The following is a 70,202-nucleotide window of genomic DNA, read 5'->3' on the forward strand; positions in this document are numbered from 1 at the left end:
CTTTGGTTTATTTCCCTTCCGCTGTCTGCTCTTGAGATCAGCGTAAGTCTTGTGATCGTGGGTGTGAAAAAAATCTATTGGATTTTATACTTGAAATCCCGCCCCTGCCCCCCCCCTCCAAAAAAAGTCCTTGGTTATTTATCAGGGATAGGCTGTAGTTATGTTTTTTAAAAAATAAAAAGTGACCTTTTTGCACCCTAAAATGACTGTCTTATAAATTATTAAACTTTCATAGATATATTTCTGGTTCTGTTTATTCATGAGATAATAGATTCTCAACGATAGACTGGACTAGTGTTTAAAATGGAATATATGGATTACTTTGTGTTCAGGTTGATGTGATCCAGCTAGAAACATGGTTTCTACATCAGAACCAGGTCAGACAGGAGCACGGTCCCAAACTGATCAGTGTGACATTAAATTTACCTATAATGATTAGTTTGCAGAATGAACACAGCAAGGGAGACAAATGGGCTGTAGGTAAGGTGAAGATTAGCATACAACATAAGAAAGCCACTATTTTTTTTTCATGAAAAGGCCGTTGCACCTTCAGCAGGTTTGTAACAGATATTAAACAGGTGAATCACAATTGCCATGGTAGAAAAGTTCGATCTGTCTGCAGCGCCACTTAAAAGGCCCAGGATTCTGCCAGAACAACTGGCAGCCTAACCTTATGAGTACATAAAGCCTAAAACAATACAAAGACATTTGCCAGCAACCAATAGCCAGCGTGCAAGAATCGTATTCCAAATATTAAATTCTATGGACTTTGTACCCAATAAGCAAGCAAGCACTTAGGATGGTGCAGTCCTGTACCAGGGAAACATGATACAACTTAGAATCACGATGAAAGCACACAGCATATTGCTGTACACAGGATGGGGCCACCGGCTGTCTTTGTGTTCTAGCACTGTTCACCAGTCCCATTTCCTCTGCTGTTTGCTTCCCGGTCTATAGTCCACTGCCGGTTGGGCATGTCAGTCTTCTTTAGATTCCAATGCAGGCTTCATTTCTAGGTGCAGGAAAGAAAAGATGGTGTCAAAATGATTCTGCAATGGACAATCGACGGGTGCCACGGCTGGAGAGGAGGAGGAAGGCAAGAGGTCATAGCACAGAGTTAGAGCCATGCTCTTGCCTGCCTCTTCTTTGCACCTGACCAGCTCAGGAGACGACAGATGAAACCAAAGCCAGGCAGGATCTTCTAAATATGGTACCTTCCATAGTTCCAGTTACAGGTGGGTAGCCGTGTTGGTCTGCCATAGTCAAAACAAAATCGAAAATTCTTTCTAGTAGCACCTTAGAGACCAACTGAGTTTGTTCCTGGTATGAGCTTTCGTGTGCATGCACACTTCTTCAGATACACTGAAACAGAAGTCACCGCCGCATCTGTTCCAACTCTACAGACAGAGACTCTCACCTAAGAGATCTACAGCAAACCTTTTTAGAACTAAAATATCCACCTGATGAAGTTAAACAACAGATCGACAGAGCCAGACTGATACCCAGAGAGAACTTGCTGCAAGACAGACCCAAAAAAGAAAATAACAGAACACCACTAGCATCACATACAGCTCCCAAGTTAAAACAGTACAACGCATCATCAGAGATCTACAACCTCTCCTAGACAATGACAGTTCTCTTTCTCAAGCTCTGGGAGGAAGACCCTTCATCGCATACAAACAGCCACCCAATCTCAAACAGCTCCTCACCCACAATAATACAAAAACAGGACTCAACATGGACACTGGTACCAGAGCCTGCAATAAACCCAGATGCCAACTTTGCTGCCACATAAACCCGGATAACACCATTACTGGTCCCAACAACATCAAACACACCATCTCAGGACTATTTAATTGCTCATCTTCCAACATTGTGTATGCAATCAAATGCCAACAGTGCCCTTCAGCTCTCTATATTGGACAAACAGGCCAAACCCTACGCCAAAGGATAAATGGACATAAATCTGATATCAGGAATCACAAGACAGAGAAACCAGTAGGAGAACACTTCAATCTCCCAGGACATTCTATAAAAGATCTCAAAGTAGCTGTCTTAATACAAAGAAATTTCAGAAATAGACTGGAAAGAGAAGTGGCTGAATTGCAACTAATCACCAAACTTAAAACCATGGAGAAACCTGGTTTGAACAAAGACATTGGATTCTTATCTCATTATACATAACAAAGCCATCTTTAGCCATCTCACCCCTTGCCTTTCCCTGCAAGACTAATTGCAGCCGTTTAGAGTCGTCAACAGGTTTTCCACACTTATCAGCCTATCACCCATTCCCACCACCCTTCTGAGTAATACCCCTCCCCACTCCCCCACTATATTTAAGGATCTGGTGACTTCTGTTTCAGTGTATCTGAAGAAGTGTGCATGCACACGAAAGCTCATACCAGGAACAAACTCAGTTGGTCTCTAAGGTGCTACTAGAAAGAATTTTCGATTTTGTTCTAAATATGGTAGTGTGCAGTACAGGAGCACCCTCTTTTTACGGTATATGTACTGTGCATGCAAGTAAATACACAAATATCAAGGAACCAGGTAGCACAGGGTTGGAGAAACTTGGACTTCCAGATGCTTGACGGTATCTCCCATCACCCTCAGGCAGCATGTCTGGGATAGTGAGCATTGTAGTCTGGAGGTTCGCAGGTTCGCACATAGCCTACCATTTCCCATGTTATAGCGGTTGAAGTGACATCTCCTTGCTTTACATTTGCCCCCACTTATGTGCTCAGGTGCACATGGTTCCCTTGCCTGCCGCCTTCATCCGTTGTACAGTGGTACTGAACTTTGGTTCTCAAACGCCTTGGTCCTCATACGCCTAAAACCCAGAAGTAAGTGTTCCGGTTTTCAAACGTTTTTGGGAAGCCCAATATCCGATGCAACTGTCGGCTATTGTCTCCGGGGCACCTGCACCAATCAGTAGCTGCACCTTGGTTTTCAAACATTTTGGAAATCAAACGGACTTCTGGAATGGATTAAGTTTGATGCTTTTGTTTTTGCTCTTTATTTTGGATATTATTTTTTGAGGCTTTTTCGGTTAATTTGTTTTTGTGCCTGTGTGGAATCCAGTTCAGCTACTGATTGACTGATTGTGTGACTGCGGAAATGGATACAAAACCTCCATCCAAACAATGACTATTATCAGTGCAGGTAATAAAAAATAATTTTAATCATCTACCATACTGTCTTTATTTATTTTATAGTACAGTACATTGATTATTGCTTTCATTTTATGGATCAATGGTCTCGTCAGATAGTAAAATTCATGTTAAATTGCTGTTTGAGGAGTTGTTTTTAAAAGTCTGGAACGGACTAATCTGTTTTGCATTACTTTCTGTGGGAAAGCGTGCCATGGTTTTGGAACGCTTTGGTTTTGGAATGGACTTCCGGAACAGATTAAGACTGAGATACTTGCAGCAATCCTGTGAGGAAGGTTAAGTAGACAGAGAAACACTGGCCCCAGGTCACCCAGTGAGCTTCATGGGTAGAAATCTGAACCCGGGTCTTCCTAGCTCTAGCCTGATAGTCTAACCAAGGGCTGGATCATCTTTTTCAGCTGCGTTCTCTTATGGGGAACCTTTGGAAGAATTCGTGCCAGTGGTAGAGAGAAAAGCCAAACAGGGTGGCCTGGAAAGCATGTTATGGGATTCAGGGACTATCTATCCTTCCGGAAAGCTGGCAAAGCACTAACTGCTCAGCTTTTCAATTGCTTAAAGAAGCCAGAACTACTTCACTTAGCCAAGCATTTTCAGCCTGCACACCCTACCAGGGAGAGGCAACTAGCCTTAAAAAAAACACACCTCTGTCACAAGTCCCAGAGAAATAGCAGGAAATAATTCTCCTCAGGTGGCATTTGCTTTGCTTCTGGCAGAATCTTGCCTTCAGCACGGCAGCAGGCAGCTATTTCGGGGCGTAAGCTTTTCAGCGACACATTTGTTCACGCTACGCTGTTCGTCAACAAGACATCTTTCTCCCACTAAGAGCTACCGTGAGAGTGATACTTAAAAAAAAAAATCTCGTATATTTAATGTATAATACAATACAGAAATACATATACTGTAATTTTTGTAAGATTACAGTAGACTAAACCCATCATAATACAGATGTGCATTGTCTTGATATTTATCATTCCAAAAACATAAGGAACATTTCCCCATTCATCTGTTTGGCTGATTTTTATGTGTCCTTTGAAGGTACGTTAATTTTATCATTGTTCCAATAGGCCATACCTTATCAGTCCAATCAAATAAAGATGGTGTAGTGCTCTCTTTCCAGTTGTTGTTGTTGTTGTTTTTTGCTGTTATCACCACTGTTCCAGCTATTAGTAAATTGATAACTACTTCCAGTTTGTGGTTTTTAAGAGGTCTAAAAGTCCAACATTGGGATGGATCTAGTTAATAATGAATGATTTCTAATCCTCCCCTTTTCCTCCCTCTATCTTGCTGTTCACCAGTGATCTGTTCTCCTTGTGTTCCAGTGAAAGAGGAAGGGTTTCCTGCACAGATACAAGTTTTTAATTTGTTCTTCATGTTTAACTCCCATATTCATAGCTGTGTTAGCAGTTTTATCTATTTCATCTAGTAGGGTTGCCATGTGTCCTCTTTTTGCAGGACATGTTGTCTTTTTCATAGGTATGCAAGATGAGAGTCATCATAGCAACCCATAGTTAAAAGTAAAGGTAAAAGTAAAGGGACACCTGACCATTAGGTCCAGTCGTGTCCGACTCTGGGGCTGTGGTGCTCATCTCGCGTTACTGGCCGAGGGAGCCGGCGTACAGCTTCTGGGTCATGTGGCCAGCATGACTAAGCCGCTTCTGGCGAACTAGAGCAGCGCACGGAAACACCGTTTACCTTCCCACTGGAGCGGTGCCTATTTATCTACTTGCACTTTGACGTGCTTTCGAACTGCTAGGTGGGCAGAAGCTGGGACCGAGCAACGGGAGCACAACCCATCGCGGGGATTCAAACTGTTGACCTTCTGATCAGCAAGCCCTAGGCTCTGGTTTGGACCACAGCGCCACCCGCGTCCCTTGTTTGTGTGGTAGGAAAGCCTTAACATTTGAGTGTCCTTCGCTATTGACAAAAGTGGCTCCAGTATTTGGAGGGTGAGGCAATATGTCCTGGAAATTTAACAAAGGGTGCCTCCAGACTGTCACTGCTTTGTGGGATGGATTCAAGCACATACCAGGGATTTTAGGGTTGTGAAGTGAAAGTGGGTCAAAGGAAAGTGACCGTGAAATGCATTTAAAGGTGTGGAATGAACAAATGATTAACACAAAGACATATAAAGACTTGCACTTTGACATGCTTTCAAACTGCTAGGTGGGCAGGAGCTGGGACCAAGCAACAGGAGCTCACCCCGTTGCGGGGATCCAAACCGCCGACCTTCTGATCAGCAAGCCCTAGGCTCTGTGGTTTAACCTACAGCGCCACCCGTGTCCCCATTGTTAAAAGTAGAAGTTGCCAAATGTGTCCTCTTTTTTGCTCTTCAAGATGCTCTACTCATTTCCTCCAGGGGTTTAAAAGCTTTGTCAAGCTTCTCTGCGAGCTCTGGTATAAATTGCTGAAGATGCTTCATAAACCCTTCAGCACTCGGGGGCTAATTTGACAGTCATTCACACCTCCAGCACCAACTATCAGATTTTGAAAAGCCGGTATCATTAGAATCGAGTTCATCAGTTTTGTGGAACTAATTAATCTAAATTGTGTCAATTGGATTTTGAATAGATTGTTACCGTTGTTATAAGAATTTTAAGGTCTCAAATATAGAATAAATATTCTTAAATGAACACATATCTAAATATATGAACCATGTGTCTGAAATAGCACGGGAGAGCAATCCTGAAGTCATTTTGATTCTCGCAATGACCGCAAATATTCCTCTGCAGTAAGGGAGGCAAATGAGGAAAGTCTTCCCATTGTCTTTTTGCTTACAAATCCTGTCTTGTGTATGAATAGGGTGAGCCTGTGACCTGGAATGAGGAACTAAAGTAATAACCAACACAAAAGAACGGCCACACTGCCCAGGTAATGCAATCAGTGACCATTATCAGGTATCTTGGCAGACAGGATTTCTGCTGTAGACTGCCTCCTTTTGTGATGTGTGTATGATGTTTTGGGGAGTGGTCTTGGGCTACAGGGTGAGCAATTTCAAAAGTCTATATAAGGGCTTGCACACCATTGTTCAGGGTTCTCCTCCCTCCTGAGTGTGGTGAGTGGGGACCCTGTTGCAACTGTTCTTTGTATAAAGATCAGTCTTACTAGCTGCTTTGCTCCTCAGTATACTCTGGTTGGTCTCTGTTGTTTTCTCCTATCAATAGGGAACCCACTTAAGGACTCTATACGGGCTATGGAATACCTCATAAGGGAAAAGGAGCAGATTTTCTTATAACACTGTTTTAAATTTTATTCACACCTCCTGCACCCCACCCTTCGACACCTCCTTGCCACTTATGGAATCTCCTAGGGCAACTTCCTGTGTTCCTGTGAGAGGCTTTCTAAAGATCTCTTGGGCTGCACCAGAATATGCTGGGACAAAAGCAGTAAAACATCCAGTGCATTTCTTTTAAAGAAAGAAGACAACAGATCTCTCCTGTTGCCAGTGAGGAATGCTGGGACGGTGCCAATTTTACCTGAAGTACTGTCAAGACAGAAGTACTGTTTTGGGGGGACAGGGGGCGGGCAGGTGTGGAGGACTCCCTGGTCCTGAATGGGGTAACTGTGCCCCGAAAGGAGCAGGTGCGCAGCCTGGGAGTCATTTTGGACTCACAGCTGTCCATGGAGGCGCAGGTTAATTCTGTGTCCAGGGCAGCAGTCTACCCGCTCCACCTGGTACGCAGGCTGAGACCCTACCTGCCCGCGGACTGTCTCGCCAGAGTGGTGCATCCTCTAGTTAACTCTCGCTTGGACTACTGCAGTGCGCTCTTTGTGGGGCTACCTTTGAAGGTGACCCGGAAACTACAACTAATCCAGAATGCAGCAGCTAGACTGGTGACTGGGAGTGGCCGCCGAGACCACATAACACCGGTCTTGAAAGACCTACATTGGCACCCAGTACGTTTCTGAGCACAATTCAAAGTGTTGATGCTGACTTTTAAAGCCCTAAACGGCCTCGGTCCAGTATACCTGAAGGAGCGTCTCCACCCCCATCATTCAGCCCGGACACTGAGGTCCAGCGCCGAGGGCCTTCTGGCGGTTCCCTCACTGCGAGAAGTCATGTTACAGGGAACCAGGAAGAGGGCCTTCTTGGTAGTGGCACCCGCCCTGTGGAACACCCTCCCACCAGATGTCAAAGAGAAAACCAACTACCAGACTTTTAGGAGACATCTGAAAGCAGCCCTGTTTAGGGAAGCTTTTAATGTTTAATAGATTATTGTATTTTAACATTCTGTTGGAAGCCACTCAGAGTGGCGGGGAAACTCAGCCAGATGGGCGGGGTATAAATAAATTATTATTATTCTTGAAAACTTGTATTCATGTTCTATGGTTATATAGTTCCTTTTATTAAATGCTTGCTTCACATGGCCTGGTGACTAGATGATGATGATGATGATATAATATAATATAAAAAGGAACTTTTTAGTCCATGTGGAATTAATACTTCAGTCCTTCCCATGTTAGCTGCAGGCTTTATGCAACAAAATGTATGGAAGGATATTCCATGTGCATCTGTGAAATGGCTTATTGGTGCAGGATTTGGAAGGGGGGAGTGCGCGGAGGGCAGGGTAAACTCAGCAGGGCTTAAGCTTCAAATGCTGGAGAAATTGTTGGTATGACGACCTCAAAAAGTTTCTCTTTTTGCCCTAGCAGCAATGAAAACCCAGAAAAGAGTTATCAAGGAGATTGCAGTTGGGGGTGCTCTTATTTAATCATAATGTATTTAAACAATCAATGGGGTTTTTCAAATCTCTGTTGAATTTCACCCTTTCAGTATGTAAGTTCCATACATGTTACATGCGATTTATGTAGTATTTGAAAGATGTAGGTTCTATGTATGACTCTTAACAGCAGTAACGTGGTTTCATGCAGCATTTTATACTGTTGGGTTTTGTACTGTGTTTCATTATCTCATGTGCAAATGACCTATGGGCCAAGCATTAATGAACTACGCAAAGTTCCCCATCCATACAACAGGAGTAAAAGCAACCGAAGAAGGCTGCAGTAGAAAGCAAACAAAAACAAGGTGGTAAATAAAGGATTTTGCACACTTAAGCACCCTGTTGCCAGCTGGACCGCTTGTGTTCAGCAGAACAGGGTTTTTAATAATAAGGGGGACTAGCAGTGTGCCTTCCCTCGTTCATATTTCTCTTTAGAGATGGGGTGGATATCAGGGGTGTTGCTGCTTCCAGGGATCGTGCTGTTGCTCTGTGCTTTGCTGCACGTAGCCTTGGAGCTGCTCTCTGAAAGGAAACTGTTTTCCCCAGTTAACGAAAAGCACGGCAGGCCGTCACACTGCATTGGGTTTTTCCCCTTCCTTGGCACTTTCCATGCAAAGTAAATTTCCAGAGCTTTCCACAAATGCAGGAGGGTTTGAAAACACCCTGAATCCTCTCTTATACTCAACTCCTTTTTTAAAAACAACAACAACAACAAACAGTAGCTGATTATGAAGCGGTTGGGATACACACTGCGGAGGCCCCATTGGAAGCGTTTACACAAGCAAGCCTAACAGTATACTTATGTAATTATCATGTGGCACAGAAGAACGTCTCTCCAAGCCGAAAGACAAGACTTAAACTGAGCTACAGGCAGTGCTTTTCGTGTGTGTGTGTGTGTTTAGGGGTACTCTCATTTTGACTCAAGAAAACCACCATTTTATAGTTCAAATCGGGGGAAATAAATACAGTAAATGGACAAAAGTACAAAGATCCACAAAATGTTTAGGGGTAAGCACCCCCCTGCATCCCCCCAGAAAAAAAGCACTGGCTACAGGCAAGTCCCAGCGTACGCTTTAAAATAAGAAAGCAGTCCACATTGTTTGCCAACAGTTAAACCCACATGGTGCAACACAAATAGAGGAGTTTGGCAACTTGGGCAAATTATGCACATAGACTTGCTGATTTTGCACATATTACTTTTGTGATGTAAAATTGTGCCCCCTTTTTGTCACTCACTCTTAAATTTCTAACTGAGGGACACATGGAGCTGCAAATAAGGATGGATGGGTGAATTTCCCTTTCTCATTTTCCAGTCTTAAATTCAGTGCTGCACATTTCCATATCCATATTTTTCAAAGTCCTCATTGAAATTAATCAGTGAATCTCTCCTAACAGTTTGTATGCAGTTTTGCATGAAGTTAACTTTGTGTAGCATTTAAAGGTGCCTGCAGCTAAGTCACACTTTCAAAAATGTTATGTGAACCAAAACACAGCCATCTTTTGTAATCTGCGTTTCTCTAAATTTTGCATTTTTCCAGTCCAGTAATGTGTACAAAAATGTACATACAAGGGTAAATTGTGCAGATACTAGTGAACATAACATTAAAATATGCAATGGCTTCTGGAGAAGAAGAAGAAGAAGAGTTTGGATTTGATATCCCGCTTTATCACTACCCGAAGGAGTCTCAAAGCGGCTAACATTCTCCTTTCCCTTCCTCCCCCACAACAAACACTCTGTGAGGTGAGTGGGGCTGAGAGACTTCAGAGAAGTGTGACTAGCCCAAGGTCACCCAGCAGCTGCATGTGGGGGAGTGGAGACACGAACCCGGTTCACCAGATAACGAGTCTACCGCTCTTAACCACTACACCACACTGGCTGGAGAATTGCATATATATATATATAGCAAAAATGCACACAAATTTCTATATTTGAATAAACCTGCTGATGAATTTTCATGACCACTTTTTTCATAAATTGCAAACAGATGTGGATATGTGGAGAACTGAATTTAAAAATGGAAAGATGATAAACCGAAATGGACAGATTTCTTCATCTCTAATAAAGCTATCTGGTCCCTCCTTTCTTTTCTTTCTAAATTGCAAGCAAAAGCTGCTCTGTTTACCCTGACTTTTGATGGTTAGCCGAAATGTTTTGTTTACTTGGTGCCTGTTTTGGTTGGCAGATAAAATAGTTTCAGCTGTCTAATTTGTGGCAACTTGTTTTATGAAAAACTTGCTGCTGCACAGATGGCGTGTGTATCTTTTGGTCTTAGTGATTTCTTCTTAGCTGCCCCATTCAGGGGAGAAAGTATGCAAATATTTTCATAAAGTAATGACTAAATAAAGCAGTGTGCTAAATTAACTACCTTCTTAGTAAACAAAGAATGCTAGTAGACAGGGCTTTATAACGCAAAAGGGTCATTCAGGTCCATTTTTTTCTGCATGCAAAATTAATTTGCTAGATCCCATGCATTCTGTTTTCTTCAGGCTATAGCTATGGCTATTATTCCACCGCTTGTCATCAACTCCAGTCTGGGCCGGCCCACCTATTGGGCAAGGGAAGTTAACTTGAGCAGCAAAATCCACAGGGGCAGCAGATCCTGGTGTTGATCTTTATTCCCCCATTCTTCCTGATGCAGATCTTCACCCACTCCCTCTTCCCTGTTGGGGAGGGGCGCCATTTTGTAATTCACCTTGGGTGGCAAAATGCCCTGACACCAGTGGAAAAGCTTGACAAAATGCATCAGGATTAGGGATGGCCAGATCTATCTGTTTTGGTTTCTTATATTCCTGCTCTTCAGTTCTCCACATTTTCACATCCGTTTGCAATTTTGCAAGGGTAAGTCCCATGAAAATTCATCAGTATTTTAGTGTGATTTTTTCCAAAGGTACACTTTTTTTCCTTGCAGTTTTGCCCAGTGCTTTTTTTTTCTGGGGGTACCCAAAGGCATGCAGTACTGGTACCTATTTTTTTCTAGAAGAACAGCTCTGGTTAAAAACGTGATACTTACTGTAACAACTTCATGGTGAATACCCTTCTAGAAGAAAAGCACTGATTTTGCCAAATGTGATGCATTTTTTGTTTGTTATTTTCAAAAATATAGGCATAAATGCATTAGTCTGTAAGGTGCTACACGACTCTTAATTTTATTTTGTTTTGGGTTTTTTTGCTACGGCAGCCTAGCATGACCTAAAGAGGAGCAGACATGTCAGAGACCAGGCTGAGGAGTACTGCAGTACTGCTCTGATGAGGAATGGTGGAAGCCTCCCCCTCCCCCTGCTCCTGACCAGGATCCTGAAGCTGCCCAGGAACAGTGGAGCAGTATAGATTTGGAACAGTGGTTTGCAGAGGGACATAGTTCTGAAGACAAAAGTTGGGAAGAACTGGGGGGTGAACAGCAAAGTGAAGAAGAACTGCAAGAGAGAGGGCTAACAGACACTCTCTCACTGGAGACTGTCCAGCCTATTAGTCCAAGGACACGTAGAGCAGATAAGGTGTCTACACAAAAAAACCACAATGGTTGCGAGATTAGGTTGCAAGATGCGGAAGTGACCAGGGGGAGAAGTGGGTGGAAACCTTAATTGGGAACACCTTCATTCCAATAATGGATGCTTTGTTCTTTTGTTGTGGTCATTAAAGACTCTTTAAATGGTAAGGGACTCTTTTTGCTTTGTCCTGCTTATCTATGGCCAAAAGAGGGGAGGAAGCCAAATCCCCAAAGCATGACAAGACATGAGCAAATATGAGTTGTGCTGTGGTCTTTGTCCACAAAAGTTAGAAAGCTTGCCTTTCTGCTGGTCTCACTTACCAATAATTTCACTGTTGGGATGAGGCGAGTTTCCATTGGCACAGAGATTGTGCTTAGGCTTCGACATCTCCAGACCAGCCAAGAGGGTCATAAAATCCACCACCGTGTCAATGTCTTCCTTATCCGCCCTGACATCCCTCAAGGTGCACAGCACGCTCAGCCTGCTGAAGGACTTGACCTCCGAGATGTTGGCACGCAGGAACAGCAAAATGATGTTCAGGTCATTCAGAGGGCAGGTCAGCATCTTCCTGCTTAGGAGGTCAAAAGCTGGCAGCATCTCATAGATGGATAGGAGCCGCTTGTCCCACTGGCACAGCTGGAGCAGGTGGTAGATGACGACGGGCCCCAGAAGGACGTACACACACCCAATGCAGATGCTGGTCACCTGGAAGACGGTGAAGAAGACGAGCTTGCAGGGGACAGAGCCTGGGATGTGAAGCTCATCTCTTAGCCAGGCCCACCTTGATGGTTGCAGCTGAACTCATCTTGGAAAAAGACGCCCACGTGGAAGTAGCCCAAGTAGAAGCAGGTGGCAGCGAGGAGGAAGAGGAGGAGGAGGTTCCGTAGCACGTAGACCCCAACGAGGTAGTAGGAGCGCTGCTTGCAAGTGAGGTACCTCTCCAGTAATGGGAATTCAAAATAGCGTTCCCTGCGAGCCCTTGGTGAGAGAGAAACAAGGACTGTTTACTGTTATAGCTGGAAAAGAGCTTGGATCTATAGATCTGGTTATCGGTGGGGCTCTGCCTTATGGGGGAGAGAATGTGATGGAGGAGAGGCTACAATGGTGAAGACAGGTAGTTTTAGGCTCTGGAATGTGGACTTAAATGGTTTTACCAGGCGGGTGGTGATGGAATTCTTTAAATCAGTGGTTCCCAAAGGTTTCCCCCCACAGACCACTTGAAAATTGCTGAGGGTCTTTGCAGACTACTAAATGTCCCCCCACTTGCAAGTTGCAGCAATTGTAATTCACTGTGCTCAATGCTGTATGTTTTTCCATTGTATTTTGTTGCTTCTTTTGCTTCCTATGTTGCATTTTATTATACAGTGGTACATTGGTTCTCGAACTTAATCAGTTCCGGGAGTCCGTTTGACTCCCGAAACCATTCAAAAACCAATGCATGGCTTCTGATTGGCTGCAGGAGCTTCCTGCACTCAAGCGGAAGCCGCATTGGATGTTCGGCTTCCAAAAAACGTTCGCAAACCGGTACACTCACTTCCGGGTTTGCGGCGTTCGGGAGCTGATTTGTTCGACAACTAAGCCATTCAGAAGCAAGGTACCACTGTGGAATTCAGATTGTAACACCATCAAATGCAATATGGAAATAGAAGGAGCAATAAAAATACAGTGGTGCCCCGCTAGACGAAAATAATTCGTTCTGCGAAAATTTTCGTCTAGCGGGTTTTTCGTCTTGCGGAGCGGCAATGACAGCGCGCTCTGCAAAACGAAAAAAAAAAAGACGAAAATTTTTCGTCTTGCGAGGCAGCCCCATAGACTTTTTCGTCTTGCGGGGCAGCCTTCCGCTAGACGAATGCCTTCGTCTAGCGAGTTTTTCGTCTTGCGAGGCATTCGTCTAGCGGGGTACCACTGTACAATGCAAAATCAAACTGGATATTTAATGTGGACTCACTTGAATGAAACTCGCAAACCACCAGTGGTCCACAAGCCACAGTTTGGGAACTGCTGCTTTATATTATTAATATTAATCCTATCGTTATTGTTATTATTAATCCAATGTATTGTTATTAATATTAATCCAATTTCTTACCCACCATTCACCATAAGGGCCCAAGACAGGTAACACAGTGTTAAAATCAGTTGAAAGTAAGTTACAGTTGCAAGAATACCATGGTAATGTTTCTTGCTTCACTTATACTGCACATGCGGCCTGTTGAGGGACCTAAACATCTGCCCTAAAGTCACTTCCGGCAATTGCTCTCCAGGAATTTATTGGAGAGGGGGATGCCAGGGACTGAACCTGGGACCTTCTGCATGCAAAGTGGGTTCCCTACCACCTTGACTACAGGGGTGCCAACTTGAATAAAATATTGCCGTGTGTGTGTGTGTGTCAGTTTACATTTCTTAGTACATAAAGTGTTGATCTGATGTGTAGAGATCTTTCCTATTATCTGTGTGAAAGAAAAAAGCAGAAGCTTCCTGATGTTTGGGTTATTCCTTCAGAGAAGCTGAGTACAGCTGGCTTAAACTAGTTCTGTATTGTCTTTCTGTCAAGGCCATGCTGACTATAAAAGTAAAGCCAGAAGCAGCCTGGGTTTCACTTTCTCTTTCTATCTCTCTTTCCTTCTGGTGTGGTGTTCTGTATATAGTATGCTTCAGTGGCAGAGGAAGGCTCCGTGCTACCCGGGGCGGCGAAAGGAAACGCCCCAGGGACGGGGAGTCATGACCTCACATTGTGACGTCATGGCGGAGTGTGCCTGCACAAAATGTCGCGCAGGTGCACTCCATCAGCGGGCCGCCGCCACTTCCACAGCCCCTTTTAAGCCGCAGAGCGAAAGGGCGGCTTGTGGGGCTGCCGAGCGCTATTGGTGGCTCCCCGCCAATCGCGCACGGCAGCCCCACGAGCCGCCTTTTCACTCTGCGGCTCAAAAGGGGGCTGCGGAAGCGGTGGTCCGATGACGGAGTGCGCCTGCGCAAAATGTCGCGCAGGCGCACTCCGTTGTCGGGCCGTGTGCTGCTGCTCCCGGGGTGATGGAGGGAGCGGCGGTGCGTGGGAGTGGAGGGAGGGGCTGCTGCTTGTCACCCCCACGCGCCGCCGTTCCCTCCATTGCCCCGGGAGCAGCAGCACCGCACACACCGTGCGCTGCTGCTCCCGGGGCGACAGAGCGAGCGGCGGCGCATGGGGTGACAAGCGTCGGCCCTCCCGCCACTCCCGTGTCGCCACTCGCTCTGTTGCCCCAGGAGCAGCAGCGCTGCACAGACAGGGTGCTGGGTGGCAGGACTCCCCTTGGGGGGCGGGAGGGGCCGCCGCTTGTCACCCCCCCCCCCCTGGCACCTGGGGCATACTGCCCCCCCCAGCGATGCCCCTGGTATGCTTAGTGTTAAGGATTAGTTTTATTATAAGTTATTGTAAGTTTAAGTTAAGTATGCTACAACTGGTTTTCTTATGGACAGGGCCAATCCTGAATGTATTGGATTTGTGACCATTGTGCTCATTTGCCTTCAGCAGCAGTAAAGCTCTGCTGGATGAAATACAATTGTGTCTGGTCTATTTCTTGGGAACCCTGCAACATGTTTTAAGTTGTTACTCTGCTACCTATACATTGGAATCTACTCTGGATCTATATTGAGTAGAATTCCACAACAGGGGGTCCACATACGCCATTTGAGCGACAATGCCCATCAACTTTGGGGGCCCCTGGCACACTCAAATATTTTATGCGGGGGGGGGGGCTGAAAAGTTCTCGGCCCCTGGGAGTTGGTTCCTGCGCTCGGCTACATCCCCTCTTCTCAGCCATCCGTTTGAGCTTACTTGTCATATTCCTCCCATAGCTCTTCTGGGTCGGTACCAGACTGTTGTAGTTTCACCATGTGCTGCACTAAGCGGATGGACCGGTTGTAGGATTTATCCAGCTCATCGATGATGAAGAGCAGGTCGCAGTTCAGTGACGAGGCAGCTGCATATCTCCAGAGCAGAGAAGGCAGGTACATGGCAACTGCAATCACCAGCAAGGAATATGGGAAGACCTGGGCGGAGAGAGAAAAGCACAGTAAGAACTGCTGAGGGATCGGGGGCGTGGGAGAATGGAATACTAGGTATTGGCCCAACTTATTTTTCTAGAATACTTTTCTCCAGGAGTTCTTTACACCTTAAAAAGGAAGGGAAGAAAGCTCATTGCATAGAGAAAGGGGCAGGGCCCAAGAGTACAAGAATAACATACATTTTAGAGTTCCAGTTACTGGTAGGTAGCCATGTTGGTCTGCCATAGTCAAAAATAAAATAAAAAATAAAATAAAAAATCCTTCCAGTAGCACCCAACTAAGTTTGTTCTTGGTATGAGCTTTCATGTGCATGCACACTTCTTCAGATACACTGAAACAGAAGTCACCAGACCCTTAGATATAGTGAGAGAGTGGGGAGGGGTATTACTCAGAAGGGTGGTGGGAATGGGGGATTGGCTGATAGGTGTGGAAAACCTGATGAAGACTGTTAACGACTGCAATTGGTCTTACAGGAAAAGGCAAGGGGTGAGATGGCTAAAGATAGCTTTGTCATGTATAATGAGATAAGAATCCAGTGTCTTTGTTCAGACCAGGTCTCTCCATGGTTTTAAGTTTGGTAATTAGCTGCAATTCAGCAACTTCTCTTTCCAGTCTGTCTCTTTCCAGTCTGTCTTACTACAAAGGAATTTCAAAAATAATACCTGTCCACGGGCAGGTAGCCCAGAGATGGAAAGAAGATAAAGTTCCTACCAGAGAAGAATGGCAGATGAAGTTAATGGACTATGCTGAAATGGCTAAAACGAGTCAGAAATCAGGAAGACCAAAATTTTAACAAGGAATGGGGAAAATTTATAACTTATATTAAAGACCATTGTAAACAGTTAAAATCGTTAGTAGGATTGGAATATCACATGTAGTCTAAGGGTGAATTCTGGACATAATGGAAGAGGTAAAGGGTTTGGATTATCATAAAAGATGTGGGAGGAAATGATTAATAATAGTGTGGGAATGTTCAGGGAGGCAGGAGAGAATATATTTTTTAATGATATCCTTCCTAACTTGCATAAGCAAGTTCTATATCAGGCTTCCTCAAACTTGGCCCTCCAGATGTTTTTGGCCTACAACTCCCATGATCCCTAGCTAGCAGGACCAGGGGTCAGGGATGATGGGAATTGTAGTCTCAAAACATCTGGAGGGCCGAGTTTGAGGAAGCCTGTTCTATATCTGAGCAGAGTTTAAACATTCCCTTCTAAACGCACAGCGGTTTGCTTGTTGCAGGTTCATCTGAACTTCTCTATATAATATTCCTGGAAAGATCCCTTCTTGTCCCTCTTAAAAAGAATAGACACGACAATCTTATTAAAGTGAATATAAAAGTGGTTTACTCACATTCATTCAGTTCACAGTCTGATCCCTGAAGGTAGACTTAGGTTACAAAAGTATATTCATATGGGGAACTATCCCACAAGGGAGTTAGTTCCTAAGTGACTGTAGACATGCAGTCACTTTTGCTCTCACACGGAGGAAAAACGAAAATGGAGAAGAGAGGAGCAAAAGAAGACGGTGTGCTACTCTTCTTTGCTCTTGTTACCCAGGCAGACTAGGCCAAATTAGACCATGCCCACATCTAGTCACATGCAGAGGAAGTATGTCCCAGCTCAGGAATGTTGTACTTGACTGCAATGTGGATTACATACCACAAATAGGACCCACATAGGGCAGGATGGGAGTCCAGAAGATTCCTTGGAATCTTGTTTTTATGATTTATGTTTGATATATCACTGAAATTTTAAGTTGAAAAACTTATATATATAAAATAGTAAATATAATAATCCTTTGAAACATTAAGGTGCCCCGCCCTGATACCTTGAGGACCCAGAGGGATCTGGATCGAGAGTCTCCCATAGTATCGTAGTCATAGTGAAGCAAGGAGTCCCAGCACACAGCGTCGACGTACGCCGATTGCTTCCCTGTGAAGTTGGCAGGAGAGAAGCAACTGATCTGGGAGCCTGGAGGGGAGAACAAGGCGGAAGCAGAGCCATTAGCCTCCAGGGCCGTTTCTGCTGGTACTTTGTCCAGCTGCTCCACCAAACTGCAGGAAAGCTGAACGCTGCTTCATCCCAGCGGTAGCAACCTTGTGACTCAAGCAAGCAGATGGTCTTCCCGGTCAATTAGCACATTACATTAGCACAACCAGCCTTTGGTGACGGCCAGCCCATTGAGTGACAGTTCACATGCCGAAGTTCAACACATTGAGATTGTCTCCCGGCCATTTCGAAGGGCAAAAAGTGGGGGGCACGATGGGGCATAAAGAGATAGGTTGCTTGATTTAGGGAAGCAGGGGCAGCCTGCCCTGTTTTGCAACCTCAGGCTAAACGGAAATGTGCCCCCCCCCTTCTGCCGCCGCTGTAATGCCCTGCTCTCGCCACAAGGCCTTCCTGCTCATCTTCTCCGCTACAGGGGCCCTGCAGATGTGCTTTTACAGCAGAGTAAGAAGAGGAATTAAGGTTGCTAGTATTTTCGCGTGCTAAATGAGAACCTACCAAATCTGCAGTTCCTATACCAATACATGAACTGAGACAAAGCACTGTCACGCAATTTGCACTTCTAATTTTGAAATGCAATTTCTCCAGCCATAGAATGTGTTCAAAATTGTGTGTACTAGTGAGAAGTGCATGTGAAAATATTATTATTATTATTATTATTATTATTATTATTGAATTTATATACCGCCCTATGCACGGAGGTCTCAAGGCAGTTCACAGAAAAGATCACAATATATAAAGTCAAAATAAGAACAATAACCCAGTATTACCTCCCCAAAAGAGCCACATTTTAAAAGGGTATAGGATATAGTACAAACAACACAGAAGTGTGTTCTGTTAGATAGAAATTCTGAGTAAACATGTATGCCATTGCATCATTAATCTTTCTGAACTCTGGGCTCCCCCTTCTGAATGTATGCTACCTTTTTCACACATACATTTGAGCCTAAACAATAGGAAATTGCTTCAGAATCTATGCAGAACGTCTCATTGGACCTGAAATTGAGATTGAATCTGCAGTGTCTAACACATATAGATGTTGGGGGTGTAATACTGAGAGTCCCCTTAGAGGCATATGATGTGGGCTTTTCCAGTGATATATTCCTTTTGGTCAGAAGCTGTTACTCGCATCCGTTTTGTATTGGCAAAATCCTTTACCCTGTATATTTGCAGATGCCCATGTGCCTTTAAATGATACCCCAATGGTACAGGGCTTAACAGATGGAAAACAAAAGTGGATTTTGCGAGCCCTTGTAGTGGCTAAGACACTTATACTTCCAGCCTGGAATAGTACATATCCATTATCTCTTACATAGTGGTCTGAGAACTTCACTACACTGGCTACATTTGAACGTATTTCATATACAGGAATAAATTCTGTGTGGATTCCTAATTGGATACCTGGAGCTTGTACATTAACTTGCATGCTTCATTTAAGATTTGTGTTCTGGTAGCCACATGAAATGATGGTCTATTATTATTAGTATTATTTGCTTATTGTTTCTCTTTTTCCTTCGTCTCTTTTTCTTCTTTAATTTCTTTTTTTTAAAAAAAATTATTGTTAAATTTGAAAACTTTTTTAAAAAGTTTTAAATTGGACCAGAGTCCTAAGGGAGTTGTATAAATATTTATACAAACGTTTTCTTAATTATCATCTGGTTGAGCCAAAATTTATTGGCTGAAGTTTCCAAAATATGAACGTAAAAATTCAGAATGAAGTTCATAGTTCAGATACGAATTTTTATTTTGAAATTTGAGTGGTTGACATAACTTTGGCAAGTGCTGAATACAGAAGCACATCAATAACTAAATAGTATTGCACCCAATTAACAAATACTAAAATCAAGTATCCCAGCGCATATATAGTCCATAAACAATTTAATGAATTATCTAGCAAACATCTGAGTGCAGAAAGAACATCTAAAGGTGTTCAACATTTGCAGAAAAGTTTTTGGAACAAATGAATTTCACCTTGAGAATAGAGCAGGTTAGATTATGAATATTCATAATCTATGGTTCAAAGGCATTTTGGACTAGAGACAGACTAGGGTGCATTTAGTTCCCATTGTAATCATTGCCACTAAATTTTTTCACGTCGATTTTAATCATAGGCCCAAAGTGCAACTAAGTGGAGTACCATAGATACAGCCCAATGAGAATATATTTTAAGTCGGTTTAACTAGAACCCTGGAACAAGTAGTAATAATAGTAAAGAAAGCAAGTTAACGTACCCGACGAAAATTCACGCGCAAATGACAGGGACACGAGCAGGAGGGGCAGCCCCACAGTGACAAACTTCACAATACGGTCACGACAGCTCCAAGCGAAGCCCCTTTGCCTGGAGCCATTCGGATCCGGAAGCAAAGCATCCGAGAGCATATACTCGCCCGCAGTGTGTGCGATAGACATGGTACGTTTGGATGGGCCAAGCACAGGCAAGAGGAGAAGAGGCAGCTGCTGCTACCGCGCTGCTCACCAAGGGCATCTAAAAGCTCGACGTTTGCGCTTGCCAAACTGAAAGCTTATTTGCAGGGAATTAAGCACCGGACAGCTGCAAATGACAGCCTTGGATGTTTGCGAAAGGGGACGGTAATTACAAGGCAACCCGGTTTCTTACAAAGCAGCGACTGCCGCCGGCCCAGAAATAGCGCAAGCAGCAGAGGAGCGTTGCGATTGCCGGGGACACCATGTACCTCCACACACAGGCATGGCGAGGCAAGGCTGGGTCCTTTGTGGTTTTACATCCCTCTCTCATCAGCAGCTGTTTTCCAGCAAGCATCTGCAGGAATGTGGGGCTGTGGATTTGGTTTACATCCAGGAACACGCAGGGGGGGGGCTTTTTGGGGTTAGCTGACTAGTGGGAATCGTGGACCATGCTTGCATTTCAGAGCACAGCGGTGGCTTAATCACACGCAGAACACCTGCATTCAGGGAGTATTTTTAGCCCTGTGGGGTACGCAGTGGGATTGGCAAAGCACTTTCCATACTTGATATTAAAAGGAACATTCGTGGATTTTACAAACCCTATAGCTTCAGGTTTCAGTAGTAAATTGAATGCAGATGATCTGGAGAATTGATCCTGGGTGGAGAACATCAGGGGGCCAAATGCAGCCTTCTTTCCTCTCTAACTGACCTGTGAGACTCTACCTGCAGAGTCTCCCTCCCCTGCTTTGCACACTCCTCGGCTGTTTTTGCCTGGCTGGAATGAGCCTTTTGATGGCTGGATGGGAGGGTGCAGGGGGGATGTTTGAATATGAAGAAATCAGCCTACTGTACAAAATTCTTATTTGCCCCACCACCACTTGCGCATGTGGACTCCTGAGTGTGTTCAGAAGGGAATGTGGCTCTCAGGCTTAAAAGGGTTCCTCATCCCTGGGACAGCAGGGTAAATATTTTTGATTGAGTGAAATATTAGAAAGCAGCTCAGTTTCAAACCTTTGTTCTAGCCTGAGGCAGCACTAAGCACTACTACTTAGCATTTGTATAGCACATTATTAAATATCATCCTAGCTACCACCCTCTAAGGTGCCAGAATTATTATTCCACTGTTGCAAATGGGGAGACTGAAGCTGAGAAAAGGTGGCTTGTCTGTGGCCATGGCAGAGGGAACAACTGGAAACTTCCAGATTTCTAGCTTAGTCTCTTAACTGCTCTACCAGCAACTACCAAAGCTAAAGCAATGTCCCAACTACCCAAACTTCCTCTTTACCAGTAGAAGCTAATGATGGGCCAATATTCAGCACTTGCAATACCCAGTCAAAACATTTGGAGAGCTCAGCCACTGCCAGCCCATCCAAGCTACAGGCAGATTCATAAGACTAAGCCAGGCATGTCCAAAGTCCGTTTCGGGGGCCCAATCTGGCCCGCCAGTCGATTTAATCTTATTTAAAACCTCAACAACTTCAATCCTAAAAGAAGCTAGGTCAACAACTTTGGTTGGCCCCCACGGCCCTTCACTTCATCAAATCTGGCCCTCTTTGAAAAAAGTTTGGACACCACTGGGCTAAGCCATTTGCATAGCTGGTTTCTTGCAATGAGTACAGAGGCACCCATCCCTTCTGAAATATCTGCTACCTCCCAGGACATTTCCCACACACTATGTCGCCAAACTGGGAACCATTATTTTTGTTCTGGTTAAGACATTGGTTATCAATCTGATATTTGAAGCATGTTTCAGTGTTCTACCAAATCTTCCCCTCCTGCAAAACTCTCAAGTGTGGAATACCTTTTCCCTAACCTACTCTCTCACCCCTAGTAATCTCTGTCCTGGACATGTACACTGTAGGATATGGGATGAAGCATGTCCTTGATTTAATTAGGACATTGAATGACATGCCTAATATCAGCGCCAGCAGAGATTCATAGGAAGCCACAACTGCCGATATTCAAATACTACTACTAAAAGCACATCTCGACTTAGAACACTGTTCATCAACTGGTGGGTTGCGACAGGAACACTACCATTCTGTAAACTGATGTTAAAAGATTAAGAAATGAATCCCCAAATTAAAGTTTGGGTTAAAAGTGAGTCTTGGGTCTGAAAAGGTTGAAGATACATTTTTCAGAAGACTACATCTTATGGACAGACTTCTCTCCAAGAACACTTCGAGGTGCCTTGTAGTTACAGTTGCATTTTCTCTCCATCCATTAGAACATGTTGGTTATTCAACATTTTGCTGAAAACACTCTTAGGGTGTTTTTTTCCTCCCCCCAGAATTACAGCTAACGCTTCACTGATGGATCCTGCAGTTCCATGGATCAATCCTGTGTTACTACAGAATATGGCAGTCATCAATATGCCACCTTGCCCCTCACACGTAAAACAAGAAAGCCATGCAAAATTATGCAAGTGGCTGGGATGCGAAATGCTTCAATCTGGTAGATGCCACCAGAAAGGCATCTTCGTATTTACAGCCTTAAATGCCACAATTTCTTCTTATATTTGCAACTGTATTATAGCCACAAGTATCCTATATTTTGTGGTAAACAAAGCACCAGCATGCAAATGTGAACTCAGAAAAAATATTTGGAACAGTTACGGCTTTGGGGAATTTTTATTGAATTAAGCAGCAGTTTGGGATGAAATGCAAGAATCAGAGGCTAGATATTGTCCAGCAGCCAGTCTCCATGTTACACTAGGGCAGAGGTTGGAAATTTGTGGCCCCACAGCTCTTATTGGTTCCATATAGTATAGTCATAGATGATGTGAGCTGTCGTCCAGCAAACATCTGGAGGCCCACAGGTTACCCACAAACCACAGGCTGTAAGTTTGGACGCTCAAGTCTGGACACAACACTAAACCAAAATATAGTTTAGTTCCAATAGCACACAGCAGCAGGAGCAGCACTTCTGTCCCAGAACCACTCATTTGTATTAAGCAAGCCATGGTCTGGCTTAGTGTTACATGTGAACTGGGCCTAAGAGAAAGTCTAGCTGTCTAAAGTCAGCAGAGGCATGATTTGAACCCAAGGGCTTCTCAACATGTAGCTGACTTCCATCACTATTACATCAGCAGAACAAACTCCAGACTGAGTCTTTCTTTAAAAAATCCCTGTTAAAATTACATCATGCCCAGTCAATTTCTTCAAGCAAGTTGTTTGTACTGGGTTGGGTTTCAGGTGCCTCAATTGCTGTCTCCATCGCCATGTCTATCAGAGGACTACTGCATCTTCAAACACTCCTGTCTGAAACCTATTGGGACCCCTGTCTTCACTTCCCATGGCAGCTGAATACAGAGCCTCAGCACTTGCCACAACGATTCTCTGGACCGATGTAGGCTTCTAGGAGAAGCAAATCTTGCAGTTCCATGGTTGGCCACTTTAGAGTCCAAAAAGATCTGCACTTAGTGGAATTCCAGGAACTAGGAGGTCAAGGAAATCAAGTTTCTCCAATAAAGCTATACAGTCCGTCATTGCTGTGGTTCACTATTTTGTATTTCTGGGAACTGCAGCTTCAGTCGCTGTAAGGAGCGAATGAAGAACAGGGGTGGCTTGCAAACCAAGTGGATTTTATCTTCTTCGCTGCCGTTTTTTGCAGGCAGAGTGAGTTGGCAGGCATGGAGGTGAAGTGGGAGGTGGCGAGCTTTGACTTGTTCCAAGCCCAGCCTCTTCAATGCAGCCTTTGGAAGCTTCTGCAAAAAAGGAGGAAAGAAATGGTTAAATGGTGAATTCCTGGGCATCAACAGCAAGAATCTCTTAACTTTCCACTTTAGATCTCCAAGTGTTGGGAGGTGGGAATGTTCTCTTGCAAAGTGTAAATAATGTAACAAAGTTTTTTCTCAATTTTCTGAGAGATGTTGTTAGAAATCGACCTGGCAAGGGACCAGAATAATGGGTCTTAATGCTTTCTTGGAGATTTTGAGGATCAGGAATGATAAAAAAGAGAAACGGTGTGCTTAGCCATGATTAGTGGTTGGCCGCTGGGGAGAAGCGGACAGTTACAAACACCTGATTTGTTCACATGGATGCATGGAGTAGAATGTAATGAACATTCTGTGCATTTGGCAAGAGATTCTCTTCAAAATTTGAAAGTATGCGGCAGATACTTTTCAGATTATACAATGTATAAAAGGAAATAGTTGTATGGTTGAAGTGAATTAAAAAGGAACTAAGTTTTTGCAATAATGGTCTGCTCTGTTCTAGCTATTAGTGCTACTCTGTATTTGATTTGTAATAACAACAAAATTAATATTAATATCATAAATGGCACAGCTCCCTTTCCAAACAGATCAATAAATATGCACCTTGACAGTTCTAGAAGAACTAGAGACTGCAACATGCAGCAGGCACATGCCAAAGGGCGCAGTGAATACCCAGCTGGATTAGTGCTTCACAACAACTCAGACTAAAAGCTCTTTTGATTCAGCCAAAGCAGTGCTCTACAGATTCCAAGTCGGGATGGCAGCATCTCATCCAAACTCCTACTCCATGCAGGAAATCTAGGGCTACAGAATCTCCAAGAGTCGACTGTCAAACCTCTACGTGGAGACTGCCAGCAATTACCCTTTAGGTAACTGGTTCCAGAGATGAACTGCTCTTCCTGTCAATACATTTCTCCTGATGTTCAGCCCAGATCTACCCTCCTGTAATTTAAGCAGCCTTGTGGAATGGTCCCTCCTGATGTTGTCCTGGGAGGTGTTCAATGTGTTTTACTGGGTTATTATTCTGTTGCATACCAGCTGGATGACTTCTGGTTAAAGGCGGCATAGAAATGATTTTTAAAAATAAATAAATAGCTCCATGAGGCCTCCTCTCCTACAACTGTCACCTGGTTGCAGCCATTCCACCAGGCTGCCTCAGTGGGAAAGGTGGGAAGCAGGGCTCATTCCATCAGCTTTGCCGAAAGATCAGCTCCATCAGTCACTTCCTGCCCCTCATCTGTTTCTATGCCAGCTGGTCATTATAACTACTATTTAAGAATTGTGCGATCTGTTTTTTTAAAAAAAGAATATAAGCCTGAAGGCAGGGACTATCTTGTTTTAATGTACTGTATGTAAGCCACTCTGGCAATCTTTTTGGTTGAAAAGCTGGGGTACATATGCTCTAAATAAATAAGTACACTCCTCAGATCTCGCCCTGCCTTCTTGGGCAGCAGAGAGCAAGCCCTTGCAGTCTTCTGTGTGACAGCTGTTCACATAGACCAGGGGTGGCCTATGAATTTTTATCTGCATCCAAGTGGTCCTTTCAAAACGCCATTGATACACAGTAAAAATTCAGCCAGGTTTATGTAGCCAGTAGCCTGAGGCTACTAGTTCCTGGTATTCTCCTACCTAAAGCATTTAGCAGCAAGTGCAAAGAGAGTGGTTGTTTGGACTGGACTGGAATTTGAAGCAGAGGACAACCACCTCAGGGCAGGAGATCAGTCCACCAAACTGAGACCCCACCCACCATATGTTTTGAAATGGATGAGAATGCAAGCCAGGTTCCTTTCTAGAACTTGGCTGAGGCTTGAATCCTAAGCAAACTTACTTGTGGTTTAAGGCCCTTTGGCCATAATGGGCCATACTTCTAAGTAGGGTTCAAGACTCAACCAGTCAACTATTTTCAAAAATCTAATGTTGGCTTCCGGTTTCCGGAACGGACGGGTATGGTCGTGATTCCATCACTCCCGACCCCCATGGGGAATTCCAAGGCTGTTTTGGGAGTATGCAGCCTCCCAACCTTCCCAGGAGTGTGGGAAGGGCTGCCTTGCCCGCAGATGCCCTTAAACCTGCTCTGACCCTTTGGGAAAATGAGCAGGGGGGCCAGGGCAGAAAGCACCCCCGGGGGTACGGCACTCCTGCGACCGGCCCGATCGTCCAAGATTCCCAACGCTATGAAATATAAATTAGTGAGAAGCCTTGGGCATGCTTCAAACGAAAGAGGAAAAAGTATTTTGTTTAAAAGCTCAGCCACTGAGGATAAGAAGAAGAGAAGATTTTATTACTGTATCGGTATGTGAAGCGGGACGGAAGGGGGGGGAGCCCGGGACTCTGTGACTGTATGATTTTATAATGGGCAAATACCCCCCCCCCCAGAAGACCCAACTTTATTTTATATAACAAGTGAGATTTGAAAGACTGACAATTATTTGGAGAAGAATATCTGAAGTATAAATTTACAACTGCGTGGACTATGAAAAGTAAACACGCTGTCCCTATGAGTGGATAAATGTTTCGTTAACATCTGGAAGGGGATAAGAGCGTTTTTATCTGTGATTTTGGCAAAAGATGAACCCCTTGGACACTGACCGACTTTAATTGGAAGAATTTGGTTGACTGCCCAGAAATGACGCAGTTGGAATTTCACCCGGACTGCAACAAGTGGGGTATGGGAGGGAGAAGAGGCCAAAAATTTTTTTCCCCTCATACTATATGATTTTCAAGTACGACTGGCTAATTCTCCTAAAGGATGTAAGTGGGTGCAGACGGGTGTATAAAAAAACGTGGAAAAATATGTGAAATATAAAAAAGAAGATGGTGATTGCTTATATGTGGCTTTTGGACTCAGCTCGACAAGGGGGAAGAAACGGCTTTGGAAGTACAGACTTAAATCCACACAGAGACACTGTTTGTTTTGACTTATCTTGCCTGTTGGAATACATCAGAGGCTGTGAAAATATTGGAATGCGAAAACAAAGAACAATAGTTAAGATAAAAAACCTCTGGAATTTGAAGCATGGGAAGCCTTAAATAAAATTTAAAATAATAATTCAGTTGATTTGGAACCTTCTTGTTTTAATGATAATTGGAGAAATAATTTGGAATGTAATTTGGAATGTTTCATATGATTTTGTTGTATTGGAAACTTTAATAAATATGATTTGGAAAAAAAAATCTAATGTTTTCACAGCACTCAAAAGGTCATACATAAACGAATTTGATACTTATGAGAAGTTTAAAAACTGATGATTGTTCACAATAAGTTTATCCAAAGTAAAACATTGCATGTAATTCTTACAACATTACCACGTATTTTAAGTCATTTCTGATTTAATACAGTGGTACCTCTGGTTACGAACTTAATTCATTCTGGAGGTCCGTTCTTAACCTGAAACCGTTTTTAACCTGAGGTGCCACTTTAGTTAATGGGGCCTCCCACCGCCGCGCGATTTCTGTTCTCATCTTGAGGTAAAGTTCTTAACCCGAGGTACTACTTCTGGGTTAGCGGAGTCTGTAACGCAAAGTGTTTGTGACCCAAGGTACCACTGTAGTTAGCTTTTAACTGATTTAATCTGTTGTATGGGTTGATCTTGCTGAACAACACTTAGAGACAACTATAATTAAGCAGTATATAATCGTGATAAGTTAAACACATAGTAATACTACATAAGGTTTTTAAAAAATGTGAACAATTCGCTGAACAGTTCTTCTCTTTCACTTTGAACTCGAAATGTCAGGGTCAGCCTACACTTGTCCAAAAAAAGGGGTAGGGGAGGAAAGGGGCAAAAATAAAATTTAAGTAAACACCCATTGTTAAAAACAGTCCTGATAAGTAGGCAGGACTGTTCAAGGATCAAGGAACACCTGCCAATATCTGACCAGTGTGCCAATCTAATTTTCAAGTAAGCATGCATAAGTGTGCATTGACAGCAGAGCCATAAGAGGCCCTTATTTCATCCTACTGTCTTCTTTCACTGAAGAAGCTCCTTTCTTCATGCTTCTCTCACCTGTGGTGCAAGCTTGTTCCAATGGGAGTATTTGTGGTCTCCAAGGACTGGACAGCCTAAGCCATAGGCCAAGTGGACTCTGATTTGGTGCTTCACTCCTACGTACAGGGGGAAGGCAAGGAGAAAAAATTAAGCACACATGCATACAAAGCCACAACCACCAAATACACCCGTTTGCTCATTCTCAGCAATGGGCTGCCCATAGCGAGTTCCATTTGCAGTCTGATAGAAATGGCGGAGGAAGGAGGAGAGAAAGGGCGGCTCCACTCATCTACCTCTGACATGCAGCCCCCAAAGGGAATGGAGTTCCTGCACCACTATCATAGTGTGAACAAATCGCTGGTCATGAAATTAAAAGCTTATAATTCAAGTGGCACATTCATGCCTTCCTTTTTCAAACAGCAGCCTGTACCTCCTACATGTACTACAGCAGTAATTTGCTTTTCTGTTCGCACTGACTCTCAAAGAACAGCAGAGCTTTGCCCTGAAAAGCAACATGAGTCCTTTCAATAAATTAAATTAAATTAATTAAAAAAATTAAATTAAATATACTCCTGCATGGGTAAACACTACTGCATGCTCCACCAGAAGACTTCAAGATGACCAAACTTGCTCTGCACTCAATTGAACAGAACAAGGGGCAAATTAATTATTATTATTATTATATTATTATTATTATATATTTTAAAATGCCCAAATAAGAAAAAACTGCCAAGCTTAAGAGATGCTCAGGAAGGCTTTTAAGCACTCAGTGCTGATGGCACCGCTCTGCAGAAGTTTCTGAGCAGGTCCTGTGCACGTATGTGAGGCCTTACCTGTGACTGGGTGCAGTTCAAGGAGGGAACAAGAGGAGGAACTACTCAGCACTTGGTACTGGGTCACTGCCATACTGGCATCTCTGTGCTTGCGGACTTTGAACATATTCCCATCCTCAGAGGACACGCGATAGTTTGGCGCAAGTGTCATCTAAGCCAAAGAGAGAAATAGATGTATCACACCGTAGAGGTCCATCACTCATTATCCACCTCCCAGCACTTTGTCACTGAAGGATCAGGCAGTGAATAGAAGGGCTTTTTACCAGTTGTAGCTGGTGGAAAGTTATGGCTGTTCCTGGACTGGGAGAGTATGACCTAGTAGTTCAGGCATTGGTGACTTCAAGACTGGTTTACTGGAATGTGGAGCTTCCCTTGCTCTTGAGCTGGAGTGCAGAATGCTGCAGCACAGCTGCTGACAGTAGTGGAGGTCCTGTAAGTGTAGGACACCTCTGCTCAGACAGCTGCACTGGTTGTGCGTTTGCTACTGGCCAATTCATTGTGTAACTATTAGCATATAAAGTTCCTAAGAGCTTGGGAACAGATTATTTGCGGGTCCCTTTACTATCCTATATAAAAAGGTAAAATGTAAAGGACCGCTGGACAGTTAAGTCCAGTCAAAGGTGACTATGGGGTTGCGGCACTCATTTCGCTTACAGGCCAAGGGAACCGGCATTTGTCCCCAGACGGCTTTCTGGGTCATGTGGCCAGCATGACTAACCGCTTCTGGCGCAACGGGACACCGTGACAGAAACCAGAGTGCACGGAAACGCCGTTCACCTTCCCGACAAGACGGTACCTATTTATCTACTTGCACTGGGTGCTTTCGAACTGCTAGGTTGGCAGGAGCTGGGACAGAGCAACGGGAGCTCACCCCCGTCGTGGGAATTCGAACCACCGACCTTCTGATCGGCAAGCCCAAGAGGCTCAGTGGTTTAGACCACAGCGCCACCCGTGTCCCTATATGTGCCCACCTGACTGCCATGATTTGCGGAACTGGCACTGGAAAGCTGTTCCAAATCCAACTCACACACTGCGTTGAATTTCCCAGGAATAAAGCTTAAATAATAAATCAGTGCCATGGTGCTTGGGAGAACTGGAAAGCATCAGAAAGCCCTCCTGTGAATGGTGTGGCTAGATGAGTCAAGACATTGCTGATAGGAAGCAAACTCACTTTATAGTGCAATTGGTTGCCCGCGGCTTCCTTCTCCATGATGGGAATATCCACCAGTCCCTCTGGCTGGCTTTGGTTCTCCAATGCAGATCGCCCTACCAAGATAACAGTGATGAACAGCGCCATATTTCAGCTTGTTACAGCCATCAACTCTCCTTTCAAGAGGGAAAGAAAATGAATCCAGCACTTCATTAACAGGCACTGTCCCAGAGATGCAGTTCTGAAGGGGCTACTGGCTTCTAAGAAGTCAACGTTTCTTATAAAGCTGAATGTGGAAGGGAGGAAGAGTATATGAATCCCAGTAATGTGTCTCATACCAATATTTTTTCTCCACCTGTCGGGTTTTGAAGAGCTGCTGGATCTGGTGTGCGGGGTTCTCATCCCTGGCAAGCACCATCACTCCGTTGTTTCTTTATCCAGCCGGTGACAGAGATGAAGGGGTGTTCAGCTTTCATGCCGTCCAACATCTTTGCCAGTACTGGCAGCACATCAGCGATGCACATTTTTACCTTGGGGCCACCTGGAAAGGAAGCAGAAACAGCCTTGATCACATAGCTTCCAAAGAGCAATTTCCTTTCCGTAGCAACTTCACCTGCAATGTGTGAACACACCAATATCACAGACCTGAAAGGATAATTTTCCTGAAGCCCAGATTCTCACAAGCATCTCCTGAGCAACTTGGAAAGACTGCTGGATGTCCACCTAATTATGCACTCATCTGTTCAATGATAGCCAGAAGCCAAAAGCTGTTACTTGAATACCAAGAAAGAGTGTGCAGAAACAGCAACTGTTATATGCGGAAATTGAGAAGTGCTGTGTTCCCCTTTGTCTCTCTCCCTAGTATAAAAAAGATTATTATTTTTGCCCAGGGGGGTGGAATTAACCCTACAGCCTATTGCATTTCCCCAGAGGAGACAGTCACATACCATGGTTGCTGCCTCTGTAGTGTGTACCTTTCCAGTAGAAGTAGAAAAGCTTAGGCAAGAGCAACCCCCTTGAATTATTATTTGCAAGCTGGTCGGTGTAGCACTCAGAACACAGACAGGGTGGTACTGGCAGAGGCAGCTATCTGTACATGCAGCATTGAGTTTTCATTGTTTATAATCTAGAAGAAATGTCTCTGGGAAGACTAAAGTTAATCAGCCACTAGGTCCGGCAATCTGGGAATCTCATAAGCAGAGCACGGTGGAGAAAACTATCCTGTTGTATCCCCTCACCCCGAACATCTAATTAACAAGGTTACATTGCTCTCAGTATCACTGTGAGTAGGGTAACTAGGATTCTGCTCCACAGGATGAATTCATATTTAACCTTGTGAAGAGCCAGTGCAGACCTCAAAAACAGATAAAAGCAATTTTGTTTACGGGCTCTGATTAAGTCATAAGAGGAGGAGATATCTGGATAGGTAGCAGGGCTCTTTGCAATGAGGAACCTGTGGTCCTCTAGATGTTTCTGGATGACAACCTCTGACCATTTTGCCATGCTGACTGAGGCCGATGGGAGCTGAAGCCCAACAACATCTGAAGGGCCACAGCTCCTCCATCCTTTCGTTATAACTACCACTCCACTATAACACCTTTTCAGTAACATCACACACGCTCATTCCTCTCACCATGAACAGGAGGCCATAAGGTTTGTTAATCACCACAATCTCTTTGTTCTAGGTAGAGGATTCCATTTTTTAGTGCCTTGGCCACCACATTAGGATGAACCGCGGCAACTGCTTCGTTAGCTGAGCAAGTTCTTGCACCCGCCGTGATGCTTTGTCTTTAGGAACCTTTGAAAGACCAGGGAAGAAAGAACAGAGTAGTTCATCATTCCTTCTATTGTATCATTTCTGGTGTCACAAAATATGTATACCGCATGCATGGCCAAAAGAAATAAATGGTGTTTTTAAAAAGGTAAGAATGGAAGCTACTGATGAAAAAATACACTAGAAATCTCTCTTTCCTACACCCTGATGCTAGGAAAATAGCATTGCAACTGGAAATCATAAAGCTCTGCCACCAACTTGCCACAAGCAAGCCAATTAAAGCACCAATCTAGATGGATTTACATGTTTTGCTGTATAATGCCTGATTTCCCCCCCACCCCCATTTTGCTTGTAGTTAAAAGGTCTATAGGAAACTAAGATTTTGAGCTGCGGAAGAAAAGGTGGTATGTTTATTTATTTTCCCTCTGGCCATTCCCCCCCCCCAAAAAAAAATCACCTCCCTGTAGGGTGCTTTTCCCAAGTGGGTGGAAAAGCATGGTGGTGGTCTTTCAGAAAACAGGCACTGCAGGAAAAGGAAAAACAGCCTCTACTTGTGGATTCCACCACTCAAAACCAATTCAATGTTCTATCAGGTTACAGCAGCAGGAGAGATGGGAGTCCAGAGACCCCTCCACTAAAACTGGTTTGGAAGATCAGCTCTATTAGGCTCCTCCTCTCCAGAAGCATTGAGGAAACAATATCTAACTTTAACAAAAAACCATATGAAGCTGTCCTTTATGAAGATAACACCATGCACATGCCAACTTGGTCCCTGGTCATTGTAGGCTTATGCCACAATGAACTTGTATGACTTTTAGATGGAACAGAGGAAGCTGCCTTATATAGAAGCCAGACCATTGCCAGCATTGCCTGCACCGACTGGCAGCAGCTCCCAAGAGTTTCGGACAGGATAACATTCTCAGCAGTCATAATGACCTAAGTAGAACTGGATTCTTTTAAAAAGATAGAGTACAATATGTGCTACCCCAAGCAACACCACATGTCGGAAGATATAAAACAGGAGCCTGCATGCAGTCACATCGGATTATTTTACGGAAGTTGCTTTCAGCTTAAAATAATTTATTTTCTTAGCTATATATTTGCCTCCCCCATACCCTGTCAAGGGAGCAATAGGTGGTGTGTGTGACAAACGATGACATAAATTATCATACATAACAATTTAACTACGAAAGTTAAATCCAAGATCCAAGACTAAAAACAAACCTATGTTTAGGTTTTCTGCCAGGAACTCAAGTGTTTACACTCATATAGAAGTAAAGGTTGATTATTTAGGAGACTACTGTAGGCAGATGAAAACAGCAGGATTTTAATCTCACTTGTATGTAACAATCACTATGGAAAATACGGAGAGTTACAAAATATGGTCATGAAAATAATATGCAGTTGAAAATGTTGACAAAAAGACCCATGGATGGGTGCTGGGAAGTCTGGATATTCAGAGAAATCTCTAAATGTGGATATGTACCTGGTATTGTTATAACTTTACGCCTGTAAAATCAAATAAAAATATTTTCAAAAGAAACAATAGAAGTAAAGGTTGGGAGTTCCAACCTCAAATTGCAAACAAGTGCATATGGAACAACACACGAACCCTTTTAAGGGCGGCTGAAGCATGTTGCATGCTGGAAGTGTAGTCTTTCCTTCCCGGCGCAATGCACTCTGGGAAATAGAGTCCCAACTGACCAACGGACTCACCTCGGCCTGCTTTTTTTTCTGATCCTGCTTCTCGGCTCGTATTTTCTCCGCCAGCTGCTGGGCGCTGAGAGGGGCGGCCGCGCCCTGGCTGTGAGAAAAGGCCCGCCGGCCTGCTTTCAAAACGAGTCGCAGAGCGCGGCGAGGAGCGCCGCTGTGAGCCGCCATGTTTTTTAGGGCTGTCCGAATAAAACAAACGAAACCCGGATGTGAGCTTGGCCTGCACCGCCCTCCCCTTTCGCTCGCGCGGTACCATGGCGGCAAACCAAGAGGCCAGCGGGGCGGGGCATTAGAAGAGGTTCCGGCTAATCTAGAGCAAGGCCCCCTTCCTCTCCAATGAGATAGCCGTGCGGCGTTCTCCGTATCCAATGAAAAGCAGCACTTACGCGCAGTGGGTGGGAGAAGAATGTTGGGGCACCAATGAAGGATGGCGGAACGAGAGCGGGCCAATCATGGAAAGGGGGCGGACCTGGCTATTTTCTTTTCTGTTTGAACAACGGCAGTTGTGACACGAATAACCGTCGTCGCGCGAAGGCAGAAGGAGCCGGAGCCGGCGGCAGTGATCAGGTATTAACTGAGGGTGCGGCAGGGAGAAAGCGCACGTGGCCGGTCGTGAAGATGCGCGCGCATTCGCTGCTGGCCGGGCCTGTCCTCTCATTCCCCCCCTTCCTTTTTAAAATTCTCACAAGAACTTTTGTGGTGTAAGTTAGGCCGAAAGATACAGTGGTTAGTTCAAGGGTCGTCCACTGAGCTTCGTTGGGAAAGTGGGGTTTGAAACGGTAGCTTCCTATCCCTGCCTCTGGTACTCCTCTAACCCAGGGTTGGAAATCTGTGGCTCTGCAGTTGTGGTACTCCAGCCATGGGGATGAGGGGGGGGGAGCTGACCCCCCCTGAATCAAGTAAATAAAACATATGCTTAACTAAAAGTCGAAATACCGGTAAATCAGAATATTTGAAATCGAAATGATCCCTGAGGTCACTTGGAGGATGTTGGGGAAACCCAGCCAAATGGTTGTGGCATAAATAATGTATTGTTACATTGTAGCATTGGCTCCCAGTACGTTTCTGAGCACAATTTAAAGTGTTGGTGTTGACCTTTAAAGTCCTAAATGGCCTGGGCCCAGTATACCGGTACTTGAAGGAGCGTCTCCACCCCCTTCGTTCAGCCTGGACACCGAGGTCCACCGCCAAGGGCCTTCTGGTGGTTCCCTCACTGCAAGAAGTGAGGTTCCAGGGAACCAGACAGAGGGCCTTCTCAGTAGTGGCACTCGACCTGTAGAATGCCCTCCCATCAGATTTCAAGGAAATAAATAACTCTCTGACTTTTAGGCGACACCTGAAGGCAGGCCTGTTTAGCGAAGTTTTTAAAGTTTGCAGTTTTATTCTGTTTTTAGTGTTCTGTTGAGAGCCGCCCAGAGTGGCTGGGGAAACCCAGCCAGATTTGCAGGGTATAAATAATAAAATTATTATTATTATTAGCAACCTGATTGAGTTGTAGACCAGGCAAACAGAGGAGGATGACAGTGCCCCCCCCCCCACTAAAAATACACAAAACCACAAATCTTTGCCCAGGACTCCAGGTGCCATAATCTCTGATGGGTGGATGAGAGATGGAGCACAGCATCGCCTCAAGAGCCGCAGGGTCCCCACCATTTCTCTAGTACCACACTGGCTGCAGTGTTGGCTCTGTACATTTATATATATAAAAAACCCTTTCATTTCCAGCCTAGATCCTACCTGCTCTCTGCAATGTAAGCAGCATTGTACTGCTGTAAACACTCGTTGCTTCTCCCAAAGAAGCCTCGCCTGGGAGCTGTAGTTTGCCAAGGGTGCCGAGAAGCTGCTAGGAGACGCCAATTCCTCTCAAAGAGCAACTTGCTCAGAATAACTTGGGAAGAGGGACTGGTTGTTAAACCACTATTTTTGTAGCTGTCTCGGAGAGGAATGGGGTTCTCAACTGTAATCACCCTTAAACTATGTTTCCCAAAGTTATTTGGCAGCGAGCCTGTGACATTCTAAAGTGGCATGAAGGTGCTTTAAATATAGAGTGCAGATGGAGTCCTAGTTTAGTTGCCGGCCTGAGTGGCAAAAAAGGGCTTTTGTGAATAATATGAGACAGATTATCAAACTAGGTCTGGAGACCGGAAGTCAAATTTTTGGTTGGACACAGTCACTCTTCGTTGTAAACTACCCTACATGGCTATTGCAGTTGAGAAAAAAAATGGAAGGTATGAGGCCTCAGTCTGTTGCTATGTTTTATTTATTTTGATTATTTTCACCCTGCCTTTCTACCTTTTAAATGTTCTCAAGTATGAATGGCAAGTATGAATTAAAAAATGCAGAAGTGTAAATAAGATTGACTTAGATTATTGTTCCACCTAGTCCAATATGAACCGGCAACAGCTCCACAGGATAGCAAGTATTCAACCTGAGACTTTATGAATACATAGCATGCACTTTCAACTCCACACATTATTGTTATAGCTCAGCTAACCAACGAGGCAGGCTTGCCTCCCAATCCACATGCTGTTCCACTTCATAACTAGTGGAATTTACCAAACTTTTCTGTGTATAAAACGAGGGTTTATTTATTTAAAAACTATGTTTAAAATTGGGGGTTGTCTTATACACAGATAGTGCATAGGGGGGACATGGGATTGGTTGCTTCTGCAAGCTGGAGATTTTCAGCGGCTATGGGGTGTGTTATTGGTGGCTGCGGCAAGGGGTGGTATTGATAGGCTGTTGCGTCAATTGGTGGCTTGTTTGATGCGTGCGGTTGGTCAGGCGGGTGAGCTATTTTCTGTAATGTCCCCTTAAAAAAGCAACTGGGCAATCCTCCCCCCAAAAGCTCAGCAACTCTGGGCAATTTGGAGTCCCCCAAAATAGGGGGCGTCTTATACATGGGGGCGTGTTATACATGGAAAAATACGGTACCTAATTGCTTAAACTCATTGAGCAGAAAATCTATATATACAAATAATGGCATGAGAAGCTCAACACTGCAAGCTGGAATAAACCCTATGCTCTCAGATTTTACATACGCTAACTATTTAAAGGGATGTCAAAAGGGGAGAAGTGTTTCTTTTAAGTCCCACCAAAAGTAGAAGCAGTGGGTTTAAATTACAGTAAGGTAAGCTTTAAACTAAAGCTGCAATCTGATATTTCCTTACAAATGACTTCCACTAAATTCAATGGGGCTTAGTTCCAGTTAAGCTTGTGCAGGATTGTGGCCCCAATGTAAACTGTCTTTGGAATAAGTTGTACTAGTAAACTGCAGTAGAAAGGGATTGACCAGATGACATAGTGCCAAATCAATTAATGCTAAATTAATACATGCAACTATCTCTTTTTCATGTGAATTTTAACTAAAGTCACTGTTGAATGGCTGCTATGCTTTCTAATAGGCCACAACAAACGCATCACACCCCTGACTAGTAGAACTGTTTTTTCTATTTTTCTGAGGTCTTATTAGTCCAGCTTTTCCTAGTTTTTATTTTGCTCCTTTGTTCCTATCACTTCATCCATATGGAAGAGCAGGATGAGGCTGAACATAGGAAGTGTAGAAAGAGGTGAGTCCCAACCTAAACACGCTACTACTTGTTTATTCTTGTAAATAAAAAAGGCACCATACCCAGCTCTGTTGATACAAGGCTGATTCACATATCCAGCTCGTGATGTGGTGGCCATATAAGAAGACCCTAGTCTGCGGCCACTTACTCCTCTCCGTACAGTTACCCTCCTGGTTTATAGATTTGTTTTGGCAATGATAAATTGCTTACAACTGTTCAGATGCTTTCAGTGGTTGTAGCAGTAGGAAGAGAATGTGGAGCTAATAAAGGGATTTGCCTGTATTTCGAAAACAATTTGACACCTGCTTTATGCTATCATTTTTTAAAAAATGTTTATTTCTTAAATGCAAAGCATTTAGTGGTATGCCTGTGCTCTTAAAAAGAACAAAAGTAAATAAAGATCCCAATAGATTTGTATGAGAAGAGATCTGAAGATATCTGCTTGGAGATAAGAGATGGCCTGGAAACTTCAGTCTGAACTCGTACAGACTCTCTTTGCAGCTTGTTCTGGAACATCATTGTCTGTCTCCACACTTTTGCTGGGGCTGCTCTTAACTTCCATCTCTTCATCTGATTCCTTTTCAGAGTGCTTTGTTTTCTTAAGGTGAGGAAGTTCAATGCGTCCTCTACGCACAAAGTAACTGATGCGAGACTCCAACCCTTCACATTTGGGGCGGTCCATTAATGGTTTGTAGTTTCGGGCTTTTGCTCCCTCAATTAAGGCACTGATCTGATTGTGGACTGGGGGCTTCAGCTCTCCCCACCGAATTGTGCTGTTGCTTGAACCTGAAAACATAACAAGTGCCAACGGGTCAACAAGTCACGTGTAGCATATTATTCACCAGTTGCTTCTATCCCCTTTTAAACACCAGTTCTGTACCCATATATGTAATCACTAGAATAGTGCCTTACAGCCACACTCATACCTAGCAACGGTGAATACTGTTAGAATTCTACAGAACTATGCATCTCCTACCTGTCTCTGTAGGCATCTCAGCAAAATCAAGCCCTTTTAACATGCTGCGCAGCATATGAGTTTTAACAGCATGGTTGGCCCAAAGCTGCTGTAAATGAGTGACGTTAAACTCCTGGACATTGCGATCATAGATCCACTGGATATTTTCAAACTCACAGTCGTACAAAACCAGAGGAAATTCCACTGCCATGCTGCAAGAAAAGGAGAAGATAAGGTGTTAAGAAGCTTAAATCAGAAACCTGTGACTTAAAACAGGGAAGTACATGCATAAGACTAAGTAACATTAATCTGATGTGATACAAAGCAGTGATTAATCTTTATAGTGTTGGATTCCCATACATGTAAGGCAATTGGTGTTGATCTTTCTGTGTCAGTAATGGGAGTGCAGTTTTTAGTGCACACTAATGCACATCTATAGCTTCCCTTTCCATCCGCTCTTCAGCATCTTGATGGTCCAATTGTACTGTATTATGGAGCAATGAGAAATGTGGCACTAGAAAAGCTGTACTTAAGAGCTACAGAAATCCCAATTATGTTTGCCAGGACTTTGCTAAAGACTGGCATGCATTTTCATAGGCAAGACTATGTCATTGGGGGTGATGCAACATTACAGTGGAACCACGAGTTGCGGATGTAATCTGTCCCGGAGGCACGTCTGCAACTCGAAGCGTTTGCATCCAGAAGTGCTGCATCTGTGCACACGCAAGGTGCGATTTAGTGCTTCTGCACGTGGCAAAACCCGGAAGTAACCATTCTGGACGCAACTTGAAAAGACGTAACCTGAAGTGGATGCAACATGAGTTATGACTGTACACTGGTTAGACTTTAAGGTACCACAGGGGTATGGTGATGGCTCAGAGCTCAGTGGCATACAAAAGGTCCCAGGTTCAATCGCTATAACCTCTAATTAAAAACGGCTCTCTAATATTAGGTCTAGGAAAGACCTCTGTCCAAGATTTGCATCCACTGGTAATGAGTAAAATAAGCTTGTTTCACATCTAACACAAATATTATACAGTACTGGTTATATAATATATATTAATTTCTTTGCAAAGTCATACCTGTATTGTGGTTTTCGAGGGTTGTTCTCTACATCCAGCAGCATATTGATAATCTCTGGCTTTTCCATCCTTTGTCCAATCAGGAAGAGAATAGCCATCATGCAACGGACCTGGTGGTAGAGGAATGCTTGGCCTGTCACTTCAAACAGGTACATTTGGAAAGGGTTGTGCAGCTCTGCATCCTCTGCTCTAGCCACAGGCTTCACCTCCGCAGTAAGAATTGTCCGTTGAAAGTTGGTCACGCCATTGGCTACATCCATCTTGCATAGATTACGAAAATCATGGGTCCCCACGAGCTTCTGAGCTGCAGTATTCATGAGAGCTACATCTAGATCAGCACGAGGGAAGAAATAGCGATAGGTCCTTTTGAGGCAACTAAACCTAGCACTGAAGCTGGGATCTACTGGGGCCCAAGCCAGTACCCGTATGTCATGAGGGAGCACTTGATTCAATATGTGTGTGTAGCGGATCTCCTCTGCAGTATTTGTGGCTGTGTCCTTCGTTGTACCCTCGGGTTTATTTACTGCTTTATCCTTTGACAGGTTTGAGCGGAGATCTAGGGAGATCACCTGAAACATTGGAGAAGGATAATAAGGAGTAAAATATGCAAAAACAACACTATAGACAGTATCCAATCCCCTCATTCTGTTAACTCCCCCCTCCCCCCATGGGCTCCTTGCACCGTCCTCAATCCTTGCGCAAACTGTACAACTGACTTAGCACTACTTTGGATACAAACCTAAGGGTTAGATCCCAAGTTAGCCATACTTGAAGTAGACCCATTGAAATTAATGGGCATAAATAAATTAGGTCCATTAATTTCAGTGTGTCTGCTCTGAATACACCTGTAATGTTTATTTTATTTTTTACGGAATCAATGAGAATTCTCCAAATACGATGGTGTTGGTGTAGCTTCCTCAATGATTATTTGGACCTTAACTGATCTGGCGGTAGGTTTTATCTTGCAGCCCTGGATAACTCAGGCTACAATATTTTACAAACTTTCCTGGGAGGAAGTCCCATTGAACGAGTTCTGTTATCAGCATATCTAACACCCAGTACAGTCGTAACTTGGAAGTCGAATGGAATCCGTTCCGGAAGTCCATTCGACTTTCAAAACGTTTGGAAACCGAAGTGTGGCTTCTGATTGGCTGCAGGAAGCTCCTGCAGCCAATCGGAAGCCCCGTTGGATGTTCGGCTTCCAAAAATAGTTCGCAAACTGGAACAGTCACTTCTGGGTTTGCGGAGTTCCGGAGCCAAAACGTTCGAGAACTAAGCTGTTCGAAAACCCAAGGTACGACCATTCAGCTCCACACCAGAGCTAAGATCTCTCGAGGTGCAAACTCTTTGCTAAGTGGGAATATCACAAAAGGTAATGCGGCTGCCCCCGCTTTAATTCACATTCTGTTATAGTGCTGAATCCAAATCCCCCCTCCCTCACCCTCTGAGCAGGTTCCCTCATTTTCTGCTGTGAGCTGAGCAGGTGGGTTTCATAAAAATGGAGGTTAGACAGATGCTGAACTCACCTGTCCAAAGGCACTGACTCCCTTGTCAGTGCGCCCACAGCGGTGATAGTTGGAAGTCTGTCTGCTGGCCACCAGTCGGGTTTTGCTGAGAGCCTCAAACAGCTTCTCTTCAATAGTATTGTTGGTGTTCTCCTGGCTAGCAAAGCCCTGATATCCCCAGCCTAGGTAGGCTATCTTCAGTGCCACATGTCTCTGGCCATAAGCGCTAAAATCAAATGGCCGCTGCTGCCGTTTCTTAGTCTTCCCTGCTGCTGAGAGGCCACCTTCAGTGCCTGCAGTCTGCTTGCTCTCCAGCTTTTCTTGCAGCCTTTGAACCATGTCTTCCAGTTCCTGGACTCTCTTCAGTAGCTTCTCTGTTTCTGCTCCATCTCTGGCCATAGTGAGAGTCTCTGGGAAGGGAAAATGAGTTCCTACAATTCAAACTTTTGTATTTATTGCTAGAGGAGAGGCTATTCAGCTGGGGACTGCCAACTTGCTACCCAGCTTTCTGCTTTTATTTTCTACCTATACTGTATTGCATATTTGAACTTAATGAAATACTTCCTGCCTTTCTCCATTTACTGTTAAATTCATACTAATTCCCAATGGGCTTTCGGCCCATGTTTTTTTGTTTACATGGGCTGCAAGGTGTAGCGGACAGAAAGGGTTTCTTGACAGCCATGGGCTACTCCTGTATAAGGAAACCCTGCATATTACACAGGATTCTGGGGTTTTGTTTTGAAGTGCACATATTTCATGTGAGATACTGGTCAGCCCTGTTGGGTCTCGCAGTTTCAGTGTGAACTGAATGTGCACCATAAAGCATACTTAACATCGGGGAGGAAGATTTTAAGTTGCAGGCAAACTGCCTTTCAGGGATTCAGATCCACCATGGTTGATTCTCAATGTGGAATCTCTAATACATTTCTAGGCAGCCTCAGGATTTGCTGGAAAATAATTTGAAACCCACTAGTATAGCCAATAACTGTAAGACTTAACACATTCTCCAATGTACTGCAGAGGGGGAACATCGTAGCGCAGCAGGACTCAGGATTTTATTGGATCCTAAGCTGACTTAAGTGAAAGCAAATTCTTGCTATAAATAGGCAAATGACTATTCAACCAGTGAATAAATTTAGTACAGTGGTACCTTGGTTTTTGAACGTAATCCGTTCCGGAAGATCGTTCGGATTCAAAAACGTTCGAAAACCGAGGCGCAAAGGGTGCTCTGCAATTTCAGTGGAGAAAATTGGGAAAAACTCTGCGGAAGCCGTTCAACGTCCGATGCACGTTTAAAAACAGAAGCATTTATTTCTGGTTTTTCAACGCTAGAAAACCAAAATGTTCGGCTTCTGAGATGTTCAAACCCGAAGTACCACTGTACTTAAACTTGTTTTGGGTAGATATAGCACACTGTGTGAGAATTAGCATCTCTCTCTTTCAGAATCAGTGACTGCACTAAGAGAAGCAATGGAAACATTCATGGGACTTGATCGTCCCCGCTGGGCCTCAATGAGCCATGAAGATCGGCTCAAAGAAGCTGCAATGGCATTCATCCGCCTTTGCGCAGAACAGGGAGAAGGTGATAGCCCAAGGAAGATGTGTTTCGCACCTCAGCTGGACCCTTACACAAGAGCCTCGGTGGCCTCTTTGGTCAGACCCACACTTCCTGTGAAGATTAGGCATCTTCATTCGGGACCCACCTTGCAAGCAAAGACTCCTGAGGACCCCAGAGTTGCTAGGAAACCTGTAATGAAAAGGAAAGTTCTGAGGCGAAGGCCTGATGGAGAAGTAGAGGTGACGGATGAGTCTATCACCAGCACACCAGAGACAAGCAGTCAGAGTGACCCCGAGTATGGGGAGCTGAGTCAAAGAATGCACAGTCTGAAGACTCAGCAAGAGGAAGAAGAGTCAGAGGAGGAGAGTGAGCCAAGCATTTGCCCAGAGTCTGAGACGGCTTATTCCTGGAGAACTACAGAGAGCCAGAGCCAGAGCTCGCAAAGAGAGAGCCAGAGCCGCAGCAGTACATCCTATGAGCAGGACTTGATTGTTGCTGGCCACCCAAAATCCTTCATATTACCAAGATTTGATCAGCTAAGCCGGAACAGAATGAAGACCGACCGGGTAGCCCGTTACTTGGAGCATAAGCATGACTGGGAATCTCTGCGGCTACCAGGGGAAGATCCCAGGAAAGGGGTGCGCTGGAACATCCGGGAACAGATGCTCTGCAAGTCAGAATATCCTCCTAGGGCTCAGCACATTTATATTCCCAACAACTACCTCGTGCCTACAGAGAAGAAGAGATCTGCCCTGCGCTGGGGAATACGCTGTGACCTGGCAAATGGTGTGATGCCTAGGAATACCTACTCCTCCTAGAAATGCAGACGTCTCTATAGCACCATCCACAGGAGCATGCCTTGCTTAGCACAGCCCAAATATCTTTATTGGTTTTAAATCTGGCTTTCAGAATGAGTGTTTCCACAACACAAAAGGATTTTACTTATTCGTGATTCTTGAATAGTTGTCCCATATAGGATCAATTAGAGATTAATATTGCCTCATCAGAAGCCAGGCAGAAGATGAACCAAAGTTTACTGAAGTATATGTCAATGAGAATAATCTTTATTTTTATTGCAAGATCTTTTAAACCCACTTCCTCTTCCTAATGCAATCATTATACTTCTGTATGATGTTGTTATTTTTAAAGAAAGTTTAGCTTCTAGATGTATGGATTGAATTAAAAGTGTGTGGTATAAAAGGATTGCCTCTAGTTTCTCTATTGACTGGTTTAATTTGTTGAGAAAGTAATATTTTATCAGGAACAAAAGACAGGTCAAAAGTTTCACCTCATTTATCAGTTGTGTGAAACCGCTGTGCTATATTGAAAACAACTCTTCACTTTCAAGTGGGTATGTGGTTCTTTTCACATTGAGAATATATATATATATATAAGCAATTTTATTGAAGGTTTTTAACATGTTAAGCAATAAAATCCAAACACATTTATAAAACAATAAAAATATATTAAAAAGAGAGTAATAATAAAATACCTATATACAGGCAACTCCCAATTTAGGTGCCAGACCTAGAAGTAGCCCCAAAACATCACTGATAGTGGGCATCTACATGCTCCCCTATAAACCAGAATTACTTGTACTAAGGTTATCATGCAAAGTGCTTTTCTTCTGTTTTACGTTTCTTTCCACACTTGGATACACTACGGATATAATGAAATATGGGTTGCATATTGAAGAATATAACAGGTCAGTTATGCAAAGTAAGTGGAGCTGTGCTACTAGATTTGTAGGTCATGGCTACCAAGAAAAATAAACTTGATCAAAATTACAGACAGGAGAAAAACACCAGTGATCAATGGTAGGAGAAAGCGTGGGGGAATATTTTGGCAGTGCAAGCCTATGCCTCTACTGAGAACTAAGGCACACTGTTCAGTAGGGCTTGCTCCCTACCAAGTTTGTTTAGGATTGCAACTTTTATTTCCTTGCCTCTTTTTAACATGTGCTGGTGGAGGATTAATTAGATTGGCTAAAAACATTTCCAGTCTCAAAAGAATGCCAGGAAATTCCTGATTTTTATTATGCCTGGCTGCAAGCGTAAGCACCAGTGAACACACTGAAACTTATGAGTATACTGGAACGAGGAACCTGCTAGTGGTGGGTAGGGCGGGGGGGGGAATGGGCAGAACAATTAATCTAAATCTACACACCTGTCCTCTGTTCAGACTACAGATGGGAAGGCCTGGAAAAAACCTGGAAAATTGGGAAAAAACGGCTTGGGGGGGGGAACCTGTTTTTTTTTTTTTTTCAATTTTTCCAGGTTTTTTCCAGGCCTTCCCATCTCTAAAACAAGCAGTAAGAGCTGTTCGACAGTGGAATTTGCTGCCAAGGAGTGTGGTGGAGTTTCCTTCTTTGGAGGTCTTTAAGCAGAGGCTTGACAGCCATCTGTCAGGAATGCTTTGATTGTGTTTCCTGCTTGGCAGGGGGTTGGACTGGATGGCCCTTGTGGTGTCTTCCAACACTATGATTCAGTATTGTGGCATGATTTTCATGGGTAAGAACACATTGGGTACATGAACTGCCAGAATCTGTTAAACCTGAGCTAGTTGACATTTTTTGTTACCCTTAATGTGAAATTACAGCCCAGTTAGCGTAATCTTTTTTTCCTGGTAAACTGGTGGAAACTGTTAACAATAAAATTATCAACCCTATAGAAGTCTTGCTGATAGCTTCTGTAAAGGGTAAGTCTACCTAACCACTTTAGAGTTCTGTGAGTATCAAAAAACATGCAAATGGGGGGATCTTGGATGCATAGCTGGTCCACTACTGCATAAAGGTAAAGGTACCCCTGACCGTTAGGTCGAGTCGCAGATGACTCTGGGGTTGCAGTACTCATCTCGCTCTATAGGCCGAGGGAGCCAGCGTACAGCTTCTGGATCATGTGGCCAGCATGACTAAGCTGCTTCTGGCAAAACCAGTGCATCACACGGAAACACCGTTTACCTTCCCGCTGGAGCAGTACCTATTTATCTACTTGCACTTTGACGGGCATTTGAACTGCTAGTTTGGCAGGAAGTGGAACCGAGCAACGGGAGCTCACCCCGTCGCCGACATTCTGATCGGCAAGCCCTAGGCTCTGTAATCTTTGCAGTCATGGGATAAGAGGACACGGGATCTTACGGATCAGTAACTGGTTAAAGAATGCTAAGCGGAGAGTAGGACTAATTGACAGTTCTAACAATGGAAGGATTTAGTAAGCAAGGTTGTCCTAAGATCTGTAATAAAAACAGCTATTCATAACTCTGGAATCAGGTAGCAGTGAGGTGGCCAAGTTTGTTGATGACACCAAATGGTTTAAGGCAGAGCTTTCCAGACTTTTCATGCTGGCGACACACTTTAGGCATGCATCATTTCGTGACACAGTAATTCAGTTTTACTAGCAAACCAGAGGTTAAGCCAGGTGTCCCCAGACTTACTGTACCTTGGGCCGCTTCCTCCAGCGGCGATCACGCGGTGGACAGGGGAGCGTGCGCCCACATGCTATTTCCGGCGCACTTTCGGGTTGATGGAGCGCCGGAAATAGCTTGTGTGCATGCGCAAGCGCAATTTCTGACTCACTTTCGGGTTGGCGCAATGTCAGAAATAGCTTGTGCACATGTGCACGGGCCTCCGCGGACCCTGAAGTGTGCCAGAAATGATGCGCACAAGCTATTTCTGGCGCTCAGCTGACCCGAAAGTGGGCAGCCGCACCGGTAAGAGCGGGCGGTGGGTGTTGCTGGGGGCCAGATAAATGAGCCCCTCGGGCCGCATCCGGCCTGCGGGCCTTAGTCTGGGGACCCCTGGGTTAAGCTAACCTCTTTCCAGGCCCAGGAGGAACACAGGGAGGAGCGTTTGTGGGAAACGCACACAGCAGCCGACACACTAACATGTCACAACACAGTTTGGAAAGCTCTGGTTTAAGGTGATTAAAACCAAAAGGGATTGCCTGGAGCTCCAAAATAATATCTCCTGACTGGGTGAAGGATCATTAAAAATGCATAGAATCTTAGTTGGAAGGGATCTCCTAAGTGTCCAATCCCCTGAAATACAGGAATCTCAACTAGATTATGACAGTCCACCACCTCTTGCGGGAGTCCGTTCAAACAATTCTATCAGTAAGTTCTTCCTAATGCTTAGTTGGAATCACCTTTATTGTAACTTGAAGCCAATGGTTCAAGTCCTATCTTCCAGAGCAGGAGAAAACAAGCTTGCTCCATCCTGCATGTGTCAGCCCTTGAGATATCTGAAGATAGCTATCATCTCTCTGTTTCCTCTTTACCAGGCTAAACATACCCAATTCCCTCAACCATTCTTCATAAGGCTTGGTTTCCAGACCCTTTATGATCTTGGTCAACCTCCTCTGCACATGTTCCAGCTTGCCAATATCCTCCTTAAAATGTGTAACCCAGAACTGGACACAGTACTCCAGGTGTAGACCAACCAGGGCAGAATATAGTGGGACTATTCCCTTGATCAGTGCAAAGTGATGCACGCTGATGCAAAAAAAACAATAACTTCACATGTACTTACAGTGTCTGAACTGGTGTTAACTGGCCAGGAAGAAGATCTGGGAGTTGTGGCAGATAGCTTGAGAAAGATGTTTTCCTAGCATGCAGTAGCTATGAAAAAGGCAAATGCCATGTTAGGGATTGTCAGGAAAGCGATTGAAACCACCAACAGGATGCTGTTATACAAATCCATGCTACGACCACACTTGGAATAGTGTTAGTGTATGATTCTGGTTGCCGTACCTCAAAAAGGATACTGCAGATCGAGAAAATGGAATCAAAACGATTAAGGGAGTAGAGCAACTCTACTATGAGGAAATGTTACAGCCTTCAGGAGTTTATAAAATAGCTTATAAAATGTGGACATGATAGAGGTGCTTAAGATTCTGCAAGGTGTGGGAAAAGCACGAGTTATTTCTTCCTACTATGTGAATATAATGCTAGAACACACACCAATCCGACACACCAATTCTCTACTGACTTTTTTAATTAAAGAAAACAAGTATACTATAAAAACATTAAAATATACAGTTATTGGACACACTGGCCCATGAGAATAGACATGCATTTTAGTGCTTTCAGCATCAGTGAATCGAGCAGCCTGATCCTGTGTACCTTTATTCGGAAGTAACTGCTATTGAGGTCAAGGAAGCTAACCTGCCGAGGATTACAGCAACATCGGGTGCATCTTTACTCGATGGAATTTCAAACCCTACACCCAGTGAGTGTGCGTGGCAGAAGATGAGCCCTGTTGGAACAGGCCGATGGCGATGGCCCATCCAGTCCAGCCTCCTGTTCTCACAGTGGCCATCCACATGCCTACGAAACGTCAGCAAGCAGGACCTGCGTGCTCCCCACGTACGGTTCTCAGTACTTCTAACACGCATGATCGTGGCTCAGGTTTTGAAGTGGGGCGACTAATCACGGAAGGCTAATCAGAACAGGCCAACTAGTAACCCCCCCCAACCCCCTTATATTTTAAACAATTTTCTAAGGGTTCAGAATTGTTATATGTTACAGCGGTAGGGGAGAGACGGGCGATCCAACCAACACCACCTTAAGGCTGCCTGTGAAGGCGATCAGCTTCACTAGCAAGCGATCCTAAACGCACTTACTCAAGAGTAAGCCCCATCGAACACTGTGGGATTTGCTCCCGTGTTAAAACATGCGCTGTGAACGCGCGCCGCGACCCCCGTGCTCCTACCTCCGCAGCAGCTTTTACGCAGGCGTTCGCTGAGAGCAAAAGACTCTGAGCGCAGGCATGCCGCCCTGTCCGCGATTTCTCCGCAGGAAATGACGTAAAAGCTTCCCTGCCCCCGCGCCAACACGTGACACAGAGGAGGTTTGTGGGAAATGTGGTCTTTCTCTAGAAAGCGGCCGGATTAGCGTTTTACTGTACTTCCAACAGCAGGCAGCCAACTGACCCTGGAAGGTTATAGAAGGTTATCCTGAACGGGATAGCCCTCCCCTCCTTGTTTGACCCCAGCCCCAGAGATATACTGCCTCTGACCATAGCTGTCAAGTTTCGAAATTGAAAATAAGGGATCAGCACCCTCACCTGTCCTGGGACACTCTAAGGTTCTCAGGGACAGTCCACACCCTGGTAATCCCCCAAGGATACAAATTAATTTACACCAGGCTACACACAATCATCTTTGCCCACATTCATATGTGGGATTTGACTGGAGTAACACATGACTGGAAAGGTTTGCAGTTCCACAAACATAGGTGTGCACTGCCTCAAAATAAAAAGAAGTGAACAAAAGAAGGCTCACTACTGGGGCATTGCTAAAAAAATGTCAACTTTGTAACCAGAGGTTCAACTGAATAGAATGTGAATCACATGCACCACAAGGCCTATGCAGCCTCAACTTAAGGTGTCTCCCGGCCTGGCTTTTTACAGGCCCCAGCTGACTGCACAACCTGGCCTTTGGAAAGGCCATATAGACAGATACCTTTAGCTTCTGCTCCCCTTCTTTGCACACCTGTCAACACAACCACATAGGCATTTCCCACAACAGCTCCGCAGCACAAATCCCTTCTGCAGGCAGGCACCCATGCACAAGAAATGCACTCCGCTCCCCACAGCAGACCGATGCTCCCTCGCCCTCTCGAATTTCCCCTCTGCAAGCTGCATCCATGGATAGAACATCGTGCCTAAATATTTCCATTCTGCACAACGTGCAGCATTTGCACGAGCCCCTCCTGACAGCACCACACACGGAGGGATAATTCCCCCCCCCCCACAGCTTGATGGGCACATGTGTAAACCCACCCCACCCCCCAATAAATATATATCAGATCTGCATCAGAGGGAATGGCACATGCCTCTTTATCAATTAGAGCATAGTTGCGCTCCGTGGGAGACAACATACGGGTCGTCCTCTTATATACCTGCTGGGATTGGCAGTCACCTGACCCTGACCCTCACCTGAATCTCATAGCTCTCCGGTAGCTGCCTCTGATCAATTATCATTTAACTCTTGGGGGAAATAATTAGCATCACACATCATGTGCCTGGAAGTTGCCAAACCAATTAACCAACCAGAAGGATTTCTGTTAATAGCACCAGTTTTCCGATAACTTGATATTGTTGGATAGTTTTGATCAACTGCAAAAGCGTTTTTAGTTTGCTTTCTGTTGCCACACTGGAACGTTTCTTTATTAGTGCCACTTTGTTTTGTATGATTCCTTGCAAGTGAAGGAAAACAACTTTTCTCCTTGTATACATTGATAGTATAATTTTGGTTACTGAGTACAAACAAGATTGTACAAAAACAACATTGGGTGCAGGCCATGCTGTAGTGTAGTGCTTATGCAACTGTGAATAAAAGGTGGCTGGGCTCATTGTGTCAGGGTTTGTGGGGAAGAGGTGACAAAACTGATTTCCAATAAGTGCTCCCCTTTATTTCCATAACAAGTCCTTGAGTCTGTACTCTGAATGGTGACATCAGGGACCTAGAAGGTGCAGGGCTTGTCAGTCCAACCCCTACACAGTCTCATCAGGGCTGACCTTAAGGCAACTGGACTAACTTGGGCCGCGCGGGCCGCTCCTAAGGGGGCCCCTGCACCAAGGCAATCTAAATGGATTTTATTTATATCTATAAGATTTTGCAGACTTTGGGTGTGAACTGGGGCCCTACAAAAATAATAATAATCAACTTGTGCCCCACTGTTTCAAATTGGGCTCCACTGGGTAGCCCTGAGTCTAATAGTTGCTGGGTCTGAGTTTCCCTGCCCTTGCATGAAGTCTTGGGTTTACAATTTTGGGAGAGGGGAGACTGCGGCACTGGAGAGCGGGAATGCTTCTCAGTAGTGGTGCGGGCCCTGTGGAACGCCCTCCCATCCGATGTCAAGGAAATAAACAACTATCTGAGTTTTAGAAGACATCTGAAGGAGGCCCTGTTTAGGGAAGTTTTTTTTAATGTTTTTATCGCATTGTTAATATTCTGTTGGGAGCCGCCCAGAGTGGCTGGGGAAACCCAGACAGATGGATGGGGTATAAATAAATTCTTATTCTTCATTATTACAGTATTATTATTTATTATAAAAAAACACAAAAAATACATGCCACTGAAGCTCCATGGGGGCGGGGAAGGAGGGAACCTACACGCAAGGAAGAGAGAATATGTCTTTGAAACAGGTCTCTAACCAGACTAGAGAGCCCCGCCTAGGAGCAGAGATCAAACGGACGCGCGAGCGTTCTAGAACGCCCGCGGGCTCATCAAACGACCCCCTTAGAACGCCCTTGCTCCGTCTCTCCTCCTCCTCCTCCTCGCTTTCCCTGTCTCCATGGCAACCCCGCAGCCGACCCCGCCCCGCCCCGCCGAGTATAAATATTTACCAGCTTCCCATCGCCCCCCGCCCCCTTTCCCTGCCTTCGAGGCTCCCGCGTCTCGAAGCCTCGCACTGCCGGCACGTTGAGATTGCGCGGCTGGCGGATGGACCAGTGGGCAGAGCGGCGGCTGGGCGAGATGTGGCCGAGGCGTAACAGCTTGGGGAGGGGGCAGGAATTGAGTTCCAGCCGGGTCGCCGAACCTCTGCCTCATAAAGTAAGGGGAAGACGCGAGGGACTAGCGCCTTGAGTTCCTTTTAAGTTTTCTCTCTAACAGCTTTTCTAACGGCGTCTTCGAACCCTCGTTCTCCCCCCTTTTTTGTGTGTTCTGCCCAGCAGTCCTGCCTCCTCCTCCTCTTCCTCTCTCACACATGCTTGCTGGAGATGGAAGCCAAAGCTGACCCTCAATTTTATTATAGGGGGCTGGTTTGCTGCAGAGAATGAAGAGGGCGCTCTGCACACGCTCGGAGGTCCCTAAAAAAATAATAATTCAGCACGTGTTAAGGCTGTGCTTCCTGCTAGCTCCCACAAAGAGCTCTTGTTGCAGGGTCAGGCCCTAAGGGCCGTCTCAATTTGCCGGTTTTTAGGAACAAGGGTAGCTGCCCTGTGTGTCACTAGCTCAGGTCATTTGCACTTCTACATCAGTATTGTCTACACTGACTGGCAACATGCTCCTGGGTTTCAGGCAGGGGACATTCCTAGCTTTACCTGCTCTATCATTGAACTATGGCCCTTTCTTCCAGTTTGAAGTTATTGGCATTATATATCAGGTGTCTGGTTTTGGATACTGGTCTGGAAGGGCATTCGTCCTAAAAGGCAGGATATAACCCATATGTGTGTGTAAAAAAAAAAAAAAGGGTAAAGGACCCCTGGATGTTTAGCACCTAGCCCAACATCATTCCCTCCCCCCCAAATGCATCAATTCAATTGTGACCCCTGAGCTAAGGAGATAAATAACTACCACCTTTAGAAGACATCTGAAGGCAGCCCTGTATAGGGAAGTTCTTTAATGTTTTATTAGTAATAATAATAATAATACTTTATTTATACCTCGCTCATCTGGCTGGGTTTCCCCAGCCACTCTGGGCGGCTTCCAACAAAATATTCTCCTAGCCTATATAATGCCTCTTCAGTTTTGTCTGTTCTTTCACCCCACCCACTTTGATGTAAAGGTAAAGGGACCCCTGACCATTAGGTCCAGTCGTCTCTGACTCTGGGTTTGCGGCGCTCATCTCGCGTTACTGGCCGAGGGAGCCGGCGTACAGCTTCCGGGTCATGTGGCCAGCATGACAAAGCCGCTTCCGTACTTCTCTTTAAAAGTTTTGCCCCAGTTTTTTTTATTCACGTTATTTTATTTATATCCTGCCTTGTGGGGGGCAGTGATGGGAATTATTAGGCAGCACAAAATAATATATCAAATAAAGTGGTACCTTTGTTCTTGAACTTAATCCGTTCCGGGAGTCCGTTTAACTCCCAAAATGGTTCGAAAACCAAGGCGCGGCTTTTGTTTGGCTGCAGGAGCTTCCTGTATTCAATCGGAAGCCGCGTTGGACGTTTGGCTTCCGAAAAACGTTTACAAACCAGAACACTCACTCCTGGGTTTGTAGCGTTCGGGAGCCGATTTGTTTGGGAGCCAAGCTGTTTGTATCCCAAGCTACCGCTGTACATTTATAAAACATCACAACTATTGCAAACAAACACATTTAAGACTTGCTTGTTACCCCACCCTTGTTGCATTTTGGGGGCTTATTTCTTTTTCTTCCCCCTCTCCCCGCTTCTCTCTTAGTAACGTTTTAAATGGCACTGAAATGGTTTTTTTAAAAATGTGTGATGAGTTTGCTGTCGTTTTTACTGTTTATTTCGATGTTTTGCTTTGCGAGTCGCCCAGAGAAGTCCTCACGAAGGCCCATGGAGATCATCCGCAAGTAAGTGTGCATTGCAGCCGCTCTGGCCCAGCCTTTCACAGAATTATAGAGTTGCCCGTATAGGGATCAAGCCAGTGACCTTGGCAGCACCACACTCTAACCACCAATTTCTCCCCACACCTGTTAATCTAGAAACTTTTAGAAGTTTTAAACTGTTGTGAGAAGGCTATTTTTAACTGCTTTTAGAGGCTTTAATTGTATAATTTTAGTATTGGCTAAAATGTAAATTTAAGAAATAAATATTGTCTCTGCCAGCCCCTCTGTGGCACAAGACCTTTTATTTCTCAAATTCCTCCTACACCTTCTTAAACCTTTCCCTTGTTGCCTTTCCCCCATTCCCCCCACAGGTTTCCTTTGCAATACTCCAAATTATTTTTTTTTAAAAAGCCGTATGTTCTGACCCACCCTTAATTTTTCTTGCGTGTGCCTTGTCTGGGTGTGTCACATCGCATAGCTGTCAACCCTCCCTGCTGTTTCCCAATGCTATAATAAGGAAATTTCCTGCAAAAAAGGGAAAGGTTGACAGCTATGCCATGTTGGCTGTGCTAGACCAAAGAGTCTCAAAAAGCTTGTGATCTGTTTGGCTCATGCTTGTAACCATTCCTTCTTCTAGCTGAACAGATCGTTATCCTGTGGGAAAAATCTTGGGCGTTTTCCACATCGCCCTGTTTCAGGTAAGGGGATCCTTTGCTGGCATGTTTAGCGCAACAGGTTTGCTTTCTGATCTTACCTGCCCTGAATCTTTGGCCACAAATTTAAGTACGATGCTCCTGGTAGCATCTCTTGAAATATATCACATTGGAGGGAGTGTGGATGTGTTACCTTGAAGTCAAAGAGCCTACCTACCATCACTCATAGTAAGAAAAAGCAAGGTATTTTTTCATGATACAGATTTTTAAGCACGTTGTCCAGAATGTTACATGTTTATTTTCTACGTTCCGCTTTTCAGACAGTTGTCTCCCAGAGCAGATCACCTCAATTAAAAAAGTGGCATAGCTTGTCATCTGGTTTTTAAAAAATAGGACATGGCACACAAACGGAGGGAAGTTGAGGGCAAAGGTTGTGGGATGTAACGTAAGCAGTCAAGTACAACACTTCCTGTTTGCCTAGAGTGGACACAGACGGGGATGTTGATCCAGCCAGTTCAACTTCCTGTTACACCAGGAATATACAGGTGAAACTCGAAAATTTTGAATATCGTGGAAAAGTCCATTTATGTAAGCAATTGTTTTCATTAGCTACTGGAGTTTAATATATGAGATAGACTCATGACATGCGAAGCGAGATATGTTAAGCCTTTACTTGTTATAATTGTGATGATTTTGGCGTTCAGCTGATGAGAACCCCAAAGTTGAGATTGTTAATTTGGGTTTCTCATCAGCTGTACACCATAATCATCACAATTATAACAAATAAAGGCTTGACATATCTCACTTTGCATGTTGTGAGTCTATCTCATATATTAGTTTCACCTTTTAAATTGAATTACTGAAAGAAATGAACCTTTCCACAATATTTAATTTTTCGAGTTTCACCTGTACTCCAATTTGAACAAAGCCAGATTGGATTGCTTAAGTAAAGAGATTCAAATGAATCTACCAACTAGCTTCCTGCTATATCTTTGGGAATGCACTCTGCTGCTGGCTCACAAGCGTGAGTTAGGAAGGATACTATTAAATCAATAGATCCTCTCATAGTATCGACAACATTCCCACAAAGGTAGATGATGGAGACAATTTTTTTCCAAGGCCAGACCCAAGTGGTGAACCATAAATAGGGATGGAGGAGGAGAAATCTGGTTTGGTTGGAATTTTAATGCAAATGTAGCTAATTTGCACTTCTCGAAGCAAATACATGAAGCAAAACACTGCTGTCCTTTAAAATGTCTACTTCTCCAGTTCTCCAGATGCAGTTCTCCAACAGAAGGTGTGCAAAAATGTTTCTATTAGGGGAGAGTGAATACAAACAAACAAACAAAAATAAAAAAAATATAGAATCATAGAACTGAAGAGTTGGAAGGGACCCCGAGGGTCATCTAGTCCAACCCCCTGCAATGCAGGGATCTCAACTAAAGCATCCATGTCAGATGGCCATCCAGCCTCTGCTTAAAAACATCCAATGAATATCTCTGGGCATTGTACCCCCACTTCAAGTACCAGCCTATCTATCAACTCTTTCTATTGCTAGTCATCGTTTCGCTTTTATTAAAGCACAGTTTAATGTCTTCCCCTCAAATGTTCTTTTCCACAGATTTTCTAGGGGCCAGGTTTCAGTCTTATGTGCCTGTGATAACCGTTCGATTGAATCCTTGCATCACATAGTGTTTGTCTGCCCCTTGTATTCTGATGCCCGGAAGACTTTATTACTCCCATTAATTCAAAAATTACCGGGGTATTTGGAAGAGACTTACCTTGCTCTTCTGTTGCAAGATACAGACTCGATTGTAACCCTACATATGGCAAAATTTCTGACCTCAGTCCTGACACTTAAGAAACGCAATGGATTGTTATATACAGTTTGAAATTTTAATTTAACTTTTGTCATATTCTATTCAGCTGAGCACTTTCTTAAATCTAATTTATTGTTAGAAATTGTAAACCAGACTGTGCTGTTCTGTTTCTGTTTTTGGTTGTTATGTATATGGGCTTAAAGCCGAAATAAAATGAGTTGAGAACCTCCAATGAAAACAGTGCAGTAGTGAAATAGTATGGTAGTGAAAATAATATAAAAATGCTTAACTAGAGAAAAATGCTCTAAAGGGCTTTTGAATTTTCATTAGGACTTAAAAAATCACAAGCTGATGCGCTAATGCTGAGAACTGGAAAAGAAATGAGAAAAGGAGAGGATCTGAAATTGACAGAGCCATCGCTACCTATAAGCAGGCATTTTGTGTCTCGTTCAGGCTAGACTGACCTCCCCTTTGTGGTGATGTGGCTTGGGTAGCAGTTGGTGCCTCTAGTTCCCTTGGCCAATAGGTAGGGCCAGATGGTCCTGTTCCCCTTGCTTCTGCAGCCCTAGGGCAGTTGTCAGGTGGGGCAAAATGGTTCTTCATGGGAGGAAAGGAAGCTGCCTGCAGCTGCTCCTTCTCTACCCAATAAATGGGACCAAAGGCAGAGGCTGCAGCATGCTTCACTTCAGCTCTCCATCTCTGCCCGCAATGCAAAAGCATCCCCAAAGTTCTCTCTCTCTCTCTCTCACACACAGTGCTTTTTAAAAATAAAAAATAAAAATGTTTCTCATTTTGACTCGAGAAAAACCACCATTTTATAGTTCAAATGGGGGAAAATAAATACAGTAAATGGACAAAAGGTCGACACCGGGGGGTAGCAACGGAACTGACAGTTCACTGTGCTAGAGAAGAAACTATTTTTTTATTTTTTTTTAGTTTCTTCTGTTAGATTCACAAAATGTTTAGGGGTATGCGTCCCACTGTGTCCCCACAGAAAAACACACACACACATACATACACACACACACACACACTGTATATATATATATATATAATTTTTAAATTAAATTTTCTGTTTTACAGATTAGAATATTCATTTATACAACCTTAAAATATCTATGACTTCCCTCCTTCTTTTTCCATGGTTCATTTTACATAGCATAAATCCCTGCATATTTTACATAAACTAAACCATTCAGTATTCCATTATTACTTCCATCAAAACTTCTTTACACTGTTGAATTTATCTTAGTGCTGCCAACGTTTTCAAGCGTGCACAATCCCCGCCCCTGATACAGTCAATAAATATTTTCCAATCTTCTTTCAACGAATGGTCTTCTTGTTCTCTTATTCTATACATTAGATCTGCAAGCTGCGCATATTCCATCAGTTTAAGTTGCCATTCTTCTTTAGTTGGGACCTCGCTCGTTTTCCATTTTGGGGCTAACCAAACACGGGCCGCCCCCCAAAGTTCTGATACGATTCAGAGTTGCCTTGCACGTTGTCTGATAAGGCAAACTTTTGGCCAGCTAGATATCTGCACTTGTGACTTGGAATGATTCTTCGCTATATTTTCTGCAAGGCGCTAGTTTGTGGTGCCTTTAATTAAAAACATGTAGGCCAACCATCTAACATTCTGAAAACTTTTTTTAAAGAGAGCAGCGATGGGAAGAGCGATGCAGATACGGGAAAGTTGGAGGAGGAGGATTGCGACCGAGGTAAGATCACAGGCAGCTGCCAGCTGTAGCCCTTGTTAAAAATTGTGGTAGTAACCCTGAGCTTCCTGGTTCCGTTTGCTGGTAGGGAGACATGTGATGGAGTACCTCTCCATACCAAAAATAACTCCAAACGTCTCACTGCCTATAAAAATCTTATTGTATAAGGGAGAAGGCTAAGCAAGAGGCTTTCTTCCTGACATGCTAGCTCTCTGTCTGCAGGGATTTTTGTGAATGGAGGGGCATTCAGTTGCATAAACCCTCTAGGTCTCTCTTTAGTTTTTATTGTTTTCATATTGAATGTTGTCAGCTGCATGGGTTGCCTGTGTCAATAAACTGTACAGTATACTAAATTTATACTGTGTAAGTTGAGTAAATAAATAACTGATGCATTTTTCTTCTTCACGCAACACAGTACCTGCAGCAGAAACATCTCTCTTAAACAAGCTGATTAGAAAATCTTTAGTGGAGTCCTACCATTACGTAGAGGTTTTACAGCGTGATCCCAGCTCACCGCTGTTTTCCGTGAAAACCTTTGAGGAACTGCATTTGTGAGTATCTAGAATCAATTGCATTTTGTTCATAAGTTTTGTTCACTCAGTGACTGCTCTTCTCCGGGCTGTGGGTCTACTCGAAATGGATAATTATATATCAGAAATTGAATCAGCCCATGCCCGCTCACCAGAAAGTGCTCATCCACTCTGTGGCCTGATGCTTATTTGGGGTTTTGCATTTCCCAGAGCTCAGGTTCAGATCCTGCATTTTGCAAAAGCTCATTAGGTTTCTGAACCTAATGTGTAGCATTTCAGTATAATAATAATAATAATAATAATAATAATAATAATAATAATAATAATAATAATAATATTTTATTTATACCCCGCCCTTCCCAGCCAAAAACCGGGCTCAGGGCGGCTAACACCAATTAAAATCACAGCAAAAACATAAAACAATCAATTTAAAAATACAGATTAAAATACAAATTCAAAATTAAAACTGCAGTCTCATTTTCAAGTAGCCCACCAATAAAAGAATGAAGCATGAGTATCAAACAGAAACCAACCCAAAGGCCAGGTGGGACAGCTCCGTCTTGCAGGCCCTGCGGAAAGATGCCAAATCCCGCAGAACCCTGGTCTCTTGTGATAGACTGTTCCATCAAGTCGGGGCCAATACTGAGAAGGTCCTGGCCTTAGTTGAGGCCAACCTAGCATCCTTGTTGCTCGGGACCTCCAAAAGATTATTATTTGAGGACCTTAAGGTCCTACACGGGACATACCAGGAGAGGCGGTCCCTTAGGTACGAGGGTTCTAAGCCGCATAGGGCTTTAAAGGTCAAAACCAGCACCTTAAACCTGACCCTGTACTCCACCGGGAGCCAGTGCAGCTGGTAGAGCACTGGATGAATGTGGTCTTGCGGCAAAGACCCCGTGAGGAGCCTCGCCGCGGCATTCTGCACCCGCTGGAGTTTCTGGGGCAGCTTCAGGGGCAGCCCCGCGTAGAGCGAGTTACAATAATCAAGTCTGGAGGTGACTGCCGCTTGGATCACTGTGGCCAGATCAGGGCGAGAGAGGTAGGGGGCCAACTGCCTAATACGGCGGAGATGGAAAAATGCCACCTTTTCTTGGAACAAGAAAAGTCCATTTCTTGAGTCCATTGTCTTCTATTCCTATTGACCTTGCTCTTGGTTTCAGAGCCCCATTTGCTTCCGTAGCACTTCTTATCCTTCCTTATAGCTCTGTTGACTTTTTCAGGATTGCAGCCTTGGTGAAATATTTAGGTGTGCTCTGGTTTGAGGCACAAATCATAGATTGTAAAAACACATCAGAGTGGCTGGGGCTGACGCCTTTCAAACCGGTAATTTCACAGGAAGCTGCCTTATACTGAATCTGGCCACCTTACACTGGTCCATCTGGCTCAGTAATGTCTACACTGACTGGCAGCAGCTCTCCAGGATTTCAGGTAGAAGTCTCTCCCCTGCCTGCAGAAGCTAGGGATTGACAACCTGTTTGCGTGTGCTGTACCACTGAGCTACAGAAAATACATTATTGAAGAATATTTTCTGATAACCAATGCTTATGCTAGACAAGGGGATGTTTGAGAATGGTGGGTCTGAAAATTACACTCCTAATACGTAAAAAATGTCGGGATAGACCCGCAATATGCTGTTCTATGGACCTCTCTTGCTGTTATTAATAAGCCACTTTTTGCACAAGCTGACTCCTCTTAGAAGGGGTTGATGGGAGTGCAACATCTTTGTAGCAGGCTGTTGTTCTGGTTTTCAGGGCTTTTCATTTAACTACCGCCCAAATCTATTGGTTCGAGACCAAATTGTTTTGTTTATTTTGATGTCATTTCGGGTGAAAATGAGCCTAGAGATTTGCAGTGTGTTCTGCCATCTATCCACATTTCTCAGTTATGGCAACTCTTGATTCTCTAAAATCATGACGGCTATTCCTTTTAAAGTCCCCAGCAGTACATGGAGGTCAGGGGATCTTATTTACCAGACTGCTAGCACCCTCCAGTTTCACTCAGAAGTACCCGAGCTGCTTACGTGTAAAACTGTTAACTTTTATTCTCATTTTAACAGAAAGGATGAACTCTTGCAAGGCATCTATGCCATGGGCTTTAACAGACCTTCCAAGATCCAAGAAACGGCACTTCCAATGATGTTAGCTGACCCGTGAGTTGGTTTAAAACAAATTGAAAGATATTCTTTGTGTTGCAGCCAGCATGGGACACACCTGTGCCAATTGACATTGGAGTTTCATCTACATAGAATGGGTAACACAACTTCTGTCCCCAACTGACACACAGGTTTAGGGAAGGGATATTTTCCCTCTGATTACTATCCTGTTGCCTAATAGTTTTTGCATCCTGTTATCAAATGAAAATCCTGATACAGATAACTTTTCAGTCTGGTTTTCAACCACCTTTGAAATCAGAATTTTTCGTTCTGACTGATCTGTTTTCTGTTCTTTTCAACCTCCATATTCCCAGTTCATGTGTTTAAAAGATTCGTTCTCACAAGTATAAAATATTATTAATACTCTGAAAAGCCAATCCCAAAAGTTTGCTAAAACATTCTCCCCACTATGCCCTTTTGCCTTTTTTGTGCCTCTCAAATGTCCTTGTTGTTTCAGTTGCAGATATCCTTCTTCATTATTATTTCCTTGAAACTGGAACACACCTTCGGACCCCCGGCTTATTAACTATGTAGCCCAAAAGCTGGGATCCCCTCCAAACCTGTGCCAAAGTTTTGCAGTCGTTTTGTGACAAAAACACCGCATTTTGCTGCGCCCCACAAACTGAGTAACTGATACATCAACCTGGGGCCAGGGGCGTCGCTAGGGGGGTGCGGTGGGGGCGGTACGCCCCCGGGCGACAGGGGCGAGAAGCGGCGGGTGGGGGCGACAAGCGGCGGGTGGGGGCGACAAGCGGCGCCCCCCCGCCACTCCCCAGGCAACGCCGGTCACCCCGGGAGCAGCAGCGCTGCACAGACGGGGTGCTCCCTCGGCCGTGCGCTGTTGCTCCCGGGGCGACCGGAGCGAGCGGCGGCGCATGGGGGTGACAAGCGGCAGCCCCTCCCGCCATTCCCAAGCGCTGCCGCTCCCTCCGTCACCCCAGGAGCAACAGCGCACGGCCGAGGGAGCACCCCGTCCGTGCAGCGCTGCTGCTCCCGGGGTGACCGGCAGCGTGGGGAGTGGTAGGAGGGGCCGGCGCTTGTCAGCCCCACGCGCTGCCGCTGGCTCCGTCCCCCCGGGAGCAGCAGCGCACGGTGTGTGCGGTGCTGCTGCTCCTGGGACAACGGAGCGAACGGCGGCACGTGGGGGTGACAAGAGGCAGCCCCTCCCACCATTCCCACGCGCTGCCGCTCCCTCTGTCACCCTGGGAGCGGCAGCGCACGGCCCGACGACGGAGTGCGCCTGCACGCGCAGGCGCACTCTGTCATCGGATCGCCGCTTCCACAGCCTCCTTTTGAGCCGGAGAGCTTAAAAGCGAGCTCTTCGGCTTAAAAGAGGGCTGCAGAAGCGGCGCCGGCACCCCCGGAAACGCCCTGGGGGCGGAGCGTCATGACGTCACAATGTGATGTCACGACGCCCCGCCCCCGGGGCGTTTCCTTTGCCGCCCCGGGTACCGCGGAGCCTTACTCCGCCACTGCCTGGGGCTCAAAGTTAACACCCAAAATTCCAACAGTGTCTGAGTCACTTCAAACCGGGGCCAAAGTTTGGTGATAGTTTTGCATCACCCCACAAACTGAGAAACCCAGACCATTGGAATATCGTTGTCTGTTTGGATTAATCCCAACTTGATTCTCTGTTTCAGACCCCAAAATCTCATAGCACAAAGTCAGTCGGGGACAGGCAAAACAGCTGCTTTTGTTCTAGCTATGCTGAGCAGAGTGAACCCACACGACAGATTTCCACAGGTAAAATAAACTCAGCAATATTGCCGCTGGCTGCAGAGTCATCCTCAGTTCACTAATGCCAACATGATATCGAAATCTTTGCTATTAACCTGAGTAAGGGCTGCTTCCCTGGGGTTTGTGCCTTTTCCGTCTGGTCCACTGCTTCCGTAGAATGGCTAAGCCAGGCTTCCTCAACCTTGGCCCTCCAGGTGTTTTGAGACCACAATTCCCAACATCCCTGAACACTGGTCCTGCTAGCTAGGGATCATGGGAGTTGTAGGCCAGAAACATCTGGAGGGCCGAGGTTGAGGAAGCATGGGCTAAACATAGCCGTTTTCAATGCTGAGAGTTTCCTAAAAACCTGGAAGCTGGCTGGCGGAAGCAAATTTCCATAAAATTGACGCACGGACTAATCTTGCAGAAGTGGCATTCAGCCTCAACATGTTAACAAAGCAATGTCGGCACCATCACCGAGCAACCGCGCTCTATTGTGGCTTTGAAACTTTATGAACTTCCTTTTGGGGATTTAAGCCATTTCACTGCCTTTTCCTGTAAAACAGCTTTGAGTGGAAAAGGCATTCTGGAAACATCAAAAAGATGTAATTGCTTCTTGTAGATACATTTAATGCCCTGACCCAGGGGTGCTTCCAAATTGGGTGGTGGTCGTCAGTCATGGCTCTTTTCCTGCAAGCTACGTGTGGGAATTGCAACTGGATTTCCACTTTTAGTGGATAAAGCATTATTGAGTGTAAGTCCCGCTGTGTTCATCCATTCTAGTAGCTGTGACATACTGCATAGGGAAGGGACATTTAACCAAGTTAAAAATAAACAAATTCATTTGTTTAAAATCACTTTTAATATTTGTGCTGATGCACTTAATAAAATAAATAACTCTGTGCCATTGTGTGATTGCTTCAGCGTTCAAAAGTACAAGACGAAAACTAACTCGTTAAACTTGCACTGAATGGAATTTCCGTTTGCTGTAAAGCACTTTTTCATGTGGGCGCTAATTGAGCAGATACTTCCATTTTTAAAAATAGCCGAAGAAGCCCAAACCCAAAGATAGATTAAAAAGAATACGCTAAAATGCAGCCAGCCATAAAGAGTTACGGTGGAGGTTTGTGAAGGTAAAGGAGCATGGTCAAAACTGTAGCTTATTTAAAATGACAAGACTAGTACTGAGGCGATTGACACCAGGTGGCGATTGCACTTATTGTCCCTTCCCTTTAAAATAAAAATAAGATTTTCTGCAGCTTGAGAAAATATAGGAGGAGCATAAGGGAAACACAGGAGAGCAATGCTTTCAGGACTGTGTTGTGTAGATGCCCCATAAAAAGTACGTGAACAGATTGTAACTATTCCAGATCTTTTCAGTGCCAGATAAAGGCTTCTTTCTCTGTGCTGCCAAAACCTTCCTGTGGCTGTTACGGGCGTTGTTTGGTTCTGATTTTATGCTGCAGTGTATTCATAATTATGCTTTAAATATTCTGCAAGTCTCCTGGAGACTCTTTAGTGAACAAGGGAATAAGAAGTCTAATAAATAATAGCAGTAGCCTAATGTTAAAGTGAGGGACGCGGGTGGCGCTGTGGGTTAAACCACAGAGCCTTGGGCTTGCTGATCAGAAGGTTAGCGGTTCGAATCCCCGTGACGGGGTGAGCTCCCATTGCTCGGTCCCAGCTTCTGGCCATCTAGCAGTTCGAAAGCACGTCATAGCGCAAGTAGATAAATAGGTACCGCTCCGGCGGGAAGGTAAAAAAACGGCGTTTCCGCGCGTTGCTCTGGTACGCCAGAAGTGGCTTAGTCATGCTGGCCACATGACCCGGAAGCTGTACTCTGGCTCCCTCGGCCATTAACGCGAGATGAGCGCTGCAACCCCAGAGTCGTCCGCGACTAGACCTTATGGTCAGGGGTCCCTTTACCTTTTAATGTTAAAGTGAAAAGGAAACATGGCCTGCGTGTCATACTGGCGAAGCACTGCACCATTTCTGAAGGCTAAACTGACCTCCATCTTTCTGTTTCCTTCCACCTCCGCTGTCTCCTCCCAAAGTGTCTCTGCTTGTCTCCCACCTTCGAACTGGCATTGCAAACAGGGCGAGTGATTGAGAAGATGGGGAAGTTTTGCGTCAACATAAAGGTTGCGTTTGCCATTCGAGGGAACAGACGTAAGGGTCTCTCTTGGTGCATTTTTTTCTGCCTACGTTTGTCTTGCTGCCTAACGCTTATGTCGGAAGTGCTTTTGTTATAAAATCCAGATGTTACAGAGTACCACCCACCCCGAAGCTGTTGGTGCCATGAAATGCATACTAAATGCTGCATGCCTTTCGTAGATTAGATTCGGCGGCGGCTTCCATCTTTGGTAGCAGTCCTTTGTCATTAGGTGAACTAAGTATCCACATTTTAAATTTGCTTCTTCTGTTAAAAACAAAAAACAAATTCTAACTTACCGAGATGTTTATGCCATGAAATAGCTCCCCCCCCCCCAACCACCACTCTAGAAATGAGTGTAAGTCAGGGTAGCCAATGTGGTTGCCTGCAGGTGTTGTTGGGGTGTAGCACCCACCAGCCTCATGGATCGCAGCCATTGTAGCAGGTGATGGGAGTTGAAGCCCCAACAACCTTTGGGTGGCATCATGCTGGTTATCCCTTGTCTAGGCTAAGTTTTGGCTGCTGTGTCCGGACTCAATGGTGTGCTTCCTTCTTGCCCCCCCCCCAATAAATTTTTAAACCTGGTTTCTCCACTCCTACGGCAGCAATGTACGGGGTTTTCCTGGAAGAGTGTGTTCCAGCTGGGCAAGTTAACAGGGCATATGTTTACAGCTTGCATGTACTGCTTAAGTGGGACGTGGGTGGCACTGTGGTCTGAACCGCTGAGCCTCTTGGGTTTGCCAATCGGAAGGTTGGCGGTTCAAATCCCCGCGACGGGGTGAGCTCCCATTGCTCTGTCCTAGCTCCTGCCAACCTAGCAATTTGAAAGCATGCCAGTGCAAGCAGATAAATAGGTACCACTGTGGCGGGAAGGTAAACGGCGTTTCCATGCGCTCTGGTTTCTGTCACGGTGTTCCATTGTGCCAGAAGCGGTTTAGTCATGCTGGCCACATGACCTGGAAAGCTGTCTGTGAACAAACACCGGCTCCCTTGGTCTGAAAGCGAGATGAGCGCTGCAACTCCATAGTTGCCTTTGACTGGACTTAACCGCCCGGGGTCCTTTACCATTTTTTAGCTTTTACTGCTTAAGTAAAGTGGAGAAAGAACTGCAGGAGATATACCTCCATGTTACTTCTTGGCACTTGGTTTTCTGCAAAATGATGGAGTTCCTTTAAGCCAGGAATGGGCGGTGGGGGCGGGATGGACGACACCTGTAGCCTTCCAGATCTTGTCGGACTCCAACTCCCATCACCCCCAGCTAGCATCCAGGAGTAGTAGTAGTAGTAGCCCCGTCTCTGATTTAAGCCACGGGCCAAGCTTGTGCAATTGCAATAAGCATCTCAACATCAGTTTCATATATTTAGCCCTGGCTCTTGTGCTTATTGTTATAGTAAGTGTGTCGAGGAGCCAGGAGTGCGTCTTGCATCCTTGAACAACGACCACATACTGTTTACCTGTGCTCTTGTCCCCCCCCCCCAAATGCATGTGGTTAACAAGCTGCAGGTTTATAGGCCAAGGCTAGCACCATGATAACAAGAAGGGGGGGGGGGAACAGCAGCTGTTACTCTCCAAAAGTTAATTGCAATAAACCAAAGCATTTTTAGTCTAGCAAATGTGCACTGGATGACATAGGGAAAAAAGTAACTCAATCTCTCTCACAGTTCCAAGAGGGACTGTAGTGGAAGAACAGATAGTAATTGGAACGCCAGGGACTCTGCTAGATTGGTGTTTCAAGCTAAACTTACTGAATCCGAAGAAAATCAAAGTATTTGTGCTGGATGAAGCAGATGTCATGATCGACAAACAGAATTACTCAGACCAGAGTGTCCGAATTCAGAGGTAAAGTGTGTTTGTTTGTTTTTTCTGGTAAGACAGATCTTGGAGAAGTAACTTACTTCTTGCTGAAAGTCCTGCATGTGGAACTTTTCTAGACATGCTCATCACCGTTGGAACATCTGGGAAGGTTTTTAACCACCTAATTTGTATCGATAGAACTTGCTTTCCCACTGATTTATTATTACTTTGGAGAAGGCATACCCTATTGAAGACGTTTCTGTGCCGAAAGCGGCTTCAAATGCAGACCTAAGGGCTTTTGTACTGTCATATTGCTGCCATGTAGAAGCAATAGCATTCTTGCCTTTCTTCTTGTACGTGCGGAAGATTATTATTAACAGCCTAAGTTCCCCGCGTGGGTTACAGCAATTTAAAAATACAATATTAAAAACAGTTTAAAACCAATGACCACCACAAGAATAGGGTGGGGCCTAAAAATATTTATCTCAGGTGTCCGAAAGGCCAGGGTAAAGAGGCGCTTCTTCAGTATATGATGGAAGCTACAGCATGACACCGCTGCACAAACCAGTCTCATCATTTGACCCTCGTGTCACTACACTGGCTTCCTGTCTGCTCAACACAAGCGCCTTGTGGAAAGACACTGCAAAGTCTCCCTTCTTACCTGGTAACAAGTGAGAATGCAGAGGGTTAGCTGCCGCCTTCTACCAAGGCAGGCAATGGGTCATGAAGCTCAGCTAAGCTGCGGGCCTCGAAGGCTTTTAGGCAGGAGCCTGTCCCAGCCCTTCCTGAAGACTGAACCTGGTGTCCAGTGCTGTCAAGTATCCCGTTTTCCCCGGGATTCTCCCTTATTTCAAGCAGTTTCCCGCTGCTCTCCCTTATTTTTTATTTCCCTTAAATTTCCCATTTTTAATGGAAGCAGCTCCTCCCCTGCTGGCCAGGGACTGGGTGGGAAGACCTCGCCTACCTGGAGAGAAAAGCCTCAGCCCTCAAAGCAAGTGGGAGCCGTTTCCCGTGCTTACAGGGGGGTGTATTCCTCCCCCTGCACCAGCCCCCATCCATTGCCGCTGAGCCCCTCAGCCGGCCAATAGGGTTAGCTGGCGGGCGGAGCCTGGCTGCCTTTGAGCAGCTGCTGCTTCCTGTCCTGTTTTGATGGGATCAGACAAGAAGACGATGGGGCTCCATCCCGCGGAGCACATGGCTGCCCTCCTCTTTGCTGGCTGCCCTCCTCTTTGCCCGAGGCCGCTTGGAGTTTACATTGCTGCCCCGCCCACTTTTGCTTCTGGCTCCGCCCACCACTGACATGTGACTGTCCCTGGGATATGTGAGACGGCTGATCCCTTATTTTCAAATCCGAAACTTGACAGCTATGCTGGTGTCTTCTGCATGCAAAGCACAGGCTGCATCACGAGGCCGCAGCTGCTCCCCAGTGAGCTCATTTCTAGCAGGTAGGGAATCTTAGGCCTGCCTGATGTTTGCCGATCTCTCACCATCACTGCCCATTGGCCATGCCTGCTGGGGCTGATGGCAGCTGTAGTTTGGCAACACTTGGACGGCCCGAGGTCCCCCAACCCTGATTTACAAAGATTTGCGGCCACGATTTCTCTTGAGAATGAAATGCAGGCTGCTTTTTGTTTTTCTTCCTTCCAGAGCTTTAGACCCCGGTTGTCAGATGCTTCTCTTTTCAGCCACCTTTGAAGACCCTGTGCTGCTGTTTGCCCAGCGCATCGTCCCCGAACCCAACATTATAAAGCTCCGCCGAGAGGAGCTGACCCTGAACAATATCAGGCAGTACTACTTTGAGTGTGAGAACAAGGAGGACAAATACAAAGCCCTGTGCAATATCTATGGCAGCATCACAGTCGGCCAAGCGATCATCTTTTGTCAGGTAAAGCGCCCTTGCAACATCGAGGTAACCTGGGGGCCCTGAAGACGTCCGGAGAATATATTTGGGGTGGGGAGGAGTGGCGGGCCCATGGTCTTCGGGTGAAGATTTGCTGACTTCCAACCCAGTCTTACTAGTCAGATACGGCCTTAATAATAATAATAATAATAATAATTTTTTTATTTATACCCCGCCCTTCCCCGCCAAACCGGGCTCAGGGCGGCTAACACCAATAAAATCACAACAAAAACATAAAACAGTTCATTAAAATACAGATTAAAATACAATTTAAAATTAAATCTAAACTGCAGCCTCATTTTTAAGTAGCCCACCAATCACACCAAAAGAACGAAACATCAGGGTTAAACTGAAACCAACCCAAAGGCTAGGTGGAACAGCTCCGTCTTGCAGGCCCTGCGGAAAGATGCCAAATCCCACAGGGCCCTGGTCTCTTGTGCCAGACTGTTCCACCAAGTCGGGGCCAGTACTGAGAAGGCCCTGGCCCTAGTTGAAGCCAACCTAGCATCCTTGTGGCTCGGGACCTCCAACAAATTATTATTTGAGGACCTTAAGGTCCTACCTGGGACATACCAGGAGAGGCGGTCCCTTAGGTATGAGGGTCCTTAGTAGTCAGTCACAGGTGGTGACCATTTTACACAGGGGTTCGTTCCTGGACCCTGTGCCCACTCACACAGCACACGTAAGCCGGCCCTGCCCCGTCCTCTTGCAGGTCCAAAAGGACTGTGCGTCGGCAGCCACGCTTCAATTGGACTAGTGCAAAACGGCCGCCACCTGTACTTTGGGGGGTCCAGAGTGGGAGGGTAAATGACTCAGGACTGCAATACCTCAAGGACCGCCTCTTTCCATATGAACCTACCCGGACCCTGAGATCATCTTCTGAGGCCCTCCTTCATGTACCACCACCTCGAGAAGTCCAGAGGGTGGCAACACGAGAACGGGCCTTCTCTGCAGTGGCTCCTCGTCTGTGGAATGCTCTCCCCAGAAAAGCTTGCCTGGTGGCTTCGTTATACACTTTTAGGCACCAGGAAAAAAAACATTCCTGATCAGCAAACATTAGAGGTCGCTCTAATCAAGAGTTAATAAAAGAATGGGAAAGAGTAAAAGAATACATGACCATATCGTATTCTGGAATTGATATTCTGTATAATATGGAGTAAATCGTACAGGGGATATGAGAGAATTGGGAAATATAGAATAAGGATAAAGGATATAAGATGTAATAACACGATTATAAAAGGTAATATAAGGTACTGAACAAATAAAATCACATACAAGTGAGGGAGGGTGGGATGGGGGGAGGGATTAATTTCATTGTTTTTATTGTTGGATTGTGTGTTGGTATGTGTGTTTGTATATTATTGGAACCAAATAAAGAATATTTATTAATAATAGAAAAAAGAAAAAAACATTCCTTTTTAACCAGGCCTTTGGTTGATCTGATTTACATCCTACACCCTTTTAAAATGTGGGGTTTTTTGGGGGGGGGACTAATTGGTTTTTATTATTATGTATTTTGTGGTTTTATATTGTGATTTTATTCTGTGAACCGCCCTGAGACCCCTGGGTATAGGGCGGTATATAAATTCAAATAAAAACAACAACAATAAATGGTTCAAGACTAAAGTCCTAAAAGCTAGACCTGCCGGAACGGAAATGTCGGCGTCATTGCAGGGAAGGCCGTGACCTTGTGTGTCTCTTCTTTTTCCCTTTGGCAGACTCGTAAAAATGCCAAATGGCTTCACTGGGCTCTGTCAAACGATGGGCACCAAGTATCCCTGTTGAGTGGGGAGCTCTCTGTCGAAGAGCGGGCGGAAGTGATCCAGAAGTTTCGCGACGGGAAAGATAAAGTCCTCATCACGACCAACGTCTGCGCCAGAGGTAATGATTTGGGCCAGCAAATGCAAGGTGGGACACTTGCTCCTTCAGCAGGAAGTGACCTTGTTTTGTGTTTCCTCGTAGGCATCGACGTGAAGCAGGTCACGATCGTGGTCAACTTTAGCCTGCCTACAATAACGCCCTGGCTAGCCGACTACGAGACCTACCTGCACCGCATAGGCCGGGCAGGTCGCTTTGGGAAGAAGGGCCTGGCGTTCAATATGGTCGAAAGGCATAATCTACCACTTGTCTATGCCATCCAAGACCACTTCAGTGAGCATGATATTTCCATGTGACTTAATAGTGCAGAAAGTTAGACACATCGGGTTAGGGTAATCGGGGGTTTGAATCTCTTCTCAGAAACATGCTCACTGGCTTTTAGCCTCTGAATTAGGTATAATTGGGAATTAAAAAGGTTGCACAGCAGTGGAAGAGAGAGAGAGAGAGGGGCTGAATTTTAATTTTATAGTTTGGCAATTTTCCTGCCAGAAATGACTTGGTCTATTGCCTAGAGACAAATAACAGCATTTTAAAATAATTAAACTTTCAACATAGCAACAGAACTACATTTTTAACCATTTGATACATAACGCGAATTCTTTATTGCATGCATCACATGCCTTTTCTTCAGGGTGGTTAAGGTAGTTATTTATTTTTATTTATTCAAAAGCATTTTTAAACTGCCTAATAATTTAAATAAATAAATAAATAATATTTCAGCAGTGTACAATATAAAAATAATTCAGTATCATTAAAACAAAAATACAGCCTGGAATCAATAACAGGGTACCATACATGGCTGCCCCCTTTTTGCATACAACAACCTTGTGAGAGGCAGGTAAGACCACGAGATGGTGTCTGGCCTGCTTCGCTTTGGTTAGGAGGCAGGCTCACGTTGCTTCAGAGCACACTGTGCTTCCCAGTGAGCTTCGTAGCTGTGGGGGAGCCTGAAATGTCCTGGTCCAACACCCTAACCATGAAACCTAATGTGTCCTCAAGCTGGCTAATTTCATGGGTTGAGAATATTAGGAGAAAATTCTGCAGAGTTGCCTTTTTTCTTTCCATGCCAGACATTTTTTCAAAGGTTGCCTTTAGAAATCTTGTCCCAAGCCGTATCACAAGCAACTGTTGATCTCTCTGTCCACCACGTGTAATTCTTGTGAATCAAAGAGGAGAACAGGCCCAGAGTATTGGTCACCCTCCCTGTGACCAGTGGCCTCTGAAGGGTTGAGCTCTTCTTTCTGCATTGGAATCTTCCTCCTAGCAAAAAAATGTCTTTCCTTTTCAGAGACTACCATCAAGTGCCTCGATCCGGAGGATATGGAAGCACTGGAAAAAATAGACGACTGAATTCTTCTAGTTCTGCAGCTTGAAGGGGAAATGGTGGCTTTCCAGAATGCAGCTGGGCTCAGTCTCCCAATTTTCCCTAGCCTGCATGGCCAGGAGCAAGGGATTGTGGGAGTTGGAGTCGAGCACATATGGAGGGCCTCGGGTTACCCATCCTAGAGAGTTCTGTAATGTTAAACAATTTTTCAGACGATGCTGATATTTTGTCAGAATAAGAATAATTAAAAAAAAACCTCATTACTTGCCCTTGGTTTTCTTTTGCTTGCACCAACTATTAAGACCCATCAGATGTCTTGTGTGATTGGAAGAGCTATCCCTGAGTGCCTTTAACACTGCCTCCAGGCCACGTATATGCCCTTTGACACTGCTGTAGATAAGAACTGCTGTGATTTGTGATCTCAGTTAAGAGAAATGGGCTCTCACTTAGGGATACAGCCTGCATGTGATATAATCCCATCCCCTAGTTCAGTCTGTAGCTCTCGTAATGCCAAGTGCTCAGACCTTTGCGTATAATAAAATGGACTCCTTGAGTGCTTCCCAATATGCAATATTCATTTGTGTCAGTGGAGGTAAATTTAAAGATTAATAAAGTGAATAGACCTCCATATTTCAGCAAAA

The 70,202-nt window shown here is 44.8% G+C and overlaps 5 protein-coding genes across 8 annotated transcripts; 2 read left to right on the forward strand and 3 right to left on the reverse strand.

Moving 5' to 3' along the window:
- Positions 1-224: 224 nt before the first annotated feature.
- PANX3 (pannexin 3) lies at positions 225-20,067 on the reverse strand. Its single transcript, XM_033172461.1, is given in 6 exon segments — positions 225-1,012; positions 11,698-12,151; positions 12,154-12,355; positions 15,186-15,400; positions 17,243-17,385; positions 19,653-20,067. Coding segments are annotated over 6 exon segments (1,227 nt in total). The 5' UTR covers positions 19,831-20,067; the 3' UTR covers positions 225-977.
- Positions 20,068-22,492: 2,425 nt separating this feature from the next.
- On the reverse strand, positions 22,493-33,205 carry RPUSD4 (RNA pseudouridine synthase D4). The gene is given in 12 exon segments (XM_033172514.1): positions 22,493-23,551; positions 27,568-27,665; positions 28,383-28,533; positions 29,554-29,616; positions 29,618-29,648; positions 29,871-29,958; positions 29,961-29,994; positions 29,997-30,073; positions 31,147-31,213; positions 31,215-31,264; positions 31,267-31,330; positions 33,023-33,205. Coding segments are annotated over 12 exon segments (1,110 nt in total). The 5' UTR covers positions 33,188-33,205; the 3' UTR covers positions 22,493-23,329.
- Positions 33,206-33,443: 238 nt separating this feature from the next.
- Positions 33,444-42,900, forward strand: HYLS1 (HYLS1 centriolar and ciliogenesis associated). Of its 4 annotated transcripts, none has more exons than XM_033172682.1 (3): positions 33,545-33,586; positions 38,709-38,774; positions 41,575-42,900. In XM_033172682.1, exons 2-3 carry the CDS (start codon positions 38,750-38,752, stop codon positions 42,504-42,506), a joined length of 957 nt encoding a protein of 318 aa, XP_033028573.1. In that variant the 5' UTR covers positions 33,545-33,586; positions 38,709-38,749; the 3' UTR covers positions 42,507-42,900. The 4 variants fall into 4 exon arrangements, 3 of the variants coding, with proteins under 3 accessions (XP_033028573.1, XP_033028572.1, XP_033028574.1); XM_033172683.1 differs by lacking the exon at positions 33,545-33,586 and adding an exon at positions 36,546-36,588; XR_004427985.1 differs by lacking the exons at positions 38,709-38,774; positions 41,575-42,900 and adding an exon at positions 37,174-37,271 and having other exon boundaries at positions 33,444-33,586.
- Positions 36,909-47,464, reverse strand: PUS3 (pseudouridine synthase 3). The gene is made up of 6 exons (XM_033172680.1): positions 47,396-47,464; positions 46,214-46,302; positions 40,152-40,540; positions 38,626-39,194; positions 37,565-37,755; positions 36,909-37,374 (listed from the first exon to the last, which is right to left on the reverse strand). The coding sequence occupies exons 3-6, from the start codon at positions 40,527-40,529 to the stop codon at positions 37,058-37,060; spliced, it is 1,455 nt and encodes a 484-aa protein (XP_033028571.1). The 5' UTR covers positions 40,530-40,540; positions 46,214-46,302; positions 47,396-47,464; the 3' UTR covers positions 36,909-37,057.
- Positions 47,465-52,570: 5,106 nt separating this feature from the next.
- Positions 52,571-69,796, forward strand: DDX25 (DEAD-box helicase 25). Its single transcript, XM_033172411.1, has 11 exons — positions 52,571-52,625; positions 56,056-56,118; positions 56,531-56,666; positions 58,702-58,794; positions 60,438-60,540; positions 62,568-62,682; positions 64,327-64,504; positions 66,107-66,344; positions 68,078-68,240; positions 68,322-68,510; positions 69,526-69,796. Exons 4-11 carry the CDS (start codon positions 58,733-58,735, stop codon positions 69,585-69,587), a joined length of 1,110 nt encoding a protein of 369 aa, XP_033028302.1. The 5' UTR covers positions 52,571-52,625; positions 56,056-56,118; positions 56,531-56,666; positions 58,702-58,732; the 3' UTR covers positions 69,588-69,796.
- Positions 69,797-70,202: the final 406 nt, after the last annotated feature.

The sequence above is a fragment of the Lacerta agilis genome, chromosome 15 (genome assembly GCF_009819535.1).
Source record: "Lacerta agilis isolate rLacAgi1 chromosome 15, rLacAgi1.pri, whole genome shotgun sequence".
Lineage (NCBI taxonomy): Eukaryota > Metazoa > Chordata > Lepidosauria > Squamata > Lacertidae > Lacerta > Lacerta agilis.

Bases quoted from the DNA above. Each gene is read 5' to 3' on its own strand.
- HYLS1 (XM_033172681.1), top strand. From the start codon at position 36,558: ATGAGGCTGAACATAGGAAGTGTAGAAAGAG. The intron at 36,589-41,574 runs GTGAGTCCCAAC...TCTCTCTTTCAG, and splicing joins CATAGGAAGTGTAGAAAGAG to AATCAGTGACTGCACTAAGA.
- PUS3 (XM_033172680.1), bottom strand. From the start codon at position 40,529: ATGGCCAGAGATGGAGCAGAAACAGAGAAGCTACTGAAGAGAGTCCAG. The intron at 37,756-38,625 runs GTATGACTTTGC...CTTTTCTTGCAG, and splicing joins CCTCGAAAACCACAATACAG to CATGGCAGTGGAATTTCCTC. The intron at 37,375-37,564 runs GTAGGAGATGCA...TTATGTTTTCAG, and splicing joins TGAGATGCCTACAGAGACAG to GTTCAAGCAACAGCACAATT.
- DDX25 (XM_033172411.1), top strand. From the start codon at position 58,733: ATGGGCTTTAACAGACCTTCCAAGATCCAAGAAACGGCACTTCCAATG. The intron at 64,505-66,106 runs GTAAAGTGTGTT...TCTTCCTTCCAG, and splicing joins CAGAGTGTCCGAATTCAGAG to AGCTTTAGACCCCGGTTGTC. The intron at 68,241-68,321 runs GTAATGATTTGG...GTTTCCTCGTAG, and splicing joins GACCAACGTCTGCGCCAGAG to GCATCGACGTGAAGCAGGTC.